At 33.7% G+C, this 72,089-nt stretch overlaps 3 protein-coding genes across 3 annotated transcripts; 2 read left to right on the top strand and 1 right to left on the bottom strand.

The window, feature by feature from the left end:
- Positions 1–12,332: 12,332 nt before the first annotated feature.
- Positions 12,333–13,535, top strand: LOC128219177 (uncharacterized). The gene has a single exon (XM_052926991.1). It carries the CDS (start codon positions 12,333–12,335, stop codon positions 13,533–13,535), a length of 1,203 nt encoding a protein of 400 aa, XP_052782951.1.
- Positions 13,536–26,882: 13,347 nt separating this feature from the next.
- On the top strand, positions 26,883–34,199 carry LOC128220410 (uncharacterized). The gene is made up of 10 exons (XM_052928789.1): positions 26,883–27,562; positions 28,150–28,242; positions 28,468–28,569; positions 28,884–28,991; positions 29,630–29,713; positions 30,233–30,326; positions 30,643–30,967; positions 31,278–31,800; positions 32,413–32,599; positions 33,002–34,199. Exons 1-10 carry the CDS (start codon positions 27,185–27,187, stop codon positions 33,721–33,723), a joined length of 2,616 nt encoding a protein of 871 aa, XP_052784749.1. The 5' UTR covers positions 26,883–27,184; the 3' UTR covers positions 33,724–34,199.
- A 975-nt stretch (positions 34,200–35,174) lies between these two features.
- On the bottom strand, positions 35,175–36,446 carry LOC128220412 (P2X purinoceptor 7-like). Its single transcript, XM_052928790.1, has 3 exons — positions 36,255–36,446; positions 35,655–35,885; positions 35,175–35,444 (listed from the first exon to the last, which is right to left on the bottom strand). The coding sequence occupies exons 2-3, from the start codon at positions 35,858–35,860 to the stop codon at positions 35,294–35,296; spliced, it is 357 nt and encodes a 118-aa protein (XP_052784750.1). The 5' UTR covers positions 35,861–35,885; positions 36,255–36,446; the 3' UTR covers positions 35,175–35,293.
- Between the last annotated feature and the right edge of the window lie 35,643 nt (positions 36,447–72,089).

The raw sequence follows: 72,089 nt of genomic DNA on the forward strand, positions 1-72,089 counted from the left end.
AGACGACAAACATATGAATGACTCTGTCATTTTGTCATTTATACTGAGTTATACTCATTTTGTCTTAAAAAGGAGAGGAGCATTAGCATTTGCTCCTAGGAGCTTTGTTGAATGTGTGTTACTCATATTATCAACACTGTTTGACCTGGGATTTGCTCAGAAATATTAGGCCTTGCTTTCTTAAATCAAACATATGATGTTGGGGCATTGTGTCTTGTGGACAATGTTATTGTAAGTGTATATTGTGTTCTATACTCACTATGATTAAGTTATTAGAACCTTAAATATCACTTTATAGTCCGCAGGCAACCTTTTTGTGCTTTAACCTGTCAGATTGAACACTTGTGGCAAAAACTAGTATAAATGATATGGTACAATCATTTTGCCTACTATCAAGATATTCTTTTTATTCATGGATCTCAGGATATCAAAACATGATTTGGCAACTGTTTGCTATTTTTGTGTATAAGCTTTTGTAGTAGTAAATCCATTCTAAATGTTAAGAGGGGAAGAAGAAGCACATGTCATAATTGACAACTGCCAACACTGCTTACCCTACTAAAAGTATATAATTGTAGTACTAAATAAATATGAAGGTATAGACATAAAACACAACTTTTTTTTACTTTTTTTCTAGAAGAATGACAAAAAGCCAGTTCTGTACCCAGAACCTAGTATGTTTAAATGTTGCAGTTGTTCTTGTTTTTGTTCTTGTTACAATATGTTTGTTTTACAGAAATTGAATTGATTTTTGCAGGCTGTTTTCACAATAACTATGCCTTTCAACTGAGTGTCAGTAGAAGATAATAATTGTTTGTTTCAATAAAATTAAAGCTTTATTTCATAAAGTGAGCACTTAAAAGTTATATGTTTACGAGCCATCAATGAAAATGTGAACTTTCAGTATTCACGAGATTATATAAAATTGATATCCCATTTAAACAACTTCTTAGTTACGCATTAAAAGCATTAAGCAATTTGGCAAAATAGGAATGCATACTCATTTTGATGAAATTTTGCATGTTTTTTTAAAACAAGATAATTCAATGGCATCAGTTGTAATGCAATTCCAATTCTTGATAAGAAGCACGCATCCACGTACAAGCAGTAGGTAAAAGCAAGAATTAAAAAATGGAAGCTGTGCTTTAGAGAGATACTAACTTACTGGTATTGCTATATGCGGTTGTCGATACATATTGATACACAAGACCGGCGTATCGATACAAGTTGGTCTAACATCTTGACGGAAAAGTTTTTACTGTTCCAGTATGTGGTGTAAGTTTGTACCATTCGTTTGTCAATTGTAAAACTCCGTCTTCTAATTTGATTCTTTATATATAAGTAACCAATAGCATGCATTGTTATTTCAGACGTTCAATACAATCATCAGCATTGCACGACGATATTTTGATATTTACTGTCACGATTACACACATTAATAAAGTAGTCTTAGCATGTTTATTAATGCAGTCAAGGTGGAACTATGCATCGTACTATTACTTTAATGTTAAATAGAACAACAGTATTAATGGGTGGGACATGCTGATTTCTGCCAACACAGAGTGTCCGACAAGCCCCTTTAAGCATTTTAGGCATAAGACTATGGGGGAAAACTTCTCTTAAATCATTAAATCAAGGATAGAATTTTCAATGGAAAATTTCAAGTCTTTAGTATCATTATTTTAATTATAATTATATAGTTCTCTACATATTTTGGAAAAAAAACTGGCTTTAAAAATTGTTCATTTCTGATCTTAATGGTGTTGTTTAGTAATTGAGTTTTAGTAGCTCTTTCATATCAGAAAATATCGTATAAGCATGTAGTTGTATCGATACGTATCGTATCGCACGATTACGTATTGTCTCATCCCTAGTCTACAAGACTATGTCATTTTTGTCGAGTCCGTTTGCGGTTAGCTCAACATAGCTGTCACAAGAGCACAACATGCCTTGAAGGTTCACTATGATGAGGCACAAAACCCAGTTCTGTACTTCAAAGTTAATGGACAACCATAGAAGTCAAAAGTTATGAGTACTGTTGATAGGAATGCACATTGTCCTGGCTGTATATGTACTATGCATTAAAGGATTTTCGTTAAACTTGCTATGAATGTTCACCATGATGAGGTGGCGTGTCGAGCACAAGACCCAGGTCCGTACCTATAAGGTCAAAGTCATGCTTAAGGGTCAAAAGTTGAAATAAGTACTGTTGGTAGGAATGTACCTTGTCCGGGCCGTATTTTGCCCATTCATTAAAGGACTTCCATGAAACATGCCATGAATGTTTACAATGATTAGGTGTTTGCCCCGAACAAGACCAAAGGTCTGTACGTCAAAGGTCAAGGCCACCTATAGAGGTCAAAAGTTGTAATTAGTACTGTTGGTAGGAATGTACATGTGTGTATCTTGTCCGGATTCGGTGATTTTTTTACCTCTGCATCCTGCGTCCTGGACGCACAAATATCAGCGTGGACGCAATGTTTCAATATATGTGCGTTTAGGGGACGCATCAAAATTGCCCTAAGACAGTCCAATCCATTTTGCTTTTTTTCAGATTTCTTAATTTGGAATTTATCATACGCACCTTGTGTTTAACTTTGTAACGTCGATTGGATAATGATGCTACGCTTAACTAAATAAAATAGTTTGATTGTGACAGTCGTTACGATATTAAGTAGTATGTAACCTAAAAGATAGTGAATTTTCGACAGGCACTGTGGTGATCAATGACTCAAATTCACCAAAACGTTTGTTCAGGATATTTGTACCTGTCCTAAGTTGTTTCCATTAAAATGACTTTAATTTATTCCATTACTTGTTCATTGTTCGGTATGTCATGGTACATAAATAAATTGTAAACATGGTTGAATCTTTTTACAGTTTCTTAATTTTACTGTCTTTGAATTTGGTGTTGTTTGTAATTGTTCATTTAGTTAAGATTTCCAGGGAATTTAAAATTCAACTGTATCTAAAAGCTCATGGTTGAATAAAGAATTTTTAATTTTTTTTGCCGCAAATTATCTAAAGATATATCTCAAAAATTGGGACCCACACTTTCAATTTTGGGACTCGCAAATTTGAGTCCAACGGGTCCTTGGAGTCATAAGTAAAATATTTTTAAAAAATCACTGCAGGCTGTATCTTGACTTCATTAAAAGATTTTCATGAACTTGCCATGAATGTTTACCTTGATGAGGTGGCCTGTCGCGCATAAGATCCCAGGTCTGTACCTCGTTGGTCAAGGTCTTGGTGAAAATGCATGGAAGAGCATTATGTCTGTGTCAAAGACTCTTTCGACTGGCTAGACATGTCACCTGTTAGCATCTAGTTATTTATTTCGATAATATATTAAGAATTATTACGACACATGAATTTGAATTTGTGTTCGGTCTTGAAAAATGTATTAAAGCTGAGCTATTCTAAGACAAACTAGTGAAAACAACACTGATTTCAGGACAATGTTATTCATTTGTTAATTTTTTGGCAAAAGTAAGCAAAATACCATTACTTCATTAAACTTGTATCCACTTTAGATTTGGCTGTAAGGACAAGATGAATGTTACAAATTAGAAAATTATCAAAATTTAATTTCAGTTAATTGTGTTTAAGAGTGTCTCTACCTGTAGTATATATTGTACCTGAACCATGTTGTTTACAGCGGTCTTTGCTAACCCAGATGTACATAAAGGTACCTGTATGGGAAGCAAATTGCCTGACTTGGAACCCGATTCAGTGCCAGAATCTATGGACTCAAGTGGTTAGTATTGTTTGAATGACTAAGTGATACAGATATTGCTATCATTTGACTGAAAATTACAGTCAGTTGGAGATATAATTTTGGTGTATAGTTTTGTACCAAAATGAATAAGTGTTTTATAGATATTAATAAAATGTTACCTCACATTGTATCTGATATATTTTAATGTGTGTTGTAAGAGTGTTTCATACCTCAGTATGTTTGTCTGCAGTATATATTGTACCTGAACCATGTTATGTTTACAGCGGTCTTAGCCAACCCAGATGTACATGAGGGTACCTGTATTGAAAGCAGAATGACTGACTTGGAACCCGATTCAGTGCCAAAATCTATAGACTCGAGTGGTTAGTATTTTTTGAATGACTTAGTGATACAGATATTGTAATCATTTGACCGAAAATTACGAATTGACTTAAGACAGTTTATTAGGGCCCCGCAAAAAAATTGCGAGTGCTCTATAGTAATCACCTTGTCCGTCTGTCTGTCTGTATGCCACTTTTTGCATGTTTTTTCTTTATGTTTTTTATTAATAACTTTACAATCATTAAAGATATCAACTTCAAACGTCATACACTTACTCATAGTAACGATTTGGCAGAAAATGACGTTTTTGCAGTACTTAAAGGCCAAAAATGAATGTTTGCAATATTTTATTCATCATTAATTATACATATTATGTTTCTACTCATGAAACTTTTTCTAATGATAACATATCACATAGGGTCAGCAGGCATAAAAAATCACTTCATTATGGGTCGGATACCTTAATTACTAAAGTTTTCATAAAAAATCACATATTTATTTAAAACTCCTAAACAGATAATAGGCCAATACAAAATAAAATGTTCAGTGTTTTCTAGACAAAGGATTTAACTTTATTCTTGAAGTTTTAAAAATCGCTCAATGATTCATTACTCCTGTAATATGTTACATAAAGTCCCAGGTTGGACTGATGAAGGGATATGGTAGTATTTTATGTTCAAACAGGAATTAAGCTAACATTTAATGCCCAGTTTTAATTTTGCTTCATCTTGTTCATTTACATGCATCATTATCTATATTTCTATAGATGAGCTGAGTGATGACGAAGGTGACCAAAGTGAAGATGAAGCCGATGTCTATGATTTTGCAGAACCAAATGATGACGACTCTATCTAGCCATCGACTTCAAGCAAAGTAAATCATGCTTAAGCAAGTACTAACACGGGTATATGGAACAGTTTACTGTACATGAAAGCCTTCCTATTACTAATTTATCAATAAACCCTCTGATCGGAGCTACATAACATAGGAGCTGTGTCTGTCACGGTGCGTCCGAAAGTATTTGATAGAATGTAGCTCATATTGCATTTACACACATGAAGCCTCATAGGTATGTTTGTCATCTCCCATATTTAGCTCACCTGAGCATGAAGTGCTCAAGGTGAGCTATTGTGATCGCCCTGTGTCCGTCGTAGTCGTCTGTCGTCCGTCGTCAACAATTTGACTGTTAACACTCTAGAGGTCACAATTTGGGCACAATCATAATAATCATCATAATAATGAAATTTGGTCAAAATGTTACCCTCAATAAAATCTTGAACGAATTCGATATTGGGTCGTCTGGGGTTAAAAACTAGATCACCAGGTCAAATTGAAGTAAAAGCTTGTTAAAACTCTAGAGGTCTCAATTATGACTGTATCTTCATGAATGTTGTTCAGAATGTTTATATTATTAATCCTTAAGTCAAGTTTAAATCTGGGTCATGTGCGGTCAAAAACTAGGTCACCAGGTCAGATCATAGGAAAAGCTTGTTAGCACTCTAGAGGTCACATTTATAACTGTATCTTCATGAAAGTAAGTCGGAATGTTTTTATTAATAATCTCTAAGTCAAGTTTGAATCCGGGTCATGTGTGCTTAAAAAACTAGGTCAAACGGTCAACTCATAGGAAAAGCTTGTTAGCACTCTAGAGGTAACATTTATGACTGTATGTTCATAAAAAGTAGTCAGAATGTTTATATTCATTAGCTTTAGGCCCAGTTCGAATCTGGGTCATTTGCGGTCAAAAACTAGGTCACCAGGTCAAATAATAGGAAAAGCATGTTAACACTCTAGAGGCCACATTTATGACCATATGTTCATGGAACTTGATCAGAATATTATTCTTGATGATCTTTATTGGATCAGGTGAACGACACAGGGCCTTCAATGCTCTCTTTTTTCTCTTATGTGTTTGCCCACTACTGCCAACACGTTGTCTACATAATTTACATCGTAATTATCTGCCAATGTACTGCTTTTAATGACTAAATAGTAAATCAATGCTCTAGCTCATTGAGTAATTGCCTAATTTCTATATTCTATATAGTATGATTCAGGAACATAAATTTCATTGCTGCCTCCACTATAAACATGGGCATTCAGGGAGCTTACATCACTCCCAGTGATTTTGTCTATTTGAAAATGCGGTGCTGTGGTGTTATTTATCACATCCAGTGATAACTCAAATTGCTGATCTTTAGTGTTGCAAATAGGTTATTGGTTACTCTGGATCCAGTATTTTTATCGTCTAAATGAGACAAAAGTATTTAGGGTTATATTTGAAAGAAAAGAAAAATCAATACCTACAGACTCTCAAAATTTTGTTCAGGAAACGCCAACAATCTACAAATGTATAATTGCTCATGTTCACTTTTCACAATTTCCATTTTTTAACTTAAAAGTATCAATTTGTTCATATTTGTTAAATAATTATAATTTTCTCATTAACTTATTTATTATTCTTTATCAGGCAACGGAAAGAGACAATTGGTGTGTCCTACAAAGATCCAGCGACTTTCAGCAGAGAAAAGTGAGCTTCTTAGGGGTCGGTTTAAGATGAACGTTCACTTACAGTGAGAACTAAAAAGGGAAGAATGTGAGAAAATGAAAAAGAAATATCAAATTTTAGATACTTTGCCGTGGAAAAAGATCAAAATTACAGTCCATAACTGGATTACAATGGAGAAAAGAAAAATGAAGCATTAGTTTTGGAATAAGTCTATAAATAGCAACTGCAGGAAAACACAAGTTTAAAGCATGAAGATTGTAAGTCCTTTGTAAATTCTACTAATACTAATGGATTTAAAATGATTTCGTGTATGTTAAAGTTTAATATTCACTTGGCAGCATTTGTGTACAAGACAAATGTGGGAGCCACCCAGTTTCGCCCCATTTATTTTACTCATAGTTTTATAATTGATGACAAATGGTTGAATTGAAATAGATATTTAGTTACTTTCCATGTTTGGACATGTTATTTCCCCCAAAGGAAGAGCATACAGTTGCCGCTTTGTCCTTCCGTCAATCCATCCCACTTTTGTCTGGAGCATAACTCGAAAACTCTAAGCTATTCACTTCCAACTTATACGTATTTCGATTATGAAAGATGCAATGCATAAGAACCATAACTTGTTGCAGTATTTTTGGAGTTATTTGTTAATTTTCGTACCTTAAATTTTTGTCCGCAGCATAACTTGTAAAGTCTTTGAGGTACTCATGTCAAACTTGATATACAGATATATCTCATTGAGGAGAAGTGCAGTGCACAGAAACGATAACTCTGCCATCAGTATATTTGTCCCGTTCATTGAAGTCTCTTGTTAACCTTTCATTGCACATAGCTTTCCATATTAAGTGAAGGGCAATCAGACTGAGTAAAATTCAAACTATACGTCTTAAAAACTGAAAGATATTTTTTATGTCTGGCAAGAAGTCAGAAATCTTGATCTCCATCGGTTCACTACTGACAGTTCTGGTGGCTGTAGTTAAAAAACTAATTTTATTTAAAGTGAGAAGATACCCCAGTCGGGCCGCATTTAGATTTGCTAATAGTTACATTATTGATAACAAATAGTGAGTTTAGAGTGACTTTGCATAAAGTGTTTCCTAGTTTCTATATAAAAAGTTGCTGAATATTAAGCTTGATATTGTTTAGACAAGGGTATGATAGTAGGCTTGGAGATTCTGAATTTTCAATTATATGTTTATATATTGCAATCACTCAATATCAGGCTTTGATTTACTACTTTGTGAGTAAAACACATTAGTATATTTTTTCCGAATTTTTGCTTCTGAAGCTTTATTTAACACTTTGTTTTAGATGTGTATGCACCAGAGCCTGAATAAAGAGAATAACTTATTTTCAGCTCACCTAGACACAAAGACATAATTCTCTTGTTGTTGTTGTAAGTCAACAATTTGTTCATTAATACTTCAGAGACACATTTTTTCACCCAATATATATAGGTCTTAAACAGACCGTTCTTCTCCTTGATATAAAGGTCAAGTTCTAGAAAATATCACAGAAAAACTTAACACAACATTTTTAGCTCGACTATTCGAAGTATAAGGAGTGCTATAGTACTCACCCTGGCGTTTGCGTCACACTTTTGTTTAGGTTTTGTCACACTTTTGTTTAGGTTTTGCGTGCAAGTACCAATTACATTTCACCTCTGACAGTAACTGCTTAATGGATTGCATTGAAACTTTATACAGGCTTCCAAACCATCATACCAACTGAAACAAGCAAGTAAGCATTTAATGAAAATTATGGCCCTTTTTTCATAGAAAATCTGATTAAAGTTTTGTTTGCAACTATATTAAAGTCCATAACTCAATAACCACTTGATTTATGACATTGAAACATCATACAAGGCTTTTTTACCATAACACCAACTGAACTAATCAGGTAAAATAATTATATTGCATTGTATGCAAATTATGGCCCTTTATTTTTCTGGGTAAAGTTGTATCCTGACTTTTGGCGGGCACATATTACATCAGTAATGCATTCATTTCTAAGACAAATCGGTGTATAGTGAAGTGTGCTGTCCTTAGACAGATGTTGTTTATCTGATCATCATACAACTTGGTTAGTATGTTTGTCACTATGAAATCTAGCTATTTTTAAACTTAAATCACCCGAGATAAAAAACTTGGTGAAAGATAAATTCTTTAATTATATAGGACATAATTCAAATCAACACTGAGAACAGCTGTGAACCACTTAATTGTTTTTTACTTATCTACTAGATATATTTAGTACTATATGTGGATTTTTTAGCTTGACAGTATTTCTCATATTATTTCTGGATGAGATTTAAACTTTTTGGGATTTTATTGTGTAAATAGTGTCAAAACTTTGGTGTACAATATAAACATATTTGAATATGGTTGTTTTCTTGTTACTGTCTCACTTGTATTTCTCATTGTATTAATAACTGAAAGTGTAGAAAATGAAAATTTCAAAAAAAAATTGAAACAATGTGTATTTGTCTTAATTGTGTATTTGTCTTAATTGTGTATTTGTCTTAATCGATTGATAAAAAATAATGTTACTAACTGGAGCATATTGCCTTTAACGGCAATGGTTTCCCATTCCATGCGCAAACAAATTAGGGTTGGTAGGTTCGTTAAACTTCATATATATATATTTTGCTTAAGTATTTTTGTTGGTAAACACCCCCCCCCCCCCCTGAGGGAACCAAGAGTACCCGAAGGAAACCCACCGTTCCTGATAATTAACCACCAACCAAACTCACAGGCTGGGATCAAACCTTTGTCAACTTGGTGAGAAGTGAGTGTGCTTAGGACTATGAAAACTAGACAAGATGAATATTTTAAAACTACTTATGAATCTGACAATCTCATATCGCTAGTTTCAAGACATTTACGCAAAAATTGGCTTATTCCAAGACAAAAAATAAAGGTGTCAAAACGGTCAATCTGTGACTGCAGCTTTAACCGCATGTATTGATATTGAAGTGTTACACCAGTAGGCTATCGTATTACTTGTTGTGTGTATACCTCGGTAGGCTATCGTATTACTTGTGTGTATACCTCGGTAGGCTATCGTATTATTACATGTGAGTGTACCTCAGTAGGCTATAGTATCACTTCATGTGTGTGTACCTCGTTAGGCTACTGTATTACTGCATGTGTGTGTACCTCGGTAGGCTATCATAATACTTTATGTGTGTGTACCTCGTTAGGCTATCGTATTACTTCATGTGAGTGTACCTCGGTAGTCTATGTATTACTGTATGTGTGTGTACCTCGGAAGGCTGTCGTATTACTTCATGTGTGCGTACCTCGGTAGGCTATCGTATTTCTTCATGTGTGTGTACCTCAGTTAGCTATTGTATCACGTAATGTGTGTGTACCTCGTTAGGCTATCGTATTACTCCATGTGTGTGTAACTCGGTAGGCTATGTATTACTTTATGTGTGTGTACCTCGGTAGGCTATCGTATTACTTCATGTGTGTGTACCTCGTTTGGCTATCGTATTACTTTATGTGTGTGTACCTCGGTAGGCTATCATATTACTTCATGTGTGTACCTCATTAGGCATTTGTATTACTTCAAGTGTGTGTACCTCGTAAGGCTATCGTATTACTCCATGTGTGTGTACCTCGGTAGGCATTTGTATTACTTCACATGTGTGTACCTCGTTAGGCTATTGTATTACTTCATGTGTGTGTACCTCGTTAGGCTATTGTATTACTTCATATGTGTGTACCTCGGTAGGCTATGTATTACTTTATGTGTGTGTACCTCGGTAGGCTGTCGTATTACTTCATGTGTGCGTACCTCGGTAGGCTATCGTATTTCTTCATGTGTGTGTACCTCAGTTAGCTATAGTATCACGTCATGTGTGTGTACCTCGTTAGGCTATCGTATTACTCCATGTGTGTGTAACTCGGTAGGCTATGTATTACTTTATTTGTGTGTACCCCGGTAGGCTATCGTATTACTTCATGTGTGTGTACCCCGTTAGGCTATCGTAATACTTTATGTGTGGACCTCATTAGGCATTTGTATTACTTCAAGTGTGTGTACTTCGTTAGGCTATCGTATAACTCCATGTGTGTGTACCTCGGTAGGCATTTGTATTACTTCATATGTGTGTATATCTCGTTAGGCTATTGTATTACTTTATGTGTGTGTACCTCGGTAGGCTATCGTATTACTTCATGTGTGTGTACCTCGTTAGGCTATTGTATTACTTCATGTGTGTGTACCTCGTTAGGCTATTGTATTACTTTATGTGTGTACCTCATTAGGCATTTGTATTACTTCAAGTGTGTGTACCTCGTTAGGCTATCGTATTACTCCATGTGTGTGTACCTCGGTAGGCTATCATATTACTTCATTTGTGTACCTCATTAGGCATTTGTATTACTTCAAGTGTGTGTACCTCGGTAGGCTATCGTATTACTTCATGTGTGTGTACCTCGTTAGGCTATTGTATTACTTCATGTGTGTGTACCTCGTTAGGCTATTGTATTACTTCATATGTGTGTACCTCGGTAGGCTATGTATTACTTTATGTGTGTGTACCTCGGTAGGCTGTCGTATTACTTCATGTGTGTGTACCTCGTTAGGCTATCATATAACTTCATGTGTGTGTACCTCAGTTAGCTATAGTATCACTTCATGTGTGTGTACCTCGTTAGGCTATCGTATTACTCCATGTGTGTGTACCTCGTTAGGCTATCATATAACTTCATGTGTGTGTACCTCAGTTAGCTATAGTATCACTTCATGTGTGTGTACCTCGTTAGGCTATCGTATTACTCCATGTATGTGTACCTCGGTAGGCTATGTATTACTTTATGTGTGTGTACCTCGTTAGGCTATCATATTACTTCATGTGTGTACCTCATTAGGCATTTGTATTACTTCATGTGTGTACCTCATTAGGCTATTATCTTACTTAATGTGTGTGTACTTCGTTAGGCAGTCGAATTAAGGTTTGGGACCGTATTCAAGTATAATTATTTATAAGTTATCAAAGTTGTTAAAAGTAGACTTCCTGTAAAGGTGTTTTTAAGAGGGTGACAGTAGACTTACAGTTAAGGTTATCTAAGAAGAAGGTGGCCGTAGACTTATGGTTAAGGTTATATAAGTAGTAATTGACCGTTGACTTACGGTTAAGGTTATCTAAGAAGTTGTCAGTAGACTTGCAGTTAAGGTTATCTAAGGAGAAGGTAACCGTAGACTTTGGGTTACGTTTATTTAAGATAGTGGTCGTTGACTAACGGTAAAGGTCATTAAAGAGGGTTACAGAAGACTTACTGTTAAGATAATCTAAGAGGGTGAAGGTAGACTTACGGTTAAGGTCATCTAAGAGGGTGACTAGACTTGCGGTTAAGGTCATCTAAGAGGGTGACTAGACTTGTGGTTAACAATCTTGTCTATCCAAAGAAGACGAATACACTTAATAAATACAATGAAAAAATATCATGTATAACTTTAAATTGCCATTCCGCAGTGCATAAAGATGTCATTATAGGCCAATATTTAAGAGAGGAAAGAATTGACTTCGCAATTTTAACCGAAACCTGGTTTTCAGATGAAAAACACAATCAAGTTGACACCTCTGACTTAAATCAAAACGGCTACAAACTTAATACAGTAAATCGCCAGAACAGAATCGGTGGTGGTGTAGCTCTAGTCCATAGGAACGGGGTTACTGTTAGCAGAGTACCGACCATACCTAGAAAAACTTTCGAGCATGGCCTTTGGAAAATAATATTCAAAAACATTTCAATGACAATCCTGGGATTGTATAGACCACCATCTTTGGGCACTGAATTACAGTTTGTCTCAGAATTCCTCCAATTCTTGGAAGAAATACTGCCCTCATATTCGAACCTGATGATTCTTGGAGATTTTAATCTACACCTGGATGACGGTACCAGTGCATCTACAGACTTCAATAACTCTTTGTATTCACTTGGGCTAGAACAACATGTCACATTCCCTACCCAAATTGAAGGAAATGTACTTGATCTTGTCATATCTGAGGTTACGAATGGCATCAATGTACTGTCATGTGAACAGGGCCCTTATATTTCTGATCACTGTGTCATCAAAGTCATTACTTATGTGAAAAGGGAAAACATTAAAAGTGAATCGGTATCATTCCGAAATTTTAAAGCAATTGACAAATCAAAGTTTGCGAATGATCTGAACGAAATATCTCTCACGGAAAACAATGTAGATGGCATAGTTGAAGAGTTCGAAGATCAAGTTCAGAAAAATTTAGATACACATGCACCTGTGAAAGAGATAACTCGTGTACGTCGTGCTCCAAAGCCTTGGTTTAACGAGGATATCCTGCAATTCAAACGAAAATCTCGTAAATGTGAACGATTATGGATGAAGTATAAGACCCCTGAGCACTATCAGTTGTTTAAACAAGCAAGAAACAAGTATCATTTCGAACTGAAAGAGGAGAAAAGAAGGACACTTAGTCAGACAGTACTTGATCTCAAAGGAAACTCAAAGTTATATAAATTTGTTGCTGACATCACTGGAACAAGTGCTGATAACCCAATGCCGAATGGAGAAAACGACAACACCACAGCTGAGAAATTCGCCGATTTTTTCATGGACAAAATAAGCAAAATCCGAGAGTCACTACAAACATTTGATCAGTTTGAACCCCAAGTGAAGGATATACCATCTTTTGACAATTTTGATGAACTGACAGAGAATAAAGTTAAACAAATCATAGGAAACATGCAATCTAAATCATGTGAACTAGATATTCTACCAACTAAGCTTCTGAAACAGTTTTTAGGTGAACTTTTGCCATTCATTACCAAATTGGTCAATGTATCCCTTATGCAAGGTGTCTTCCCTAGTAAATGGAAAAAAGCCATTGTTCGACCTTTGATTAAAAAGATTGGCCTTGAACTTACATTCTCAAATTACCGACAGGTCAGCAATCTTTCATTCCTTTCTTAAGTGATTGAAAAGGCAGTGCTTCTGAAATTAAATAAACATGTAGATGAAAATAATCTACTCCCCAAAAACCAAAGTGCCTATAGACGTTATCACTCATGTGAGTCTGCTCTCTTGCGTCTAGTTGATGACATTCTGGGTGGGTTGGAGCTACAAGAGGTAACAGCATTAATAGCCATAGATCTAAGCGCAGCTTTCGACACAGTCGACCATAGTATTCTCGTAGATGTGTTGAACAAGCAATATGGCCTCTCCTCTACGGCTATTGCATGGGTTGACTCGTACTTACACCCTCGTAATTGTAGTGTTAATGTCAATTCGACGTATTCAACACATCGATAACTAAAATGTAGTGTGCCCCAAGGAAGCTGTCTTGGCCCATGGTTGTATCTCACTTATGCAGGTACCCTGTTTGATGTGATACCCCCGACCATCACAGTGTACGGTTTCGCCGACGACCATACTGCCAATAAACGTTTTCGGCCAAACATACCTTCTGCAGAACAAAGTGCTATTCAAGACATTGAACAGTGTGCTGTAATAATCAATGATTGGATGAATGAAAATAAACTAAAAATGAATACAGCAAAAACTGAGTTCATCATGTTCGGGAGTAGGCAGCAACTTGCAAAATGTCAAACAAAAAACATCAATATTGTTGGTGACAGTATCGAAGCTGTACACTGTATACGTTACTTAGGTGCCTTTCTCGATGAAACTTTAAACTTTAAGGAGCATGTAAAACGAAAATGCCGAACAGCCATGCTAAACTACATGAGAATTAAAAACATTCGAAATTATTTGACCAAAGAGGCAACGGAGATTCTTGTTCTTTCACTGGTAATGTCACACATTGACTACTGTAATTCCATCTTGTATGGCATTGCTGCCTGTGATATTCAGAAAATGCAAAGAATTCAAAACATGTGTGCAAAACTTGTGCTTTCTCGAGGCAAAAATGAAAGCTCCAAACAATCTTTGTTTGAATTACACTGGTTACCAGTGAAAGCTAGGATAAACTTTAAAATTTAACCATCATGTACAATTGCTCGGTCGGAAAGGCACCGGCATACCTAGTAGATCTGTTGACAGTAAAGCAACCACCACGCAATCTTCGTTCTTCGCTATCCAGTGTGGGGTGTTACGTCGTACCAACAAACAAACATAAAACATTCTCTGATCGCAGTTTTAGTACCATTGGCCCAGCCCTGTGGAACGATTTGCCATCTGATATACGAACATCGAAATCGTTAGAAGTGTTTAAGAAGAACTTGAAGACACATTACTTTCGAAAATTTGACATGTTGTTTTAAAAACAGTGACTGAACAATGAACAGTGGAAAACTAACTGTGATAAATTAGCATGCGATGATTGTTTATTTTATGTTTTATATTCATTTTATTTTTAGATATTTTAATTTATCTTACTTCATGTCATGTGTTTTATTTGCTTTAACGATGTATTTAGCTTAATTATTTTTGTTTTTGTTTATTTCAAATTAAGTATGTTTGATGTCTAGATAGTATTATATCTTTAAATTATTTAAAATATTTTATCATTGTATTGTACAACGCTATTGAGTATTTTATGTAAAAATAGGCGTTTAATCAAATAAACAAGTTTCAAGTTTCAAGTTTCAAGTTTAAGGTCATCTAAGAGGGCGAACGTGGATTTGCGGTTAAGGTGGTCTAAGCGGGTGACTAGACTTGCGCTTAATGTCATCTAAGAGGGTGACTAGACTTGCGCTTAAGGTCATCTAAGAGGGTGACTAGACTTGCGCTCAAGGTCATCTAAGAGGGTGACTAGACTTGCGCTTAAGATCATCTAAGAGGGTGAACGTAGATTTGCGGTTAAAGTCGTCATCTTAGAGGGTGACCATAGACTTAACTAGTAGGGATCAATTGCCCAAATGAAAGTACTCTGTACATACCGTTTTTGTCTACCCCATATAAGTTTCTGTTATTTGATATAAATATGTTTAAAAAAATTGAACGGGTATATTCAGAATTATCTTTCTACACATGCATACGAGTTTGGTTGTCTGTCTATTGGATATGCCTTTCTGACAAAAGTCCATTATACCACCCCGTTATCTTATTGATGAATTTTTACCCTTATAGTCGTATGCATACCAATGCAATCTCAGAAAGCAAATGAACTACATGTTTAATTACGTTTAACATTATTTTTCTTGATTTGTTGTACAAAAAATCAATTAAAAAATGATTTATGTAGTAGGTTTACATTTAAAGGTTGAAAACTGACACTTAGTTCGTATACATTGTCAGTAATCACAGGCAGACAGACGTCTTCTTTTGGGTTGCTTTGTCCTTTGATTCTGGCTCAACAGCCTAAAGAAAATCGCGAACGCATTACCCTCTTAATGTATGTGTCTAGCTGATCGGGTGTGACTATACCTCGCGGATATAATACAAAGTCAGGTGTGTAAGTACCTCACCTGACATTGCTCGTACCTTATATATTTGTACGAGGTGTGATATCGACTGGGGTATGCACCTCAGTATGTATACACAATACGTATTTCTTAAATAACAAGATACAGTTGAAATAAAATTATTATATTATTAAGGTCATGACCCTTGTCAGTTGTATGTAATTGAAAATCCAAAAATCTCTTCAAATAACCATAGACCTCGGTGTGTAGGTATGGAAAAAGGTACCTCGCCATGTTGGTTAGACCAGTATGCGTGTGCGTGTGTGTGTGTGTGTGTGTGTGTGTGCGTGCGTGCGTGCTTGCGTGGGTGCGTGCGTGCGTGCGTGTGCGTGCGTGTGTGTGTTGCATCCTCCACAAAAAAACACACACACTTGAATGGACGAAGCCATTGCATTTTAATAAAAGTGATACTTTTTTAGCAAATACAACTTATTGGCAGCTGGTATTCACTAAAAACTTGTTACGGTATATTGAAGAAGATTAAATGAATAATGTTTGCATGCGCATGCATTTTTAGTTGCTGCATTTTTAATCAACCTTATTGTGCAAAGTAAAAGTTCAACACTCCTGTTTCTGGAATGAGCTCATCGCTTGAGATGTAGCATGTGTAATATTTATCAAACGATTTTTGACAGAAGGAGCGTATACATTGTTGACAGTTTTTTCAGGTATTTGGTTGACTATTTACCATTTAAATATGCTGGGCAGATTTAATGAAGTTTGTCATTAAATCTGCCGATGCACAGAATTCTATAAAGAGGAAATATGCACTTGAAACAGGTAAGTGTGACTTTATTAAATTGGTACTACTGTATCATGATATATTAGATTTTCATTTGTCATTTTCATTTTCAAAGGTACACCATAAGTCCTACCAGGTATATATTGGTGTATATTAAAATAATAGGTACATGTTTACGCTACTGTGGTGTTAAACGCGGTAATGGATTTGATCGGTATTTTTTCATTAAAATTCAACGACCTTTTCGTTATGTCGCGGTAAACACGCACCGACCGGAACCATGTTTATCAGCGCATTGTGGTTATTTTTCTGACGTTTTGGTTAGGTTAAAGTTGTCCAAGGTTGGTTTACTTTGTCGCCGCATTTTCTGCCTTTATACAAACGGATAAACGGTTTGGATAAAATGGCCAACTTGGTTAAAGTTAACCTCTGGACAACTTTAACCAGCGGTTAAATCTAGCCAGGGTTTAAACAAATGGCTGCTGATGTTTTTTTTATTCCATGTGTGATATGTTGTCCAATGCTTTGGCGATAAAATTGCGCACAAAACATGCACAATTCAAACAGTCATAAGATTTAGTCACTAGGCTCTAAAACGCAATGGACACTAGCGAAGGGGCAATAACCTTATTCAAAGACAGCATGACCTCAAGTAAGCCTGTCAATCTTCTTACGCTTTAAGGAAGTAATTGGAAATCTGTTTACTTAATCTTTTCCGAAACCCACAATTATCTCTTGTATTTAATTGGAATTTATAGTGAAAACTATATTTGGACAAGTGTGATGCTGTTTAGGGGAAATAAGCCGCTCTAATGCCGTTTTCAGAGATTTTGTTAATGGAATTACAGTGAATATTTTCACCGGAAATGTATTTCAAATATTTGAAAACAACTTATATAAGTATTCCTTGTGAATATACATATATTAAAAGCCCCAAAAAAGAGAATCATTGATGTTTCTTTTACCCTTTCAGTCGAAAATGTCAATGTCAAAAGATAACATCGAGCTGCTAAATATTTTCCAGAGTTATTTAAAGTTTATCTGAGGGTAGGTGTCAGTTTGACTTTGAATGTTTAAATTAACTAAACTCAGCTCAGTGTATTGCATAAAACATATTATCATGCTAGCAGAAAATACAATGAGAGCTAAGTCATGAATTGAAGTAGTTGCACACATTGTTTTACAGACGAACAAAACAATAATATAATGAATAAAAGGACAATTGACTACTATTTTCTGAAAATGTTGGCATACTTGAAAACATTTGAAAGCTTACTAAGGGGTGTTTAAGTTAAAAAATATTTAAGTTTCCTGTCTCTTTTTTTCTCGTTTGAATTATTATATGAGATTATGTTTCGCATAAAGATACTTGTTGTTTTCTACACTACAATTTAAAGTGACACTCTTATTCAAAATCAATACACACACATGTATAACAAACATAACTTTTGAGTGCTAAACCTTAAAATACTTACTAAATAATGCATTAATGGAAAGTATCAACTTTCGTCTCATATGGTAGAAATATCGGATTTTCTGCACCTTCCTTTCAAATTATACTCGGTATCCATCATAAAAAAAAACATTGTTTTCGACATTTTTTCATTCGTTTTGGTATATTCAAACAGTTGTGTAATTGTGGTAAATCTTTCTCGGAGTAAGTGTGCTTTTCAATTCCTAATACACTATTTTTTACGTTTAATTTCGAATAAATCAAAGAGCCTTAAAATAATGCCCTGGTGGAAAAGGAGACAACTCTTTTGATTTTCATTCACATTAAACAAGTGATCCTATGCAGACGAGTGCTATATTTCATATTATACAAACTAAATGTGTAGTACTTTCTTTCAATTGGGAAAGGGGCTAACAATTATAATGGATTCCTGATATATAATGCAGACATTAACTGTCGGTAAATGATCTCTGGCTAAATAACAGTTTAAACTTTGGACCAATGAATAACAGACGATTGTCCTAAAAAGTGTAAGAAATAAACGTAGACATTAACAACATTTCTTGACCTTTATCTCTACATAATTGTCGATGAACGTAGTTCTCAGATAAATTTCACAACGTTCATTTGTTGCTCAATGCCGTCTCTCGCCATACCTTGTCTAGTCTACCTAGATTTATTTGGTAAGCTAACTAACGATAAAATAGTTATTATATTTGTGTAAGAACTTTGTATCTGCTGTCTGTTCGTTTTAGTTAAAACAACGATGCGGTTTCCCAGATGGCGTTTGCCCAGTGCCACTAAACCGGGTTTATGTTTACACTTTTTGCTACTGAGCTTGTTTTTGTAGCTTTTTGCATAAATATTCATCTGGATTTGGGATGGTTCATTTTTTAAAACTGAATGTATTGACTGCATCGTAGGTGTAATATTTTTACCAGTTGCAATAACATGTAACAAACTGTTTGCCTGCATAATTATTTCATCTTCAGATTTCATGTAAATTATGTATTTGCAGTGAAGCTTAAATCATAAAGCATAAGCCGGAAAAATAGTCTTATTCTCAATCTTGGAAACGTTTTACCGTAAATGCCGTATTTCAAATAGAATAAGAGCCTTTGTTAAACTCCATAGCAAATGTCAGGTCGTTTAGCGTTAATTATATTTTGATGTTGGTTGTATTGCGTTTGGCCTCTTATTTTTAGTATATTCCCCTATCTCCTCTTTTCTTTAAGCATGATCGTTGTTGCATTTTCGGCTATGAGCCATTGATTTAATCGTTAGAACAATCACGTCACGAACCTCAAACAAACAATCTTACATGCCAATCCCATGATCATCAATTTCCGACCGCGATGATCTGAGAAAATCCAGTTGAGAACTATTTAATTAAGACTGAAGTCAATCAAATGTTGTGAAGTCTCCTAAATAATAATTAACGTATCTTTGGAATGCTTATAAAACACTCGAGGATGAGTAAAGTTTATATTTTCCGGAAAAAGAACACTAATAATGTCAGATAAATAGTTTATATCTACTGATGAAGGCTTTACACCGAAACGTTTAAGATAATAAACTTTACGTGTTTGTGTGGTTTATTTTATTCAGATAAATCGTTTAAAATTGCATTGAGACCTTCCCAATTAGTTTAAATTATATCGAAATGATGTTTAACAGATTTCCTTCTGAAAACGAGTTAGTACAAGCACAATTTAATATCTGGTTGTTTAAGCAGCGGATGTCCGTAGTATCTGTTATAACCATATAACAAACACAAGTTTATATATTTCACACATGTTTGTAGTTATATTTCTTAATTACCTTTTCTTGGTTTTTCTTTTGCGTTTTTTTTCTTTATTTAGGGTTGTTGGAATAAGAGTGAGGTTGTGCACTTAAACTGGTTTAAACCCCCAGTAAATTTACATTTTACTGACCGTTCCAAGGCGGACCTAACAATCTTTGATAAACATACCAAGTTTTTTTATATATAGTATGAATGCACTGGCTGTTTGTGGAAATTTGTGCTGTTCTTCCATGTTTCTTATTTGTGAGTTTTTGTATTTATGTTCTATGTCTTTGGCGTTTACCCAGTGCCATTAAACCGAGTTTATGTTGAAACAATATGCTGCTGAGCTTGTTTCTGTAGCTATAGCTTTTCGCATAAATATTAAAGCAACTTCACTTATGTGCACCTGATTACTCTATTTTTTGTGTTCTCTGCAAACTGGTAATCGTTCACTTATATTCTAAAAACATGTTAACGCCTTCCTTTTTTAAGGAATGAATTGAGGGGTTGATGTCATTATCGGGGTATGAACGCAATTGGGCTGGTCTAAGTGTGTGGAGTCCGAAGGACTCCACGCGTACTTTGACCAGCCAAATGGCGTTCATTTCCCCGATAATGACATCAATGATGTCATTATCGGGGTATGAACGCAATTGGGCTGGTTTAAGTGTGTGGAGTCCGAAGGACTCCACGCGTACTTTGACCAGCCAAATTGCCTTCATTTCCCCGATAATGACATCAACCCCGCAATTCATTCCTTATATTTACACCAATAGGTCATTATTTTATTCAAGAAACGTTAAAAAATACTTCGTTTCATTTCTATTACCTTTCACTAATCCTTTCTTACCCATTCTGTAAATAGGACGACCCGACTGTTACCGGAAACATTTGTTTTCAAATGACGTCACAATAACGCTGGAAAAGATCAACCACTTGAAATCACTTTCAAAGTCCTTGTCACTTTATGGAGAGCTAGGCAGATGTTTATTAAATATTTAGCGACTTTTCTTATGATCAAGTACTCTCTTAAGATTTACAACTAGATACGAGATAATGTTTTTCTTAGACAATTATCGATCAACACCACAGGGGAATAAATGATAACCCTAAACATTGACATGGTCATCTGGAATAAACACAATTATTCAATCAGCGAGATTTTGACGTGCGGCTATTTCAAGAACTTACTCCTAGGATTGCATAATGAAACTATTCCACCAATCAATTGCTTATAGCATTTTTTCAAATGTTCTTTTTATTCAAAGTTTGTCATTTGATAAACACTTTATTGATTATCAGGAGTATCAGCAATTCTCATATTTACGCCATTCATGACTTAATAAACTGAAATAGGTATTGCTTTTGGAATCCAATTATTCCGGACTAATACAGACATTGCCTTGAAGTTGGCTTGCTATTAATAAGGATTAACGTTTTCCATACTTTAACAAACCAAGAGAAGCGGATACCGTCGTCACCACCAAAATATTATCCAAATTGGGAAGATTATGCATCTTGATTGTGTGAAGATGTATTGTGTTGACTTTGAAAACCGATACTCGGCTCTAATAATATACCATATTTATTCGTCCCAGGAGTCTCATCGATATACAATATTTGAAATACTCCAACAATAAATTAGGGATGTCAACTTTCTGAAAAATATTAACCAACAATTACCATCAATGCAGTTAAATTACAGAGTAAACTATTCCAAAAATAGTGTGGAGACCTTTGATCAGTTTAAGTCATTTTTACCTATATCTCGTTTCTATATATGGAATCGACTTTGATTCAAACCAGATCCTAGCTGATATTAAGCAAAACATAGGATCATGTAAGGCGTCTTTAGTTTATTTACTTCAGATCTACTGTGGTCGTGATGTCCCTACCAAGTCATAGCTATTATCCCCGAATGGCTGAGGACAAGGAATTCACACCGTCACGTAAGCATTCGACCGGCCTCTCGGTACACCTTATGTGTTACGACAACGTTTACCTTCATGTTTCCGAACAACACAAGAAAAGGAACGCATTGGTGACATTCTGCTATACAATTATCATGTATATCCTTTGGAGAAGTGGGCGAAATGTCTTTGACCTTAGGTCCAGCAAGCCTTTTGTGCAAAGACCATGATGAAAAGTGGCTCTACCTAACATCCATGCCATTATATCCCTTCTCCGTGGTATTTTCAATGCACTTTCATTTCGCAATTGTGTTCTGTTTTAGGATAAGAGTAGAGTAATTGCACATGATGCTCAATCTATAAAATTTTAACATGATACTTTCTTTCCTGAGTTCTAATTATTTCTAATATCTGCTAAATCTGATAAATATATATCTGCTCAAACCAGCTTAATTTTTCAGAGGCATGGAACGATAATCAATAGGACATGCGTGTGATGCAAAATGTTAATGGGACGATAATGGTACTGTAATGAGATTTTTGTAGTCTTACCGTGAAGACTTTTCATCATTAAGATTTTGGCAAAGAACGTATTGCATGTACATAGAATGAGCATTGCAACCTTGGTGTATTATTCAATACTACCAAGGATACCTAGCACCGATTCAAGTTGTATTGGTTTAAACATATTAATTTCATGAAAATATACAGGTGACAACAGATGTTACATTCTAAATATTAATTTCTTTTTTCTTTCTTTTTAGAATTGCCAGTTCATGACAACCCGTTTATTTTTTTTATAACAAAAAAACATTACATACGATATATATATATAGAAGTTGAACGATATCATTTAACAAATGAGGTAAGTAGTGAACATTCTGAAAATGCCTTAACATTTTATTAACATTTTATTGTAATTTTATTAACCAATGCGTTCAAAAATTTTTAGAAATGCTTTTATTGTTCAAGTGAGTTTGAAGAATTTTCAAACCATTATATAAATGGTACATAATATTAATCGGTTTGGATCTCCTCTCACAAATAAAGTAGGTCTTTAAGATGCAATAGGCAATCATACTTAAAACAATGTTTATAATATTATACTCTTTTTGGTCAATTTTGTAACCTATTACTATATATCTTTAATTCTTAATTTCTTCCTGTATTCCGCATCTTTTAAAAATCTTATGTATAGCATTCCAGAAAGTTGTCAAAAATGGACATTTAATAAAGAAGTGTTCGTAGTCTTCTACTTCATTACAATAAATACATAAAGGGCAATCCTTCAACTTCCATGTAAATAAATTTAAATTCGTTGGTACAAGATTATGCAATAACTTTATTTTAAATTGTTTGACTTTATTATCCACAATGGACATATGAACAATATCGTACCAAGAGTTTCAGCAAATATGCTCTTGTAACCGTCGATCCCAATAACCGTGAATGTAAGGCTTTTCATAAAATTGCTTTATGTAGATTTGATATATTTGCTTATTCGTCATATCTTTAAAAGTTTTTTTATTTTTATACTTATTAGTAATTTTGGATTGACGTTTGCTTTTGTAGATATATCCGATATAAGAGTTTCTTTCCAACTGTTAGGAATTGCTTGTTTTAAAATATTTACTTCTGCAATCCAATTGTGTTTATTATTGAGCTTAGTAAGAATACAATTAGCGTCTAAGTTGCCCGAATTCGATATAATATCGTTTATGCAAAGTATGTTGGAATCAATCCAGTTCTTAAAAAGAATACTTTTTTTTTTTTTATGAGTTTATTACCCCATATTATTTCTTTTCTAATACTGAAGTAACTTTTGGGTCTTTTCGTTTGATTAAATGGAAGTTGTTTAAACTGAATCCATATTATTAACAAATGCTTATAGAACAAAGTGATTTTGTTTGTTTTAATAGGTATAGAATTAATGGAGTCTAAATTTATATGAAATATAAGAAAATTCTTTCCAAATTGGTCTAATATTACTGATGGTATAATTTTCCAATTTGCATCAACTGTATTAGTCAGATTAATCATCCATTTTAATGTCATTGTTTTAGAATAATATTCAAAATCTGGCATCTCTAAACCACCTTCAAGTCTGTTCCCAAAAACTGTTTTACGCTTGATTTTATCTTTGTTTTTCACTCAAAAGAAATTCAAAAACCATGGAGTTTATAGTCTTTATAATTAAATCAGGCGTTACTATATTTTGAGCATGATATACAAGTTTTGGAAAAAGTAAAGATTTTATAACAGTTATTTTGCAAAAGACAGTAAGATTTCGTTTACTCCAATTATTTATCAATTGTTTACATTTATCTATTTTTTTCATTCCTGCTTAAATTTATACATTCATGTTTATCATATCCAAAATATACTCCAAGTGATTTAACGTAAACTTTATGTTATTCATAATAAAATTCTAAATATTTAAGAAATTAATCTGAAGCTAAAAGTTTATAAAGATCATCTTTTTCAGTAGAAAGCAGTTGAATATTCTAAATTAAATGTGGTTGCCTTTAAGGATCAGTGCATTTATAATACGTCATACATGTATATATGGCAATTGAACTTAATAAGTGTTTGATATTTTTATGGAAGAACATATATGAAGATCCCTGAAGTTTATAATATCTATATTTATCATTGAGTGAAAGCAAAACAATATGTTTGTGTCTTTCAGTAAACAGATGAATTTTGAATCACAGATAAATCAGCAAATAAAATTGAACTCAGCGAAACCTTTTAGTAGAAGCAATATAAGGGTATACGGAAGAAAATATTTTAGAATTAGTACAATCTGAAAAAAACGCACATTACCATTGAAGAGTGATAATTGTTCCATGAACCAGCGAGTGTATTGTTGTTAGCGTAAGTGTTCGACTGATGTTAAAAAGAGGACAAGTGAACATAAAGTGACGAACAGACTCAACCTCCACACAGAGACGTACTTGCGAGGGATGGATGTTTTTGCGAAATAGATCGTAATTTAATGAACTTCAGCCAAGTCTTAACCTTGTATGAAAAAAATGTAAGTGCCTATGGCGAGTATTAAAATAGATCGACAATTAAGGAGTATTGCTAAGTAATCTTTTAAATTGTTGTACCGAATTGGAAGATTGTAATGCATGGGCCAGTGAGGTCCATGCCCGGATGGAGCAAGGAATAAGAGAATGTAAAAGTGGAATATCTGTGAATTGTATCTAGAATCTTGTTAACGGAAAGGAATCAGTTTCGAGGGTATGTCGGACTTATATTGGTTTTAAGTTTTAAACAAAACAAAAAAAAGCTTGTGGTTTGATCGTCTTTCAGAGATGCACTGCCAATAAAGGTCACTTTTTTAAAGTTTTTCTATTGAGACTAATTTCGTTGCACCGGTGACGATTCTTGCTGTTTCGTGTTGTTTCTTGTCGAAATCCAGTTTTACGATTGCTGCGCAGTTTTGAAATATAACATGGTCTAAATCCAGACTGGAAGTCAGTAAGAATTGTTGTTAAGAATATGGTTGTAAATATGTTTATAGACATCTCCCTCAAATACTTTGCTTAGAGAATGTAGAAGTGAAATAGGAAGATAGTTGCCTACTAAATTAGATTCTCCTTTCTAGTGGATTAGTCAAACATTGGCAAATTTTCAAGATTCTGGAAAGTAGAAGTTGAAAGTGAATAGTTAAAAAGATCACAAAGTGGGTGTGCCAGCACGACAGATTCTATTATTTATCGTATCTGGTCCGACAGCCTTTTCAAGCGGAAGAGAACGCAGTAGAGGTTCGATGTCGGAGTGGTTAAGAGAGAATGGATGAAATGTTGTATGTTGGTGGATCTGGTTCGGTATTGGGTTCCTCAATAAGAGTTTGGTTTGTGAAAAATGTGTCAAGTGCATTAGCCGTTTCTTCATTGTTACGTATGATTTTAGATTTAATTAGTAGAGGGGAAATTGAACGTAGGCCGGAACTTGGAGACATGAATTGTTTGACAGTAGACCACCAATCTTTGGATTATTTTGTTTTTCTCGAGAAGTGACTTAGAGATAGTATCAATGTAGATACCATGTCAATTATAGACGATGAGCTTACTGTAAAATGAGTCGGCTCATCAATACATTGAGTGAGACCATACTTTTACACAATTTCAAAATTTTGGGATAAACAGTTGGGGAGAGGCATTTAGGTTAAAGTCTCCAAGAAGTACGACGTTTGATAAACCAGTATTAAGAGCCATGTCGATTCATTCTTCATTGCGCAGATCTTGGGGAGCAGCTGTGTTTAGAGGTCGATAAAATAGGCCAATCAACATTTTGAGGTTGCGTTATAGGGCTAGTTCTATCAAAATACATTCGATACCTGGAGATCTTGCCTTCTCTTATAGTTAGATTGTCTTAGCCGAATAGGTCATTGTAATAATACTATATGTTGTCCCCACAATAAGTGGATTGAAAGAAAGTCTGAAATTGTGCTTATCTATTTTCGAGCCATCAATATTGATTACACAAAAACATCAAGTTTCGTTCAAAGATATTTTAATAAAATTTAATGATACTGATACGTTCAACACCAGTAGTTAATTATTATATTATGTTCAATTCAGAAGCTCAAAAGGGCTTAAAGTCGACACTGTTATATTTATTCATATAAAATATGTATTATTCAACTTCTATGTAAAACACTAGAAAGCGACACATCTGCACTGAACATCTGATCTGAATGACAGAGCTGAAATTATTGACTTAATCCAATGTCACTTCCTGTGGTGATAAGACCTTTTGAGAATAAATCTGAGCATGTTTAACAGGGATTGTTATTGTTTTTCTTTGTTGATGTTCTCTTTTAATTTCCCACATGGGTAGGCGATTTGCTAAGAGATTCGCTCTTTTCCATATTATCAAATAATCTTGATTATCTTAAAACTAACATAGCGCCAAACGGAAATTAAGTTCTACAGTCGGGCACATCTAATAATATTAATTGTTGACAACAATATTTGCCATTTTGATAAAAATCTTAAAGGTACTATGCAGTGACTATGTCAACACCGTTGATTTGGCTTAAGATATGTCTATTTATAACGTCTGAACTGAAAATTCCGAACTTTTGCGAATATTTACGATGTAGTAGCCGACTAATCATATTCGCATATTGTACTTTTCCGATATTGTCCATCATCGGGAAAGTCCGGTTTCTCATTCGTAAATTTTCGTCGTGACGTCAGAGTCGTTACTCGTCTCCGCCATATTGTTTATTTACATTGAAAAGAACGACACGGATGTTAGTTTAAGTGTGGAATATTAATTAGTGTAAACAATGGGACGGTCTCGGTGTTGTGTTGGGGGATGTAGCAATGTGCCAGGAAATGGAATTAGTCTGCACACATTTCCCAAAGAAGAGAAACTCCGGAAACAATGGATTCGTTCAATTCAGATGACTGGGTCTGAGTGTTCAAGGGCCGGATGGCAAGGTCCCTCGAAAAACGGTTCCGCAAATGCACAGCTTGTGTGTTCTGAGCATTTTGAGTTGACAATGTTCACGATGACTACCAGAACTAAATGGAGTCTCGGTCTAGCCTATAGAACTGCTTTAATAGACGAAGCTATCCCCACATTATTTGGCGACAAAGTTAGGAAAAGCAACCTTGACCAAGTCCAAGCAAGACCGGTAGTGCGCAAACGAGAAGTGAGGAGGGTATGTTGCACATTTTAATATGTTAACAGGTTTATTTGACTTAATCAGTCAACATTTCAATTTAGCCCTTCAACTTGGATGGTTAGTATTTGTAAATAGACCTGAGCAGAACACTCTTTTTAAAATGTATACAGATTAGTGCATACTGAATGTATGTGCAAAACATGTATGTCAGGACTTATTTGTAATAAATTTTTTTATATAAATGAATCATGAATAGACATACATTCATGAAAAAGCAAGATCTGACTGTACGATATGAAAACGGGTTATACTGCTACCGTTTGATTTAATCTGTATCTTCCAGAGGCTCTGTAAATAAAGGATGATGAACGCATTGTGTTTATTTTGCTCATGTCTTTTAGGCATATTATAAGATTAAAATAGTTGTAAAGTTGCAAGTATGGTTCATAATTTGTCTTTCATTTACTGGATTATATTGCGGATATATAAAAAAAACTTATGGTATAGAAGTATTAGTGAAAGAACCTTGAAGATGCTTTATAAATGTTTTGACTTTTAACATCTCAAGTTTGAGTAAAGGGTTATTGTATATATATACCTATAAAAAATCGCTTCCCCTTCAGATACTGAGTGACTACAACCAGAAAGGCCAAGTTGATAAATCAACTGCTGTAACGTATACAGATGCTGTTCCAGATTTATCTCCTGTTAATCTAGTATGTATTTATATTAGTATTCATTTGTAGGATGTTTAAAATTTCAATGGATTTTCTAGAGTTGTTTGGGATTTTTCCCTCTTAAATCATATACACCCACCATGAAATCAAATTGCAGTTTCATTTATGGAAATGAAGTGTACATGTGTGTAATTGTTTCCTTAAAAACTATTTGTATTGAGTATATATTATCAATACTAATGGGCACTTTGTTCCTTTCATTAGGGTGACATGACCGCCAACCCTCCATCCACTGAGTTTCCAGTTGACGCAGTTGAATTAGACATGGACATGGAGTTGGACAACAGTAAAAGAACTGTCATGCAGGTAATATTTATTCAAACACTTATGTGATGATCATTTAAAGGCACTTGTCTTTAAAAAGGAAGGATTATAGGGTCAATTACTGATATTTACAGTGGTCGAAATTAGCACAAGCCAGCAAGGCCTGCACTGTTAAAATGCTTTCTGGGCTTGCTCAAAGTCTGAGTTTTATACAGCAGAGCTTGTTCAAAGATGTAATGCCAAGCAGTGATATGTGAATTCGGGCTTGTGCATCCAAAAGCCTTATTTCGATGACTGTATTTAGTGTGCAATAAATATTTTGATATCATTTTCAACTATCAATGTTTTTTATGTAGAGCGCTGAAATACCACCTCCCGTTGACCAGTCTTCAACAGTAGCCTCAGCCCTTAACCTTCAACAAGACCTAGAAACTCACAGTACTGATGCTAAGATCCAGTCAAAGGTACATATAGAAAATCGTTGATTTGAAACAAAGACACCAATAAAAACAAACCTAATTATTATCAATTCGAGATGCTGATTGTAAAGGGACTATACACCAGATTGGTAAAGAATCTTAGCACAAAGTCAATAATTTGGTACAATGTTTTACCCTTAGATAACACAACTGTAAAAAAAAATGGACCATAATGCAAATAAAAAATCGAGGTAGAGACTGGTTTCGGACTGGTGTGGCCAAAATTGCAGTCCAGTGTCATATCCACTGTGCTACCAAGGCTTACCATGAACAATTGAATATCTGAGCTATATACTGAATTTGGTAATATCACGTGATAACATTGGCTAATCAATCATGCATAAGAATGAACTATGTGATGCATTGTACACATTGATACCATGTCTAAGTCAGTGTTCAACAAGTTTTCTTCTTTTTTTGCTATTTCATCATACTGTGTATATCTCCATTAAAGAGAATGTCCTCATTGTTATGTTATGTTCCAGTGTATAGTAAAGCAGCTTTGGCAATTACTTTTTAAAGAAGTAAACACCTTTATTTGTAAGTTGTACATATTAAAGGTATTCATATATGTTCATGTGAACATTTATTGTGACTGTTGGCATTACTATGTATTATTTCAGAAATCTTGTGATGATTCCCTGAAAAGGAACATGGGTAAACTCAAACATACAGAGATGAGATCAATGAATACCAGCAATAAGAAGGTAATGAATAATTTGATTATTGTTATCATTTTCTTTCGGTTTTAGCTTATGAGTTTATATGGAGGGTGTTACACAATATATATGTTTTAGTAGCACCCCTACACTTTCATGAAGACCAGCTTGTGAACTACGATGTCTTTTTGTAATTGTTGAAAGCTAACAGATAATAAAATATTTCCTATACATATGTTTCGCTTGCATTTAAAACTTGTTATATGATTTCAAATACAAACAAATGTCTTGATCTTGTATTTTAAGCAATTTAGCCATATTTCTAAAAAAATATAATTAAGGTTTTCATAGTAGTTAGAAGGTGCCATTCTAACCAAGATTTTAGTGCCATGTGCCTTTTCCGCAGCACCCTGCCCTTTTAAAACTTGAAATTACCACAAGCACAGCTGACATGAAGCCATGCTATGTTACAATTATAGAAGATAAAGTCCAAATAATGCATATTATTCCAGATAAGCTACAAAAACTATCTGACTAAGACAGTCTACAATTTTTAACATTTTTCAGGCCTCATGTGCATGTCCAAAGTGTTGTGTAACATCTGCTGTCCGGGGTACCCAAGTGAATCGCAGGCCACCGCCAATTAAGCGAAAAACTAAAGGTAATTCTACTTGTGTAATAAAATCCATATTATGCAGCTGTCAAATTGCTGGAGGTTGAAAATCTGACTGCTTAAAAGTTTCATTTCAAAGTGCAGAAAGGTTTGTTACATTGATCAAGCTTTTATTTCTAATTTGGGATCAAAAGCTGGTTGTGTTCCACAAGTATAATTTCTTCTTACCTGACATTATTTTGTAAGAATTTGTTAGGTTTTCCAGATCAAATTTCACTTTAGTGATGGCATATTATGCAATTATGAATAAAGCAATTGGACTCAACATATATATATTTACACATTTATCTATTCTTCAATTCAGGGACAGAGACTGTGATGGAACACCACATCACATACTCCACCTCAAGTACCCAGTACTGTGACAGTGACATTGCTGATGAAAAGAGCCTGACACCTGCCTGTTCTGAGGTCCCTCCTGCTCCACACCTTCTGGCTTTTCCATTACCAGCCCCAGTCCTCGCCTCAACTCCTGCACGGAAGAAGGGCAGGGTTGTTGTTGAATCAACACTCAACAAATCCTTCATGTCCACATCATCCTGGGGATATACTGATGATGAAGCCATAGATCCGGACTATGAAACAGAAGCCTCAGTGTACAGTGACTCAGAAGATGATAACCCAAGGCAGTAAGTTATGCCTTCATAAATAAACCTGTTAAGTCTTTGTCATATATAACTTCAGTATTAAAGCGCATCTTTATCATTATGCTATATCATTCCCACCAAAATATTAAGCCAATGTGAGTAGTCAAATATGTTGTAAATTATCCACATAGTGCTACTTGAATTGATTCAAATTACTTCCTTAATCACTGGTGCATTCAATTTTTTAGCATTTCTTGATTCCTCATTTGTCTGCAATTGACAATTTATAAAAGCATAATGTATGCTGTCAGAACTGAAGATTAATTGACATAAGAACATTCATCTTTTTCAGGGCAGATGTACATAAGCAGAGGAAGTTTCTTGTTTTTGAAGACAATCTTTTAGAACTGTTCAACAGATGTGAAATGTGCCATCTCCCTACCAAAGGCAAAGTCTGCAATGTCCAGGGATCAGCTATGGCCATCAAACAAGTTTGTGAATGTGGACACACCAGGCGATGGGAGTCACAGCCCAAAGTTAGAGGTGTTCCTGCTGGGAACATTCTTCTTAGTGCTGGCATTTTGTTCTCAGGATGTTCACCTTCGAAAGTGCTGCGAATTTTTGAGTTTATTAATGTATTAAGTATTAGTCTTTCAACTTTCTTTAGTCATCAAAGAACTGTATTGTGGCCAGCAATTGAGAGAGTGTGGACAAAGTGTAATGACCAACTGATAAGTGTCCTTCTAGACCGCGAAGAAGAGCTTGTGGTTGCTGGAGATGGACGTTCTGACAGCCCGGGACACTCTGCAAAGTTTGGTGTATACTCCATGATTGATATGCACACCGGGAGAGTAGTAGCCATTGAACTTGTGCAGGTTTGTTAATATTAATAAACTTTTCAAGATATTCAGCCATTTTAAGTCAAGCAACATTGGCTGTCAAATGAGTGGTTATTATTGCATCATGTGTCTCTCCAAATGTTTGAAGTTATCTGCTTGGGGACATTGCCATGTATTTTGGGTCTGAAGCAAGATATAACATGACATAATAGTTGATCATACGATGCCTTCTGTTGTGTGTAAGACCAATGCATGAATGCCAAAGGTTGATGTCAAACAGAATTGGGGATATTTTAGAATAACTAGTAATTTTGTTGACTTTTCAAGAGATGTATTCATTATTCTTGAGTAAGATTGACAAAATATTGCATATGATTTGGCAAGAACAAAAACATTCTGTAACTTGATAACATAATAGTGAAGGCTGGTGCACTAGTCCTAGTTTCTCAAATAAGATGATGGTAAATAAACATACAACTGCCTTTGATTATTACCTTTTTGCCTAGTTTACATGAGAATATATTGAATTAAAGTCCAGGGTGTTTATGTAAAAAATGTCTTCACTGGTTTAACAGTTACATTGTATGAATATTGATACCACGGTGATTTAGCAACATGATAATTATTTATTTCTGCTATCTTTTTCAGTCCAATGAAGTGAAGTCAAGCTACCATATGGAGTTGGAGGGCCTTAAGAGAGCAACTGACAGTTTACGCAGATGTGGCCTGTCCCTTGCAGAAATCATTACAGACAGGCATCTGCAAATACAAAAGTGGATTAGAGAGAATTTACCTGGGACTGTCCATTCCTTTGATGTGTGGCATATTGGAAAAGGTAACACATATTTTGTTCAGCTGTGGAAACATACATGTATTACCGTATCTAGGGTTAAATCATAATGATTGACCTAGATTGTCAGTCTATAAGTCTCATGAATGCTATAATAGCATGTTGGAAAGCCCACCTACTTCTGACAAGTGCTAAAGATGAGCAATTGTTATTGTTCATTATCAGACAAAGTGTGGTTAATTTCAACCAAATTTTGCTTAAACAGTCACAATGGGGAACCAAAGGATCTCATTTCAAAACATTGTTCATTTCATAAAGAAGACTTTATTCTTTAGTGATCATTTCAAAACCAACATGTGATAAAAAACTTAAACCCAACATTTGGCTTATGATACTTTCCAAAAGTTTCATTTAGTACATATTTCACATACTCTTACTATGTTTCAGCTGTGAAAAAGAAGCTCCTTGCACTGTCCAAGGAAAAAGACTGCAACATAGTCTGCAAGTGGATGAAGAGTATCACCAATCACCTTTATTGGTCAGCCGCATCATCCCAGGGAGAGGAGGGCTCCATGATTGCAGCAAAGTGGACATCAGTGGTCAACCATGTTCAAGACATTCACACTGGACATGGTGACCTCTACCAGCAGTGCACCCATGGTCCCCTTGAACCCCGAGAATGGTTAAAAAAGGGCTCAAAGGCAGCTGCCAAAATGGAAGACATTCTGCTAAACAAGAGACTGTGCAAGGACATCAAAAAGCTGTCCACAGGATTTCAAACGTCAACACTGGAATCATTTCACAGTGTAATCAATCACTTTGCACCAAAAATGACAGCATATTCCTTCCACGGACAAATGTGTCGCCAATACTTGGCGGCCCTACATTTCAATGAAAATGTGCAAAGAGGTAAAAAAATATCAAAAAATGGAAAGTTCAACCTGAAGATAGTATTTCCAAAATATAAGGATGACTTTTCAGTCAAGTTTGTGAATGATGAAATGACCTTTGGTTATGTAATGGAACTTCTTGACATGTGTATAGAAATATGTGGTGAAAAAAACAAACTGTCAACCCCAGCCCCACCTCCCCTCACATCAGGGAAAAGAAAGCCAACCAAGGTTGAGGTAACAAGGTGTTTAGGAAAAAACAAAAGGTTGAAATATTAGTGTAGGGGAAATAAGAAAAAACATAGATTGTGACTGTTTGAATATATCCCAAGATTTGTCAACAATTTGGCATTTTCCTTTTTTAACACTACATGTATAACCTGTATCTTAATTGAATATTATTTCCTGTAATGGTGGTTGTTTCTGTATATATGCATGTATAATCTAATGAATCTTTGTGACAGTGGAATGGTTTTTTTTGTATTATACTTTCACTAAAGTTTTGAATATTGTTACTTAAAAATAACTTTATAGTATCTGTGTAATATTAGCAATACCTTTTTTTTCTTATCCAGCCTCTTGATCAGGTTTCAAAAGTTTAGATTGATTGTTTTCCTTTGTTAAGTGCATGTTTGCCATTCTAGTCCTTGTTTTCTGTTAATTCAATGCCAGAGAATTGTTGTACATATCATTTGGTGCTTTTATTGTTTGAAATAACAATCATCCTTAATATAAATTACAAACCTAAACCCATACCACATCTTATTTTTCTTTTAGTCCCCTACCGGTTTCATCGGACGGGGCTCAAGGTTTACCCTCAGTCCGCCCACAAAAATCTCAGTCAGGCAATAACTCAAAAAGTATTAAAGGTCAATGATCTTAGTAAGTGGAGAGGCAATATGCATGTTAGTTTAATTTTTTTGTCAGACAAAGTTATGGCCCTTGATTTTAAAACTATAGCCAATTTGAACCTGTGATAGGGAAAAAAAGAATCAAAGCCAAGTTAAATGAAACATATGTGGAAAGAGGGCAGTGTGTAGATAATACACATTTGTTTATTTTTTTCTTCAGGTAAATGTATGCCGAGTTATGGCCCTTGACTTGAAATATAAAAATATAGCTGTTGATGGAAAAATTATCGGTCCTTGGAATACTAAAAGAGTTCTCTAGCTAAGTTGATGAAACTTGGTATGTGGATAGATAGTAATATGAAGATTATGCACGTTAGTTTATTTTTTCATCAGAGCGAGTTATTGCCCTTGACATTAAAGATATAGCCAATATGTTCCTGTGATAATTCAAGAAGTATCAAAGCTAGTTCATGAAACTCAGTTTATGGATAGTGGGCAATATGTCAAATTAGACAAAGTGATCAGTCGATTTTACAGCTAAAACTGTTGCATTGCGATGGATAAAGTTTAATGTAGTTGCCATTATGTCCCTATCACATGGGCTGGGGCGACTCAAACAACTTTGAATTATTTGAAGGATATATGTTAAAGTGCTCTTCTTCAAATTACTTCCACTAGTAAATAATTTGTCAGACAGACCCTTTAATTGTTGTCATTACAAGCTTTACTCATTTAACTAAGGAGTGACCAAAACATGACAACATGGAACAAATGCTTCATGCATATATGATGGATATTGAATATTGGCATGGCCTTGCACTAAGGAATCATTTTCGTAGTTCAAACAAATGCAAAAGTAATCCAACCTGTCAAACATTTGATTTCAATTGATTCATCACAAAAAACACAAAACACTTGTGGTAAAATATTGGAATAGTAAAATTGAAATCTGACACATAAGTAGCAAACAATATGTCGCAAACATCTGTCATGACTGCCTATAAGTCCTGAAATCCCTCATACTGCTGTGATGGAAACTGCGCCCTAATCCTTTGAACTGCACATGATGGAAGTACAACACGCACCTCTCTTCCCAAATATCCCCAACACCATCTGACAAACTGGCGATATGCCACATATCTCTGTTGCCTGCAAAATAAGATGTCAAACCAATGTGAAATTATACAAGTAACTCCCAATTATAGGGGGTTAATTTTTATATGCGGTTATAATATTGATGATATTAAAACAAAATGAAGTTCTAAGAATATCATGTGATAGCATTCTAGTGACTGACAGAATGTAAATAAACTTTGAACCACATGCATTGATTATTTCTTTTATACAACTAAGACTTACTCATTATCTTCCTGTTGCGGCACTCCATACTGCTGTCTGTACTGGTAGTATGCAGTCTCTAGCACATAGCGGTCCAGGCAAACAGTGCCAAACCCGGGGTGGTCTGTTATACATTCAATGTCATGGCCTTCTTCATTGAACACATCCAGTTTGAAGTTTGTTTGTTCAACATCACGGCAGCATACCGATTCCCGCTCTGTATGCATAGCAATACAGCTATTGCATCTGCACCTAAAACAATTAAATCATCAAATAAACTACAAAATTACTATAATCAAGTTCTTTTGCTGGATATGGGATTATAAATGATAATCTAGATTAGAAATTTGATGTACAAAATAATTTATAAACCAAGCAATAGTTATGAAAATATTATAGTACAGATAGTCACGTTCATGTATTTTCAGACATTTCAGTTTTGACAAATGTTGAATTACACGACATTCTTAATTGTCACATGAATTACAAAATATAAAAACAGTGACACTGAATGACTTAAAACCAAACTTGTATTCAAATTGAATTTGCATTTTAACATTTTTGGGTATCGATTCCGCATAGATAAAGAAGTTCAAATTAAGTTTAGTAACTTTAGGTTACCAGTTCGTGTTGCCAATTCGATTTCCATCATCTCCGTCGTGAAGATCTAGACGATTAATGTCGTCTTCAATTAAATCATCCCTATTTAATGGTTCAAACTGATATGGAACAATGTTATTTTCAGCGTCATACGAGCTAGTATCCGAAAAATCAATCGATTCATCTCCGTCAGTTGTGTAATTCTCGCTGTCAGACATTTTGGATTCACGACTGTGACGTTACAGTCTGATCATCGACTTCGCACTTTTCCGGAAATATTTCCGTCATTTTCCGTACAGGTATGAAATGTAGCGTAATATACCGTTCGGAAACAGGTAAAATGATCGTAAATTTTCGTAAGAAAATTACCAATCAAAATATGATGCCGAATAGAACCTATACCGAAAAGTTTAAAATAAGGCTGCATAGTACCTTTAAGGAGTTAAATGTTCAAATGAAAACAACAACATTATAATGACTTATTAACTGTTAATTTCACTGAATATTAAGGACATCACAGACTAAATGGAGTTAGTTTGAGCTAAACGTTTGTATTATGCGAATATGTTTGGCTGTTTTGTTCATAATTCTAACCCTTGAAAACCATTGTTATCAGGTATCAAATTGGACTGGTGCAATATTTGTAAGGCTGTTTGACAAGCATGTACTACCAAAGCACTAAAATATAATGGTTAGGATATTTATGAAACATAGAGTAAAAATAACTGAGGTCTTTGGCCTAAACGTGACCCTCAGCAAACTATATAAAATGGTGCATTCTTTGGTTTCGTTAAGTATGGCCGAAATGTTCATTGTTTATTGATTGGTTAAAAAATATCTAATGACCTATGCTGACCAAATATCAAATTGATTGCTGATGCAAAGCACTCAAAATATAACCTTAGGATAACTTTCAAATCTAGTGCACACAATAAGGTGCATATATTTACTTTATAATTTTAGTTAAATCTTTTCCAACCATTTTTGAACTTAAAATGCAAAACTGTTGATGTCTCGATAAATGCAAAGTTTATTAAACGAAAATAATTATCATTGCACTCAAACTCTTGCATTCTTTTACAAAATAAATAAATGTGTACTTTGCATTGTTACAGAAATGCAGGTAAAGTAAATATAATACTCCAAAGCAACAAAATTATCAGTTCAGAAGACAATTTATTGTTTTGATCATATTAGAGTAAGAATTTATATGGATTGTAAAAGGTTAAGAAGTAATATGAAACGAAATAATCTATTTGTATGTAGCTCCTCTGTTTTTTATTTCTGATTCAAACCAGTACATTATTTTAAAGTCTGAGATTCTAACGTTGATAAATTGCCTGAAACAAAATTAGTCGTACACGAAGACAGTGGCGCCACTGAATTCAGTCATTGAACCATTATTATAATATCTGATAAACATTAAGATATTGAATATACATGTTGAACATGCCTTAAAAAGTCGTTCAATGCCCCGTAGTTTCATATTAATGGGATAATAGAATGCTAATTAGTTTCGTTATGAGTTCCATTACAAACCAATGTGGAATTAGTAAATATCATAATATGTGATTGTGAAATTATTCGTACGTATGCTATGATTTCTGTTGTAAGCGATTTATTTTCAAGCATGCTATATATCTGATTTATTTAAATATCTGATTTGCTTTTCAGCATTGAGTCTCCATTATTTCGCATAAACAACTTTTCTATGTTTCTAAACATAACTTAATTAGAGTTTACTGCCCTTTTTATTATAAATAAACCAGCACCACTGTAAATGCACACATGTTCTTTTATATGGATTAATTTCATTTAAATTTACAAAAGGTATGCTTTATATAGGTAGTTTAAAACAACCTGTGTATTAAATAATTCAGTTGGCACTTGGATGTGTTTGACATTCAACCTAGATGTTGTGAGTTCTAGCATCTCCTGGCACATTTGCTCTTTTATAATTGCATCCAACCCCTTAAGAAAAACAATAATAAAACAGTGGGCATAAACACTTGCTTGTATAAATATGGTTTAATATTTTTACCACATACAGTATGATTAAGCTGGAAAAACTAAGTATTGATAGGTCAATAACAGACAACTATAATGAACTAATCAAATAAGTTTGACTACTGAAAATACTTCTACAAAGATATGGTGCGGAGACGTCTGAATTGGTTATCATTTGAGTAAAGAACCGTTTATACTCAACAAACGGAATCGAGCTGGACTTAAACCAGTTAACAGTTGTCGCTGGAATAATAAGGATCAACTAAGGCATCTGTTTTCTACGTTCTTCAGCTAATTATGAACGCGATTCCCGTACAAAGTTGAAGACGGACACGGTGGGGAACACTAGAAAGCTTCTCGCCTTTACCTGGAATCTATCCTTATTCCTGTAAATTCCATCAAAGTGAGTTTGTTTTATTACGTTTACGGGAAAAATGCTGTTATATATAATTATGAGCTTACATTGTTCTGTGAAAACGCAAATTAACGATACTCAAAGTCAAATCCTGTCCTTCATCAAAGCTCTTTACCCACTGTTGTAGCAAAAAAATTACCGCGACCTTACTCCTGGTTTAAAATGAACAATGCACGCCAATAAAATTTATCTCTACGACAGGCTGAAAATCCGTAAATATTATCTTCTACATTACAAGTTAATGATGATATAAATGTAATCACCGATAATATACACACCCTGGTATTTAACCGAACATGAACACTAAAAAAATATATTTTGACCTAAGGAATGGTTGAATATCAAAATTGAATACCCATACAAATGGCCTACACTCATAAACACTGACTGAAAACCAAACATACACACACATAAACTTAAATCTCCGACCTAACAACCTGTTGTAGACCTAAAATACAAACTTAAAAAATCCCCGCCCTAACGACTGGCTGAAAACCTTATACACTCACACAAAATAATGTCCCTACCGTTGCATACCATATCAACATTACCTCCCCGACCATACCCTGAATGAAAACCAAACGCACATACACATTACATTCATGACCTTGCGACTTGCCGAAAAAAACACACACAAAAATACACACACATACGCTTTACCCCCACGACTATACGTCTAAATAAAAACCGAAGATACGTACCTAATACTTTGCCCTTCGATTATACGACTGGCTGAAAATAAAAACTCACTATGAACTATGTTGAATCGGTATTGTGCTGTTTGCTTTTGTAATATGAAGTTCACCAGTGTATACTTTGTCAAACTTCTGATTGAGGATACATTATAATTCAATATTCTTTAGACAGCGTACATGCCAACCCAGCACATCAAGATTGTCTTTGTTGTGTGCACATAATTCGAAGTTCTCCAAATCCATGTACAAGATAATAACCGATTGTGTGCGCCCTGATTAATGCGCCCCTTCCGAAACGAGGATTTGATTTTTTTGATTTGTTTTTATATATTTACTGACATTCCATTTTAAATTAAGATGAGATAATTGCACTGTTACTACGTTTGAGCAGTCATATCTTTTTAAAGCGTTCAGAAAAATAAACTTATTGGAAACACAACAGTCGTATGAGCAGAGCACCCTAGATTTCATTGAACTATATTAGCCTAATATATCATTTGAAATAACAGGAAAGTCATTACCTGTAAAAAGATATTTGTTCTCTTTTCAATGCCCGTAAAATGCCATACTGTCGATGATCAAATGTGTTATATCGCTAAATCAGAAGTGTTAATTGCAATTATGATTGTTTTATTCAGATAATGTTGAACTGTTATAATTTAATAATAACTCACTGGCGCTGAAAAGTGAACCAAAAGTTAGTCAAGCAAAATATAACAAAGGCCGTGAACGATTTATAAAGGCTTGTCTTAAAATGCACATTGGTTCATTAAATCATGGACGCAGTTTACTGTCTATCATGTCATGTTGTCTTGTATTTTTGTCCTTGAATATGATTGCAAGACTTGATGAAATACAACAGAACCTTGAATATAGGCAGCGCCAAAAGATTTTATATACGGAACCCTTTCAATGAATGGATAGTTGACAGCTGGTACTACGTTTTGTCTTATTTCAGGAGTTATGACTTTCGTCGACATCAGAGAAAGCAGATGGCATGTTGACTGTCAGAATAGGGAAATGTTCGTTATTTGTGTACATTGCTGCTTTAGTTAGCAATGTACTTACAATCCTTTAAATACGCACGAAAACAACGTTTCAAATGTTTCAAGTGAAATTTTGGATTTTTAAAAAAATAACAACAATGACCTTGAACATTTTTTGAAAATATCGTTGTAAAAAAAGTATCGATACATTCGGGCTCATGGAATTTGTCTTAATGTTTCTTGAGAATTTTCAATGGTATACATATTTTCTGCAAGTGTAAGTTTCAAAATTTAACCCAATGTGCACACTTTTGTTTCACAATATCAACCGACTGTAAGTGAAATAAAATAGAGAATCTGTTATAATATTTTCGCTTTTACGTCTGATGTATAAAAGGGTGAAAACAAATTCAACTTCTCTGCTTGTTTAATTTTAATTGATTTTTGTTCCAAATGGCATCGCAAAATTTCCTTTAATAAGTTTATTATCGCGTTTTAAATTGTTGGATATGGATCTCATGGGTAATTTTAGAACTGTTGCAAGTCGTTTAAAACATGTATCAACTGTGTAAATCAGAAACATTCACATTTAAAGTACAAGCTTTATGTCCGTGTAGGAATGTTTAAGAGGAATTAAAGAGTTCCAAATGGCGATGGAGTACCCTTAAAGGCTTATTTTACTGTTGTTTAATGTCAATTTGCAGACGAAGACAAGTTATTTCGCAATAAAATCCGTACGACTAATGAAAAGTCAGCAAGCCTATAATGCAATGCAGTTTGAAGCCATGGAATATGTAATCTAAGTGCAAACTGGAAAGTTACACTTTCATATGTGGCTTCATCACTTATGATATTGCTTTTTTATCACAAGGCGAATACATCCAAAAATAATGCATATACTATTCTTTTAGCAATCTTAATTATGCGTAGATTAATACACTTCATTTAGTAATACATTACACACCAAAACACTGCAATTAATTCATATTATTATTAATAATAATTTTACAAACTACTTTAACTCATGCACGGGCATTTATCCGAGGCTCGTCGCACGGCGAAGATGACCGATGTGTTCCGATTGTGCTCTACTTGAACGGGCTTCTCGACCTCCTCCCTCTTTTCCATTCACTTCTGGTCTTTTAGTATCACGGATACCGAATTAACACAAATGATGGATTATCCATTTGGCGATACATACCAATTTACATTAAAGCACTCGAGGCAAATTACTCAACATCTCAAAATAAATCTTGTATTCAATTACGTGTAGTTCAAATAGGTCACTGCTTTAATATGCACTCAATTTCTCAAGCCTGCTTCAAGCAAGAATTGTTTAAGTTAAAAAAATGTAATTCCCATATTATCATTTTTCTACGATATAAAAATGCTAATAACAGTGGTTCTGGTATTTCTTTTTGCGGCCAAATCCATTCACCGTGTTATGAAATAAAGAGTTCAAATGCACACGAAAAATCATTTTACGTAACGGGAAGGTTAAACTTGCATAGTTATATCCATTCTGATATCAATACCAATGCAAATCATTTTTTTTATCAATTTGTTTTTATTTTTTCCAACATTCCCCGTTCACACTTTCTTATTTCTTCAAAATTGCTTTGAGAATAATCGAATACGAATTGAGATTTGTTGGTATAGCTTGGTTACGCATTATACCAAACATGCAAATAGTAGCGAAACGGGGGGTTTTATGTAGTGTTTTAGGTTACAATAAAGAGACTAGACACCAGTTGATACATTTGCAAAAAAATGAACACTGTCAAAATTTTACAGTTAATTCATATCGTTGTGTACAACGGATTGAATTCTACTTACCAGTGTAAAACATTTTTGTGTGATACAGAATAAAAAAAAACAAAAAAACAATGTGTTATACGGATTTTGTTTCTGATTCCAATATTGTTTGTTAAAATAATGAATCATTTGGATCGAAATTTATCTGGTATAATATAAATGCATCATTTTAGATGAAAAATTAAAATTAAAAAAGTATTAAATAAATGTTCATATTGCAATCACGTATGGCGTTAGGAAACATTCTTTTTATTACCTCTACCCAATGATTCGCCCATCGCGACGTTGTTAGCCCGGAGATTTTAAACTATTCAATACTCGGCTCTATTCACAATTGCAGGCCTTTATAAAGTCTTATAACTTTAAGAAAAATGAAATTAAAGTAGAAAATGTCTACTTATGTTAACGTACTGTAGTAGTTTACTAGTTCATTTGTCATTTACAATAATGCTCTTTTTAAATTTGTTTATTAATAACATGTGCCGAGTTGATTGTTTACAATCGCCTTAGATAAGGATTCGGATTAGTTTCTGGCCCGTTGCTATTGTTTCCGTGATTAAGGCCTTCCGTGTATGCTGGTCATCATCTGATGCTGGCTTAATTAACCCTTCGTACGTGTCATTTCCAATTATGCCTCATGAGGCGAAAAACACCCTCTGCAGCCCGATGACCTGTCAAAGAAATTTAAAGGTTACTTTTTTATATAAGGAAATTAAAGAACTGCTTTTGTTGAAGAAGTTGAATTTGCAACAGCATTATGAACATACTTGCTGTATAGTTTTCTTGTTCGTTCCAAAAACAGCAAATTAAAGATTTAAGGCGTGACATTTTTTCTGTTATCTTTGTATGGATTTAAGGCATAGCATAAAGGGTGTATTCAAATGATGTATTACCGAATATATGAATGTGTTTATCCAAAATGAAGCAACTTGGAACCACAGAAACAAGCCAAGCAGCCGAATCCTTACTCTGAATAGTTTTATGTTTAATACTACTCGGACCAAAAGCCAACTAGGGAAACCAAAACTAAACAGGAGAGCGGTATCCACACAATTGCCATATATTGGCAAACGAGCCGTAAGTGTCGGTTTAAACATGAAAACGTGTTCAACTTTCAATGGTTATGTTGGCTTAGGAATGGATTAAGATACAAATCTATCCAAGTACTTAAACTTTGTATAGAAGTGCCGCTAAGAACATGCGCCGTTTTATTTTGTATGCCAATCAATCAATCATTGTCATACGGGACACAAGCACTAACTCTTCGTCGATTTAATCATATATTTAAACTGAAAGTCGGTCGATCAAGCTTAATTTTAATTTATATGCATTTCGTATGAAAATTGCTATTTACCAACCACCAGAGTCTGTTTACACCGTCGTTAAATAACCATTGTGCTAATAACTGTTCCTTTGTAAGAGTACGTGTCTAAACGTATATAATATTAACTGGCGTTGACGTACGTTGACGTCATACGTCGATTTCAAAAATTAAAAGTCCAGGGAAAATAAACAAATGGGGAAAATAATGCACAAATATTTTTTGTGGATTTTTGTTATATCAGGTACCACATTTCATATACTATGGGTATAGAACAATCATATGTTGAAAAATGTGATTTGGGGGTAAAAATGTTGTAAAAATTTCCAAACATTCTGCATTTAATAGATATTGTATAACTGTATAATGTACCTAAGGTAAAGAAACACTGTATTTGATCAAATATGATTTTTAAGGTAAAAGTTTTGAAAAAAATAAATGGAAATGAGAATTTCTGGAATTTGCCATTTACTTTGTCAAATTTAGCAATAGAATTACCAGAAATACTGTTTATAATAGGTACTTTATGACGGTGTTATAAACCTTAAGTATAGAAACTACATTATGTAGTGAAATGTGATTTTTGGGGTATAATGTTTGGGGAAAAAAATGAAAGTGAGAATTTCTGGAATTTGTCAATTATTTTAAACATACAAAGGTAAATTAAAGTACTTCTTTAAGTAAAAAAAAAAAGCAAAAAAAAAAAAAAAAAAAGAATTTGCTAATTTCTGGTACTTGCCTATTCTTCGATCAAAAACTGAACAATTATGGTCACAGAAATGGTAAAATATTATTTGAAAACATTGTGCTATCAGATCCAACAAAAATGCGGTTTTGAGGTAAAATGTTCGGGAAGCATAAACGAAAAAGCTGATTTCTGAAATTTAATCATAAAACATTAAATACAAGCCCCAAATATGTAACTTTTAATAGTTCATGTATTAAACTTAAAGTAAATTTGTATATTCTTTGTTTTCGAAAAAGAGACCTTAACATTTTATATTTTGTAACATATTCATAGGTTTTTACATACATGAAACTGTTTTAAGTTGATAAGAGTAGCAATGTCAATACCTAAATGTAGCAAAGTTTATGCACCAAATTTTAACGCTGATGCCATTCTCACAGCCGACTCCTTTGCATGGGGAGCAGGCCTTACACATTCAGCTGCATGCTTCTGTTTGGCAGCCAGTTTGACAAGTGCACTGTACAACTTTCATAAAATGAGCATGAAATTCTATATTGAAGTTTGTGACTCAATAGTTCCCAACCCCATTATAGCGGGCTCGGAATAGTCTGTCTTTTCCAGACCTAGATTTGTATAAATTCCAGCAAACTGCGGTACATAACACATAGTTATTCATCATCAATTTGGACTTCAGCATTACCATTCATAAGCACAACGGCGTCTTTCTTTCTAAGCGTAAATTATTCCATAGAGTTGCCAGTCACTCAACCTACAACATTTTTACCATTTCTATTTGCTTCATAAGTATTAATCTCATATGATGCAACATCACTGGTTATTCTCTACATGGCTGAGCCATTGTCAAATCTCCACCACTTTCAAACTCCACCATAGTATCTGCTCAATTACTTAGTCCTCATGATAAAATTTAAAAAAAAGCTTAACGGTCTAGATAATACATTTCTGCATTAAATGTATTAACAATTAAGTCACATATTCGTCACATGGTGCCTATTATTATGTTGTTGTTACATACTTTCAATAGGCTATTTGTCACTTGTGATTATGTTTTAATGTCAACATTTATGAATCTATATCATATTTCTGCTTATATTAACGTATTTGGTGTTGCTGCAAAACATTGTATGACGTTGTCGTCACTTCCTTTATATGATTACTTTTTTTCTACTGATGAAGGCGTTCGGATATACATTATTATAAATAAATAAAATAAAAATAAACTTGTTTATTTCTTTTTTATTTTGAATATTGGCAAATTCCAGAATTTTCAACTTCTGTTCATATTTTAACGTGTTTCCCTAAAAGTGAATGATCATAGTCAGCAATAATTTTTATAAAGTCATTTGATATTTATGTATTATATTATAAGATACAAATATTCTGATATGTCAATGCTAAATTTATTTATGACATTTGGCGAGTGAAAGAAATCTTCAATTTAATTTATAGTTACAATACTTTAGCCAAACAATCATCTATCTCTCTGTTTGACATCTAAGGTTTGATGTAGAGCAGTTAATATACTTATGTTAAAATATACAGTTCATTAGGTACTTTTTCAGCTTAAATTTGTCCAGTTATTGGCAAACTCCATTTTTGTTTTAACATTTTAACCGAAGAAACCCATTTCACGATAAATGATGTGTCTATATATGAGGTTTGTGATGGTGCTGTATACAATATATAAAGCAGAGTTATATTGTATTTTTATTTGTAAATATAATTTTGATATAGACAAATTCAAGAAATTCATACTTTTGTTTAGATGTTCCAACATTTTACCCCAAATTCATTTTTTTGCTGAGAACATACATGAGTATATAAACATAGAAGATAAGAATGCTTAAAATCAATACAATGTAATATTAAACAACCTTGATTCAATTTTTATAAAAAACGAGTGTTGATTCAAAACCTTCGTTGCATTATAAACGTAATTATAAATTTATGTTTGTTTTGTTATTTAATTGATGTGAGGCGTTTTCCATTTTTCATGTGATTTTTATTTGTTTTGATTCTCTGCTTATGTTTCCTGCAATTCAGGCTATTGTGTATGATTAGATAAAAGTTTAAACTTTTCAGCTCAATCACGAACGAAAGAAACAAGTCATCACAAGAAGATCAAATACAAACTTAGCCAAACACAAAAAAGAAACCGGGAAAATATTGTATACAATCAACTTTTTGTATTAATTCATTAAGTTGGTTTGGGGTTCAAATCCAAAAGCCAATTCAAAGACACAAATGCTGCACTAGTTGAACAAGTTTAAAGAAAAATACAAAGGGGAAAACAACGACAGAAAAGCATAATGAAACGATCCATTTATTGTTTAACAGAACCAAAACAAGTTTATTAAAAAGCGCCATCTATCAACCTTGTTCGCCGAATCCGAAACCGCAGCTGCACGCGCCGTCCACGCAGTTCCAGTTAAGGTCGCATTGGTTTCAAATGCAGTCGGATGGGAGGGAACACGTGGCCGAGGCTGAAATGACATCAACAGGATTAAGCAAGGATAACCATACCATGTTTGCATTCAAGTGATTTGTACTTATTTCCTCTTAAACAATACACGTTGGTCTATTTCATTGTTTATTATGTGTTCTTGATCATTTAAATTGTAAAACGTAAAACAAAGAAATATTTTTGTCTTTCTATTTGTCGCTTTCTGGCAGTAGTAGAACATCAAATAAGGTATATCTAGATAATTAATTTGCTATGCAAGTATGTGCGGAAAGGCCTCACTATGTGTGCACGTGCACTGGCGGTTGTGGAACTCGAGAATGTAGTCGTTCTCCGGGCAGGTCACGTGACCACAGTCTCCGGTGTCTCTGCACTCCTCTCCATATGTCAAAGCTGAAATTACACGTTTATGTTTCAGTAGTCTGATCATCACGACTCTGCTGAAATTGTTTTTGCTTGTTAGTTAAACAATTCCGTTAAGTATGGTCAAGTTGTGTCTCTACGTATCCTTATTATTTGTATGTTTATCATCTTTATTATTATTCAGTATTCAATCGTGCTTGCATATATACGAGAAGTATTTTGTATGTACTGTTTCTCAATTTGCTACTCCGTGGTATTACATAACAGGTTGAAATTGCTTACAGATGTATAAAGGTCGACTTATTGCCTTTACGTAAATACAAAATAATCATGTGCATTTGTATTATATTTAACACAGAATAAATGCAAGCATATATAGTAAGTGATCCTAATTTAAAAATGGCATTGAAAGATGTTGAGATGATTTTTTTTTTTACATTTGGTATATTAAGACACGTTTCAATCAAAGATAAATAACGATCAAAGGAATGCAAAATCTGTTTAAGGTATCCGACCCACAGAAGGGTAGACAATTATGCCTGATGGTCATATTTTTCTTAGATAATTTCACAGGGTTTTATTTAAAGAAAACTAAATACCATAATTATTCCTAAAATGCAATAACAAACTAAGTTTTGGTCTTAAAGGCCTAGTTTAAGCCTTCTATAAGTGACCCTCCCCCTAAATCCGTGAATGTTACACAACTTCCATGTTAAGCCATGAGAATATCTACTACACATGTGTCACCTCTTAATTGCCTTGAGCCAATAAACAAATACACAGGAAACTGACCCCGACAGTCCAATGAACAGAGGATACACAGCATGGATTAATCATGCCAAACATTCCTTAATCCAGGCCTTAGATCGCAAAACAGGTAAATTGTATTTATCAGTAATCGGCAATCAGACACCAACCCTATATGGGGTCAGCAGAAAATCAACAGTTTACATTAAGATGACAGAAGCAAAGTCATCAGTGTTGCTTATTCGTGTGTCGAATGTCTTATCACAGTCAAAACCGGTGCAATATCGATATTATCTCCTGTGCCAGATGTACTTGTTTAACGATAAGGATTCGATTCCCGCTAGCGGCAGTTTTTTACTGCAATTTATCGATATTGATAATGTTTACATATATACAAACAATCATTTACCTTTCAATTCATAACAAAACGTATATAGGGTCACCATGCGTCAATATATATATATTAAGATATAGATAGCAGCAAATTTCCTATTAATATGAACGATAAATAAAGCATATTAATACATATTATATTTTTAACACAACGTTTACAGGTAAGTATTGATTTATGACGATAAAATCAATAGAACAAAAAGGTTTACCAAGACAAGCAAACACAACAACGCAGCTCAGAGCAATCTACATGGTAATCCGTTGTATGGATCAGTGTACGGTGGGATCAGATCCCGGCTTTATATATTCGTGCCTAAATGTCTACGTTTGGCAAAGGCTGAGGTCAGTTGTGATATCTTGGACAAATATGGATATTGACCTGTCTGGTCGTGAATGGGGGACATCTGTAATAGTCTTAAATGGACCGTCCCAAATTAAGAAACAATTGCTCTCGTAGTGTGAAATTACGTGCAGAAATATACTCTAATCGATCTAAGTTAGAGATGACTTATTGAACAAATCCAGCTCAGAATGGCCTTTCAATTATTTTATTTGTTTCTTGAAGATGCGCTCTTACTCCCAAATAAGATTTACCACACTCAATTGTTTTAATATACGAAACGTATGGATAAATGTCGAAAACAATGGTTCTTATGAAGGATACCGAGTTGAATTGGAAGTAATAACAAATAAGTTTCGCAAGTCGCCATCGAATGCTATTAAATGTATGGCTATATAGATAGATATAACCAAATTTAATCAACGTCAACACTAGGCATATGACTTTGGTCAACTCGACCAATTTCCTGGAGGTCTAATACAATAGGACCAATATAAGTGAAACATATGTATATATTCAGAATATCTAGGATCTAATATTTGGGGTGACGCACTAGAGGGCAAATTTTGATTCTGAATATAAGCGGCCGTCCCAGCGAGCTCCGACAAATAGGATCCAAATGTGATTTTGGTTTATTTATGACAATTGTAGTTAAAAATATGCATCCTCGTATAATTTAAGCATTTTTGATATTACCATTTACAGGTGTACTCGTTCACTTTAAATACATCATAATAAATAGTAATCCTATTTAAAACTAAGGCTTCATGCCGCATAGCGACGTGAAATTAGGGATAAACTGCTTTTTTAGAAATCAAGAAAAGTTGAACCGCTTAATAGTATTTCTGTTACAGTTTCAAACTGTGAATACAGTGTCACGTTGCGTATTACAAAGGGGGATTTTACACTTGTGTAAAACAGGAACACAGCGACATGGAGATGTAAGTACTACCAATAATTGTGTTTGATCATGTAGACCGCATACAGAAAATTTAACTAAATCATTTTCTCCATATCAAGGCGTTTTTGCAACTGATGGGAATCATTTTGCTTTAAATTTCAATCAAACTGATAAATACACCATGAAGTCGATGTAGAGGTGAAACAATCAATCAAATGACATATGTAACATCCTTCCTATACATATGCATGATCAAGCATAATTTGGATAAAAGTGAAGTTTCTAAAACAACCCCTTGCGAGATTAGTCACCACAACATCGCGTCACTTATAATGTTACCTGCATGGTTTTAAGGAATAAAATTATTGCATTTCAAAATAAGTTGGAAGCGATTGCCAATTGTATCCTTTGGGCAAAGTAGGATTTGATAAACAGCCAGTCGTTTTTAGAGGCAAATAACGCACTAAGACTTATGTATCTTACAGTCTTGTTTTGATGATAACGACAACAATACAACTTGGCTTATATACTGGAAGCTGCTAGAAACAAGTTACGTCTTGCCTTAAATTAGAAAGGTGACATATTTAGTACTAAATTCATAAAAGGATTTAACACCTTGTCAAACTTACAAATTTGTTGTCACTGCATATTAAAGACAAATTCTTATTCAGAGTTGATAGAAACAATACAACCTGAGAAGTAACTTCAAAAATATGTTAGCTCTTAACGTGTTTGCTCAAGCATTTAAACGTAGTAGTACTACGATGAAGTCTTACAACAGTGAAAACGCTAATTCGTTGTTAACATAAAACGATCGCTATTATTCAACTGTTTCCTTTACGCCAAATATTGTACGAGCAAGCAAGGCAAACATTTCAATGCAAATGCGCCAGACATCTATCTTTAACAGGCATTTCAAGAGAAATGTGCCTGATTTATCTTGTCCAAGTGTTGTAAACCCAAAATAAGAATTGAAGAATGATGTCGTCGTATGGACAAATTATAATGTTATCCTTAGTTAAACATTGAAATGCAAATTTGGTGATAATTTAACGAATTAAATTTAAAATAAATGAGATAATTGGTAGAAAAATAAGTAAAATGTTAAAAATAAGTACAAACATATAATTAAGATTTCAGCTTTATTTCACTGAAAGGTATTTACTTTGTGATTGAAAAAAAAAACTGATAAAATTGTACCGACTTGTATTCTTTATTGCAATTGGAAGTATGAATATATAATTTAACGTTATTTGGCAGTATATCATTCTTATTTTAAATTATCGTCTGGTTAATGTTTTTATTGCCCAATGTTTCATTCATGCAAGCAATAAAGTATAAGTATATCATGTTATACAAAGCGTTATACCAAATCATATCAATTTGAACAAATTTATATTGAACTAACTTTATTGTAATAATTGTTAAAACACTAGGTTTTCATATGGTGCACGATATGTCGAATAGTTTAATATCAGCATTATTTATTTACTTGTACAGTCGTGTGATCTCATTACATTTACATAAAACGAAAATAAAATGCGCTTTTACAAAAGTTGATTGCATATATGTGTTCACGTTTATTTCGACTAAGTGCTTCATTAATTTGTAGCGGTTTATCATGTAAAAAGACATTTGTGTCTGACGGTTTTGTGTACACCATTGCTTTAGTAAATATGACATTAGATACCTAATCGTACCATGGTCTATAGAGTATGACAGACATACATACACACAACCAGACTGACAAACAGACAGATAGAAGTTTATATCATACAGTTGTACAATACATATATCAATCAGACAAAGTTAAACAATGCATATGTGAGTTTAATCAATCACTTATATGGTACTGTAATTAATAGGGTAATTTACGTAATTCATTCCATGCTTTATATTAAAGAGTTAAAAGATAACAACATCTTATCAAATGCAAAATATTGGCAAGGTAACATTTGTTTAAAGATTTCGATACATTGAGCAGTTATTATGAATAATTTATAGTTCGTTGAATAATATACCAATATAGGCGTTTAGAAAACTCTATACTTTCGGTGCATTTTGTCTACATGTTGTCTGCATTATAATTATAATATACTATATATTTTACATTAAAAGAAGCCAGTCAGTAATGCATTTCTCCTGTTTTCTAACTTTCCAGACAATTTTTGTCACTTAAGTGCACATTTAGATACCATATATTGACTGATAAAGAATATGCATGAAGGCTTCTTACTAATTAAATGTCGATTTTGGCGGTAAAGTAAAACATTTTACACATTATCGAGTTAGGTTCAACAAATACGATGTTTATCAACTGCGTAAAATAAGTTTTTAAATGGTTTGAAAACAAATGTGCATGAAAATCAGTCATTATAACTACAATTTGGGTTTAAGCAGTTCTTAAGAGATGAAAGATATATATACAGTTTCATCTTAGACAGAATTGAAATTGACAACGAAGTCAGATTCATTTGATCAAAAACAATGTTTAACGTCGTTTACTGAAAATAACAGGTTTAAATCTAATTAATCTTGCCAGTACGTAATGTCGCTTTCAGAGCAACGTTTTGTGCACCAAACAATTTTGAGATACTATTGAGATTATAACCGTTGACTTGTTCAAGTCGTTTACAAAAACAAAAAGTTAACTTTCTGTTGATTAACATCCTGTCTAAAAAGTATTTATCGCTGACTCAAAATCTGCACTGGGAATAAGCTGTTGCTTAAATCGGAAAAGAAGTTATTCCGTAAGTACGGCAGTTGACAAAGATCCCCTGGGTTTTCATGTTTTTCCGTTAACCATGTGAATGCGTAGGTTCAATCTAACGACTTGTTATCCGCTCTAATCTTGTTTGAATAACAATTCATGCAGTCTTTCTGATGTTCCTTCAGAAAGTATTGCGTTTCCCTGTGTCACCACCTAAAACACAAAGTTTTCGCGCTCCATTCAAGAAATAATGCTGCCTTCTCCTCAGAACTATTTTAAGAATGATTTGATTATTAACATAATCTGAATCACAGAGGGCATATCCATGACAAGCACTAATTATCACATATCTATACGCAAACTATTTTCAATACGCATAAAAGAGTTCCAGCGAAAAGATACATGTATCACCTTATTTTGTTTAACTGAGGTGGGAGAAAAATCATCTAACATAGCCGTTCGTGTAAGATAGGATTGATAAACCTCGTTCCCGCTAAACACCCTACGCTCGGGTTGGGATGAACCTATCTTACGCTCTCGACCATGGAAGATACTTATTATCTTGTCAGTACTTATAATAAGATATATTGTCATATAATCAAATCACGATACCATATCAATGTGTTAAAGACGATATCTCGGCGGTACGTGAAACGAAGTGCATGAAGGATCCTGTGTCTGAAAATGTGCCACAGCTTTTAATCCGGTTATCAACCCGCGAGATCTTGGACGAGAAAAATAGTGGCCATCAAGCTTATTAATAAAACGAATATGTTTCGTTTAAAACAGGAGTTGGCAAAACCTATTCAGTAAACGTTTAAAATGATTATCCTGAACATTTATATCTTTCTTCTTCCATCTAACTGAAGGTAAACTAAACAACCAATGAAGTTTTCATTTGATATTTAATGAGATTGGTGTGGTCTAGAGTACATTTCTATTTAAATATTGAAATCGACACAGCTTTATGTTTTATTCTTTCAATACATGCGTGACAACATGCTCTGAAAGAAACAAATTAACGCATGGAATGCAGACATGCAATAAATCAGTGTAACCTGACAAATTGAATTTCTGTCGCTCTTGTGTCAAGTATTAAATATTCTTTACGTTAGTATTGTTGTTCCTATCCTCATAGATTACTATGAATCTTTATTCACATTAAATTAACTTGACTGAAAATGTTTCCATTTAACAAAAATAACTGGAGAATAAAAAGTATTTCAGTTTATCTTTGCTTTAATTCGAGATTTAGCGACGGGTGGAATCACGACAATTTTCATCCGCTTGCTTCACAATTTAAGTCGGGTTGTTGAAACCACGCAAAAGGTCATATTCTGAATTTGGCCGTAATATATATATATGCTTATGGCTGCATCATATAATTTAATTGCAATTGTACATTTAAAAAGCCAGTCAACAATGCATTTTCATAGTAGTCGTGATGTAAAGACACAATTTCAACACTTAAGTCATACATATCATATATCATACATTCAATTTTCTTGTTTTAAATCAGATGTTTGCTTTCATGAAATTTATCACATATTGAAATTGCATCGTTTTGGGGGGAAATGAGGTTCGAATTTGAACACATTTATTCGCCATTTATGACACCATGTTTAAGAACAAATGTTGGTTTGTTTGAATCGATGCACTATTAATAATAGAAGATTAACTGTACTTTTATAGTCACAAGTAGGACTTTAAACAATCCTTAGAAAAACTTTTCTTGCTTTTCATCAAGAAGTTGTTTTGTTCGGTTTCTCTGACAACACAATACCACACTCTCTCTCGAGTAACATCTTGCCAACGAGATTGACTTAGCATAAGTCAATATAACTTTCTTCGCAGTCGTTGTAGAATCAATACAAAATTTTTTTTTATGAATTGATATGCGGCTCTGCTGTTACCTTATATCTCATTCGAAATAGAGATATATAATATATGTCGACAAATATTATCATTTGTGAGGAATTGCAACAGCAGTGCTTACGAATAATGGAACCATTTCTTCCGTGGAATGATTTCTGTCACGAAGATAACTATTCCATTTTCTTATGTATTTTTCCTGTCTTATTCACGGTTTTCCCCATTACTTAAATATTTCTTTTCACAGACTGGTTGAAGACCAATTATTCAATCCAAATTGCAGGTGAAATGCTGACGTACCGTAAAGGGATTGAACGTTAGGGATTTAAAACTTTTAGAAACATAATTAATCTTAATAAAATGTCTGATCGAACAAACTATTATTGAAAGAAAACTTTTAAGGCCATTAGCTGCAGTTTCTGTATAAATAATTTAAAATATAAATGTGTCTGATCAGTTTCGATATGATGTGTTGTAACAGGAAATTCATTTTATCAAAAGATCACATATTTATTTTGTACAAAATATATATCAAAAATATATTTAGCAATATAACCATTGTGCTTTCGGCCTACAGGTGGTATTTTTATCCACAATCACACACCAACCAACGAAGGTTTATTGAAAGATATAATCATCGTATGGTACTTTTAAATAAACATTGTAGCCCAAAGTTGATAATTTTTAAATATGTTGTTATATTTTGTATGTAACTTGAACATAAATTAGAACGAAGTTCTCTATTTTACCCACTTGTATCCCTATAACTTACAAATTAATAAGAAGTGTTCAAAAGGTATATTGCAACCCGTAATTCATTTCTTAATTCGTTGTTATAAACAATTACACATGCCATTTATAATATGTGCTCGCAGATCTTAAGAAATAAAGCTCGTTATTTTATACTGAATTTAGTTTGTTTGCAAATCCTATCGGCATGAATCCAGTGTCCAGTGCATTGGTAGTGATGGAGTTCCAACTCCGACGGGCGTACGACAAAAACGTTTAGCCGCTCAATCCATCATGTTTATGCCTTCAAACTAAAATGCTTAAAACGTGCTTAATTCACTTTTGACAAAACAATATGTGTATATTTGTCCTTATTGGCTGCATGTGTGTCATTAGAAACAAATAAGAAAACACACAGCAAGCGCAAGGAAATATCCTTTTAATTAAGAAATATTCATAAATCAAAACGTCCATGTTTTGACCGATATTTTTTCCTGGATTATATATAGCGTTTAAACTTGCGTTTTCGTAAACAAAATATCTATGATGTGTTAGGCAGATTCACATAAACAACTCATTTATCATTTTAGATTCAAACAAATATACAAAAAGGTTTCCAGTCAATTTATTTTTGACTTGATTAAGTACTCACAAAACATTATAATCAATTACAATTGCAGTAGAAAACAACAACATTTACTCCAATGGTGCCATACCTAAACAGGGATGCTTTCGACTGATTTTTGAAAACTATTAATTATATCAAGCTAAACAAGTTTGTTTTCATTTTTATAAATCCAAAAACGAGCGAAGAGGGACACATTTTCTTCCTTATAACTACATGTTTTAAAATGAAGTGGATACCAAAATCATTATAAGAAAGCTATGTACATCTTTTTTCATTTTCATTAATCCCAAAACGAGTAAAGGGAGACACATATTTTTTTCTTACTATAAAAATAAAGTGAAAACGAAAATCATTTTTTAATGTTTGACTACTAGGATTGTCTGAGTATTTTCAGTTTTAAGTTATAGTTTCACTTAGTCTGTCTGTTTTCGCTTCGTTCTTACAAGTTATTAATTTCTGAAAACATAAAAACAAATTGATTCCAAAATGCTTTTGGTATTGATATCAGGATGGAAATAATTATGAAGGTTTTACCAACCCGTTACGTGTTATTGTTATTTTTTTTATTTCAAAACACGGAATTATATTCGGCCGCAAGAGAAAATCCACCAGAACCGCTGTTATTAGCAAATTAATTTCCTAGAAAAAAGATAATAAGGGAATAACAAATCGTGTTATTATTGCTTTGCTTGGAGCATACTTGAGAAATTGAGTTCATATGAAAGCAGTGAACAAATGGAATTTAAAATTGATTTTGAGAACTTGGGTTATATCATTCTACGTTCGCCTTAGCCTATGTTTCATGAATGATTTAATGTAAAATGATATTTATCGCAAAATGGATAATCCATCATGTTTGTTAATATCGGTCTCCGTGATATTATAAGACTGAGTGACATATGAAGGAGGAGGATGAGCAGGAGGTGAAGCTCGATCCATCAGATCCATGAAGAAAGCAATCGAAACCGATCCATCATATTTGCCGTGTGTTTGAAAAAGTTGTTAAATTATTAGTAATAATAATATGGATAAATTGTAGTGTTTAAACTTATATTGTATTTCTTGGTTCGAATTGATTTCCGGTGAAGTGTTTAACTGCATTATTGTTAAGATTCCTTAGAGTGAAGTATTCACATGTATTCGTTTAATAGAAAGCAATATCTTGACCCTATCTTATCATTTTATCATTTTATTATTTCAAAGGACCCTACACGGACATAAAGCTTGTACTTTAGATGTGCATGTTTCCGATTTACACTGCTAATATTATACATAAATTATAATGTAGAAAAACAACACAAATTATTATAGTCTAAAAACGACTGGCAATGATTTTAAAATTACCCGTGGGCCTTTGCATATCAAACAAATTTAAATGCAAACATAAGCTTAAACAACAAATTATGAGACAGTTTTTTTTATCAAACCATACGTTCAAACACAATCAGAGAAGTTAAATGTGTTTTACCTTTTAATACATTAGGGATGAAAGTGATTATATACTATATACTTTTTTATTCAATTTCACTTTTTTCAGTTTCACCCCTTGTGGCATTAACACACTCAACTACTATTTTACTAGTCGAACGGTTATCAACAATATATATGTACCTAGATATGTTAGTAAAACGTTAAGAATTGTATGTAAACAATCATTTGGAATGGTCTCTTTGAAGATAAGCTTGGTCTTTGTACAGCTTTATCAAAAACTCGTTTGTCCCACGATTTTATTGTATGTTCGAACGTGTGTCGGTTTGGCTATCCACACAGACACGAACACACGCACGCACACACGCAAGCACACAAACACACGCACGCACACACGCACGCACACAAACACACGCACGCACACACGCACGCACACATACACACCCACGCGCGCGCTGAGATGTTGAGGGAAACTTAATCAACTGGTTGTCAGTTTTTCAAACCGAACAACTTAAGACATTGTTTGTTTGTTTTTTGATAATCAGAATATTGTATTGAATCATTTGAAACGCTGTGTTCGTGTGGATTAAACTGGCTGTATTTAAATGCAAAGCAGCAAGGTATGTCCATAAATCACGAACATTTCATTCAATTCTGACTTCTATCTATTATTTTACAATCAAAGATCTTACTCGTTCAGCAAAGTTCCTTCTGACAAGAACGGTTCTGTGGAAAAAAGTCAACTGGTCATCAATACTTTCTGATTTGGACGAAGGCAGTAACTCCTGAAATACGTCACTGAAAACGTTGTCACAGCTGTCAAAAATTTATAGTTTTAAAGAAGTCTGTATGTAAAATCCTTGGCTGCTGCCGATATTCAAGATTATGTTTCATTTCATCAAGGCTGGCAACCACTTTCAAGGGGCATATCACAAGTCAAGTGAGATGACAGACAGTAATCTGCCTCTAAAAATCGTTGAAGACTTTCACTGGTTATCTGTCGCTTCACTGATATTCCGTTAACTTTTGAGTGACAGTGATATATTATCTAATCATTACAGTTCAACATGATCAGAATTAGACAATGATTGAAATAAACACTTCTGACTTTGCGATGAAATACATTAAAGTTATTCGTAAAAGGTATGGCATTTTACCGAAATTTAAAGTAGAACAAATACATTTTGACAAGTAATGATTTTCCCGTTATTTCATGTGCCATATAAGCTAATATAGTACCTAAACCGATGCTTGTGCGCGTTATTGTTGCTACACTCTTTATCAATGATAATTGCAAAGAAATCGATGGTGTTACGCTTTTTTAATCATGTTTTGTTTCCGATATATATAAACATCCGATTTTTTTTAAATGATAAGTCAACAGAAATACGACTTCATAACAGATATACATTATTATTATATCGCCATGTGCCTACTTTGAAAGATGTTACTGTTTTTAAAACATACTAATATTGTGCTCTGTTAGTCTAGACAAAATGAGGGTGAATGTTCTGACGCTGTTGTTATACGCTGTGCTCTGTGTGCCAAGCAAATTATTAAAGATAAATCAAAGAAGAAATAAACTTTGATTTAATTTAAAACTAATGTTTAGATTAAGTTAGACAAAGCTAGAAAAGTGTGAATTTGCCTACTTCGTTTCAAATTGATAAGTCATCTAAAAGGCCTAGTTAAATCCTTTAATCCCTCCCCCCCTCTCCAAAATCTGTGTACAGTACACAACCTCTGTGTATTGATCTTAATCTACTTGCCTTGATCCCTCTTCTCCAATCTCAGATCTGAGTATCCTGCTGTGCAGTTTTGGAAGTTATATTATGGAAATGGACCCTTAATAGCCCTGAGCCAATAAACGAATACACAGGAAATTGGCTCCTACTGTAACAACAGTGCAAATAGCAGGAGATGCACAGCAGGGGATTATCATGCCAAACATTCCTTAAACTAGGTCTTTAACACAATTTTAAACTAATATCTTTGATCGTGAAACATTCGGTCGTACACTTGTTGATATAATGGTACCAATATTCGTATCTTATTTGTTTAATGCAACGTAAATATTAATGTAATATCTGATTTATAATTGTCATTATTTTTATTTTTCTTGATTTACAAAATGTAATTATTAACCTTTATCTATGGTTTTATATGACTGAACTTTTTATCGGATGATTTGCTTGTTTGCTAGTTCAGATGAAAGACATATAATATCATCTCTTTCTTGTGTATCTATGAACAATAGGGGTTCAAATTGCGTGCATGAGAACGTCGAATGTATCAAAAGTAAAATGAAAACCATGTATGCAAAGCTTCAAAGAAAGACGTTAAAAATCTTGAAACCCTCCATATATTTGATTATATATTTTAATAAAACAATGTTAAAGCATCAGAAATATGTACAATTGTCTGGAAAACAATGATATATGACTCCTTACAAAATATCAGTTCGCAGTTTTAATATTTCTGTTCTTCAATTTATGTTTTAAGGTTAAAAGCTGATATTTTCGGCATTTTTCCAGACAATTACGATACTTTCTATGTGAATTATCTTATATGACTGGTATAAGGCATTGATGCAAAAATCAGGTGATTTGGAGACTAAAAATAAAAACAAACGCCAATATTATCAATGGGTGAGAGTGCAGCTTCAAGCAAGAATTAAAAATTATGATTTTCTTTTGTAGTTAAATGTGTTTCTAATAACATTAACAGCTGAATTTCCAACTTTCGTATATCTACTTTCTAAAAGAGTCGCCTTTAAAAATTAGTCGATCAGCTGAAATCGCTTGTTGTGTTTTTTAAAAGTCATGTGGTACGGATAACATTGAAGTAAGCGTAGAGAACGTTTTAAATAATTAGAATCATTTGTAGTGGAAACTAACTCTCTTATTCACGAACTACTCTCAGTCCGTCTCCTGTTCTTGCTACAACAGTGTTTATAGCACCCTCGAAATAGATCTATAACATTACATGAGCTTAAATCTAGTAAACCTTTTAATGCGATTAGCAATTAAGAGTTAAGTTATCGGAGCATTTGATCGGATGACTTTTACCAAAAAAAATGAAAATATTTTTTAATAAATAATATAACTTATATTATGTGTCAGTAAGCAAAAAAAGCATGAACAACATTTGAATATTAATAACCTATTGTGTGCGATTAAAAAATATATTCTTAAGGCCACAACAAATTGATCATTTGTTCTACGGATTTTGCCCAAAACAAGTAGGAGCGAGCGAGCGAAAAAAAATTAAAATACTTTTTTTTTAAATTTAAGGCAATTCAGAGGCGAGCGCAAGGCGAAAAATAAAAAAAATAAAAAAAAGTTTATTTCTTACTAAATTTATCATGCAATATGTCAAGAAATGCTTTTTAATTGCAAACAAAGGTTCTTAGTTTAAATATAAATGAAAAGGTTTTGATTGTATCACATGAAAATCTGTCTCAATATATAACAAATGGCAATAAGATCCAGTGCTTTACTATTACTTAAGACACTGCCGATTAAATTGTGGGACAACACAATTAAGCAGTATTAAACAAATCTGCAAATGAGGCACCAGTCATTATATTAGAGCAGGTGGTGGAATAAAGATGTTTACCTTTCAAGACCTCGCCTTTACCACGAACCAATGGTTTATAGGTCCGTGCCTTGAAAAAAAAAATCATGACACCCTCCATAGCTTCAATGCCCGTAAGAAACAGGCCACTTTAATAACAGGCCACTTTACTACAAATCGATCAAAGAAAACAAGTGGATAAGAACAAAGAATTGAGAAAATTAAAACAGTCATTTTACTTATAAAAGGTTTTATTTTCTGATTTTACTGATGTTATTTTTATACGGTACATGTATGTGTAATGCACTAGTCAATTGTAACCACGACCCCCAAGGTCCGGGGAATAGCGGGGACTTTGACTTTCGGTCCAGCCAACCCCGGGTAAAACCAACGGCACTGCGGGGCCACATGGAAGGTGAAAACACGGCCCATTTCACCGGCTATCTCCGGTATACCCCCGGTCCTGGGGGGGGGGGGGGGCATGGTTACAATTGAATGGTGCATACATACATACTGTTTCTGAAACATTTACAAGTCCTTCTATTTATATCAATTACGAGTATAAAACTGAGAAATGCATTTTAGAATTTAAAAAATAACTCACGAAAACATGTTCAATTGTTGTAAGTCGAGTGTCCGTGTATTTTAATATAAGTTTTGCACTCAAAATCTGATTTAGATATTATTTAACACTAAATTTTGAGTACAAAACAATGAATTACTTAAAACACACATACATAATTATTGCCTTCGACGCTGTGAAACTGTTGTTGTTTACTGAAGACTATAATCCATTGACTATGACACTGATTTTTAATTAAAAATGTGTATTTTACATTAACGAAAACTGAAAGTATCCTGCAAATTAATACCGGAAATAGATAACAACGGTGCGTCCTGCAAAATATTCCCGACAAAAAAGACTGTCAACAAATATCGGCTGTTTTGTGGTTACCCGGACCTGATTTTGTCCTGACACGAGGAAAGTTTGCTCGCGGAGAATGTTAAGCATGGAAATACCTTCAAAAAAAGGCGAAGTCGACTTTGCAGGTTCAAATTTTAAGTAAAAAAACTTCAGAAAATAGAGGAAATTCAGAAGTAAAAAATAAATAATATGCGCGGCAAAATAAGAAGTGCGGGCGCAAAAAAAAAATAATAATTTTTTTTTCGTTTTTCGAATTCTAGGTGCGGCAAATCCGACGAACAAATGATCAATTTGTTGTGGCCTAAACGAATAAATGTGTTTTCCTAAGTAAGCTATAAAACGTGTCACAGTCTTCGTTAAATCGACAAAACGTCCGCTTCGGTGCGGATTGTCATATTCTAAAATAGCTAGTTATTAAATATTTTGGTATTGCAATCTCTCAAAAATTAAGAAAACAACATCACTGTTGATTGGATTCCTCTGTTTTAGAAACAAACACAACTCTCGCTCAGTGAGTAAAACCGATTTAAACGTATAAACTCGATTTTTTTGGACAAGTTTATTCAGTAAAACAAATTATTTGATTGCATCTTGATAATCATCTGTTAATTACTGACCTTTAAATATCTCATTTGGTCATCTTAAACATACTTTATATGGTATGAATATGAAACAAGATTTATAACAGTAAGAGATAAAGCCATTTTGGGAGGGAGGCAATTATAGAAGAGACAATGTACTAGGAGAAGCTCAACTTCTAGGCGAACTCGCCCCAATGGAATCTGAACGATTAAATACAAGGGTTGTTTTAAATGACTATACCTATATAAAACATACCAATCGTAAATCTAAATGAAATAAATTTATATGAAAGAAAGTTGTGTTCGTTCAAAATACTGCAGTATACTCTTTTTAAGTAATGTTTAGAAATATATAAACATTGTTTATCCGAGATGATACAGCCGTAATGCTGGAAAGCAAATTAGTAATTTCTTAGCTCATAAAAAAGGTAAACTTCAAATATTTCCATACTAGTAGTTGTAGCATAATGTAGCATGCTAGACCGTAAATTGCTAAGAACCGTTATCTTAGCATTCAAACAAATAAATTCCCAATCACATTATTTTATCATGTTTTCATCTTTTTCGCCATGGGATTGTTAACGCTAAAATCGAGTCAGAAATTATTAACGGATGTCAACGAACTCATGTCGAACCTAATTAACATTCGATTCTTCTATTAATATGATACCAAGGGACTTTGAGGACTTCATACGGGATGTTCAACATGTGAGATCAATATTCTAATGCTATCAGATATCGTAATAATGATTCTAGGAATGAATTCAGTGGCGCCACTATCTTCGTGTACGGCTATCCATTTTTACGAAATTTAACTTAATTAGATTCACTGTCTTGATAAAAGTATTTTGATTTTCTTGCTTGATTCGTTTCATTTATTATTTTAACAAAATACAATCCACGTAACGTCTAGCGTCCTCATTTTATACAAGCAATAAATTGTCATATTAATTCATAATTTGGTTGCTTTGTTAAGTAATACATATACCTACATTTTATAAACATTGGACAGTACACGTTAGTAAATTCTTAAAGGTATGCATTGTTTTAAAATCAAGGGTATGTTTACTTTCGATTTTATCGTGAGATCAATAAATTTAGATCAATTAAAAACTTGCAGAATAGGAGATAGGCAGCCAATTGTATAAACCTGGATAAGTAATCCTTTTTTATGTATCTTTTGAGTAGTGTATACACAAGAATAAATTTGATTTTTTCGTCAAAAGTCGTTATTGAATAAACATTGGCCAAATAATACACATTTCGGTTTAATTTAACCAAAGAGAAAATAACTAATTTTAGGCTGCAGGCCATGGGCCTACAGATTGTTGTACCGCAAATGAAAACTATGTATCGTTAGATTTTCTTTTTGACATCAATTGTTAAAAGAATTAATGCACGATGGTAACAAAATTGGACGTATGGTGAAAAGCAGTTTAAAACAGTGCGAATTAAAATACCACCTCGCTTAACACTTTTACAAAACTTCAACGAAAGAGTGAATTTGCAAGCAAGCCGTAGGAACCGAGGATAATAGATATTTTTTTTATTTAAGGTCACTGTCTTACATTACGTTCAACAAAAATATTAAACGTCCTCAGCAAATATAGGGTTTCATTATACTCACTTTACACTAGCAATAAACTTGCGAGATTAAAGCACTGTTCATATAACCTAGTACATATAAGTAGATCAGTTTCTGTTAAGAAAGTAGCTTATTGCATTTAAAATATATCAATATACAATCCCTATTCTTAAGTAATAATAAGCACTTATCGGTTACAGTTTGGGGCCATTCACAATATATTTTGGATTCAATGAACAGAGTTGTAAAAAATGATTTTTACGCTTGTCGCTACTATGCCTTGAAACGCTCTCAGCGCTTTCATTACGTAATTAGCGGAGAGTCTCCCTTGGTCTACTTTTTGTGCAGTTGTGCCGATCTTGTTCCTATTATTTCATTTAATTTCTAGTATCTTAATTAAAAGTACATTCTTTGTACATTATTCTTTGTCAAAATTACCCTAAAGAGAAAAGGAAATTATTCTTAAAAACCCATTACGCGTTTGTATTGTAAAGATAGTTTAAAAAATGTTCGTAACACTTTTCAATCAATTGATATACGTTCCAATTACCTTCTGAACTTAAAGCGTTGAGATTGATAACGGAAGCGATTGAGCTGTGAATCCAGAAACCCCAAGAAGGTTCTCGTCCCTGGACTCTTGCCAAGATACATCCTGAAAACAAGAACAAATATTGTTCAATCAGATCATGCACGGATATGTAGATGATATACCACAATTGGAACACATCGGCCATTATCCAACAGATATGACCTCGGAAATAAAACGGGTCTTTAGACAAAGTTCATCACTGCGGCGCCATCAGGTAGAGGATAGACCCAAAGGGTGTGAGCATTTCAATGAATCCATAAATCCCGCAGAAGAATATGATTTATATAACTCAACAAGTAACCATCAAGGAAATCGAAATAGAAGCGGATATGAAAAAGTATATTTCAAAATTAAATGCTATCCAGTTAGATAAGATTATTTACCTGGAAAAAGTGAAAAAAGGATTTTTGTTGAATTGAGAAACGCTTCTCAGCGTCAATGAAATATCGTATTTATTCGTCCTTGGTGTCATATTGATACATTTGAAGTACCTTAAATATAAGTAAAGAAATTAAGAAATTGCAATAAACTTGTTTGAATAAGCATACAGTAAATATAGATATTGGTATCTAACATGTCATTTTTATCTAAAGACATCGTGAACACGCTTAATTGACAAACATGTGATGATATATTCAATTTAATACAACAATAAAATACCACGCCATTAAAAATTAATTTCAAGATGTGTAATATAATTTACCTATATAATAAGCCTTCGTTAGTGCATCACTTGAGTACAATTTGTAATAAAATTTTAAAATATAACCGGAGTAAATGTTTTTTATTAGAATAACTTTGCCTTTCGTTTGAGCCATTGTGTCGATCAATACCCAATATAATTGTATTCAATTTCTGAAAGTTTTAAACCTTAATCATGGCGTATCATTCCATGATGTTATGAAAAAATGACAGCTGTGATGACTTAAGTAGGTTTGTGGTTTTGAAGCATGTGAATGAAAGCCATTCTTTTTTCGCATCTTGTGATTTGAATAAAATGTATATAGATATATCATTAACAATTCAATTTAATATTGGACATATACAGCCGCAACGGGAACAGAAACATGAACTTTACAATCCTTCATTAGTTCGTGTTAAAAAGATAAATACTTATTAAGGATGTTTAAATCTATTAAATCCTCACCATAATTTCTTAAGCAGTGCATTCAGAAGAGCGTCGCAGGTTTTTTTTTTTAAATTGAGATAATAACCAATAATCAATTAAATAAGATGACATGCTTGTCAAATATTCTTATAAGCTTTGGACCAGCCCAGATTGATGAATGATAACAATGGTTTTCGAGGGTGAGATATAATGAGCAAAAAAGCCAATTTTTCCGCATATAACGAACATATTAGCACATACTAACTTGTACATTTAGTCTACAATTTCCATAATCTTCATTTGAATTAACAGTCAATTGGCCCTCAAAAGGACTATAACTCCAAACATATATGTGTCAAAATGGTGTGATACTGTTAATATTTATATATGTGAACTTACTTCATTTTCGTGAGCTATGTTAGTTTTTAAATAATCAATATTATTTGATAGTTTAGACAAGGGCAAATCTCTTGTCTAGCACTTACCAATGTGGGAAATTAAATAAAACAATGACAATCCCTGTTTTACATGCTCAGATATTTTCTCAAAAGGTCATATCACCTCACGAAGGGACATAAGATCATGTCAATAACATAAGGTTTGTCATGTTTAAAATCGAAATAATCCTGTAGTTCAACAGTCGTTTAAGACATTGAAGTTAACCATAAATTATATAGATAAATGTAGCATTGACGATTATAAGAGCTTCCAATTTCGCAATGGAACATACTTATTTACAGGATGTATGCAATTTTATTTACTTCTTAAGGTGAAACTAATTATTCATTACTTGTGATAAACGTCCTATTGTTTTAATATGTATACAATTGTATTGTACCTACTATAATCATATACGAAAAGAACAATATATCTGAATTGAATGGTTTTAAAAACCAAAACAATCAAAACATAAAAGGAGCACAAATGCAAGCTTATACTATATACAAAGCACAGGGGTTATTAACAACTTTGAAACCAATACCCGAAGGAAAATTACGCGAATTCAATACAACTTAAATCGATGAAAGGTATCATTGGTGGGGTTGAAAAATTCCAAAGTGAATAGTCTACAAAATAAGACCACAGAAACGTCGTTACATTACGACTATCTTCACATTGGCATATTTTGGTGCACGCACGCTCTGTTAATTATCTTTACATCCCTCTGAAGAATCCTGCATGTTCGATTACAGATTTACGTTATCACGTTGGGCAGCTGCTAGCAACGAATATGCATCACGAGAGAAAGTATCATGTTTAAGAGTATATCGATGAGGCATCATGTGCAATTACACTACTCTTATCCTAAAAAAGACAGCATTGTGAAATAAAGCTGCGATAAATATATCACGGAGAGTAGACATAATAACATGATTATTAGGAAGAGCCACTATTCATAATGATCGTTTGCATAAAAAGCTTGCTTGACGTAAGGTCAAAGACATGTCGTCCTCTTCTCCGACGGAAATATATAATATTGTATAGGTGAAGTTCTTCAAGGCGTTAATGTTGTTGTGAAATGTTCTGAATGAGGAAGGTTACTGTTGTTACGTTATTTGTACAAAGAACTTGTTGAACGTTAGGTCAAAGACATTTCGCCCACTTCTCCGACGGAAATATATAAAATTGTATAGCTGAAGGTCTTCAAGGCGTTTAAGTTGTTGTGAGGTGTTCTGAATAATGAATGTTTCAGTTGTTACGTTATATATACTTACGGGATGGTGGATGCTAGGCCAAAGACATTTTGCCCGTTTCCCCAAAGGGCATGTTTAATATTTTTCAAGTTTAATGACCATAGGTCTAGGCATTGTTGATTAATCACTCGGACAAGCTTAAAATCCTTTTATCATTTAAGGTCAATGTGACCTTGACCTTTGACCCGATGAATTCTAAATCAATAGGGACCATCTACTGATCTGGCCCTATCTTCATGTCAAGTTTAATGACAATACGTCAAGGAATTGTCGAGTAATCACTCGGACAAACTTTGGTCTACCGACATACCGACCGACCGACCTACCGACCGACCGACCGACCGACCGACATGTGCAAAGCAATATACCCCTCTTCTTCGAAGGGGTGCATAACTACATACTACAAAGACCGAACGATGCAGGTTTTCTTCTCCATGACGGCAGCAGAGTGCTACCAGAAAAGGGAAAAGTGAAGCACCCACTTTATAACTCTTTAGCTTTAACCTTGTTTCACATACATCACTCGTAAAAAAACGGTAAGCAATGGGCGTAAGTATAGGGAAGGTTTTATGTAAATACCCATCAAATAACCACTATCACGCAACATTTCCATTTCATGAGCTGGTATTTAGGCTGTAGGCCACATGCCTACATACTTTTGTACCGCAGATAGAAATTATGTATCGTTAGATCTACTTTTAGACATGAAATGTTAAAAACATTCATGCGCAGCAGGTATAAAATGGGACGAATGGTGTTATGCGGTTCGAAATAGTGCCCTTTAAAAGACAGCTATAGTTAAATACTTTCCAAATATTGCAACATAAATGTGAATTTGGAAGCAAGCCGACGAATCTCAAAAAGTATAGGTAAAGAACATACAGGAATAGATAACTATTCGCGGAAAATGATGGAACTGTGTTTAAATTTCCCTTATACAAATTGTCAAAACATACTCAGCCAATATCGGGTTATATTTTATTTACTTAACTCTAGCAATAAACTTGATATAAGAAAGCAATATTCATGTAACATCCTTTTTTTCACTTTTTTACACAGAGTACAAAACAATACATATACATTAGGACAATTAAGGCATAATTACAATACTAGGTTTTATATCTGTATCTTTATACACGCTCATTAATGTCATAAAGAAGTCTTAGTTCATCGAATTCGTAGCAAGAATTGATTCTTTAATCGTAAATGTGTTCAAATATCTTTTTAATTTTCTAATACCATACATATGATGCGATCATGTTGCTTAAGATATATGTTATCCCATACACTTTTGCTTATAGTGACATTAGTATCTCCATCGTGATAAAAATGATCCATGACATAAATACGTTGTCTAAAAAGTTATTTTCAAAAGAAATTTGTTTAATATCGTGATTGTATAAATTGTATTCAAAGATCAGATCGTTTCCATATTTTTTAACAAATATTTTGAGCATAATATATTTTCCAATCCCCATTATTATATGAGTTTTGATATAGTTGTATCCATGGGTTTTAATAGAGCTAATGAGTTAGATAGTTCTATATCTGTTAGTTTTAGACGTGCATATTCATAGTTTTAACATTTTAAATTAGTTCATCTGAACCGGTTTATTGTCTCATGAAGCCTAAAAAAACTGTTATTTTAATGTCGTGTATGAATCGTTTTCTTGGGTAAGAAAGTTCTGCAAGACGGTATATAAGTTTCGGAAGTGCTAAGGTTTCAACGACCATACCTTATCCCATAATTGTGAAATTTCTATGCTGCCACTGTTTTAAGACGATTCTTATTACCATACTTTTGGTTTCTATGTCCTTTTACATATCTGATTGTCCGCTATTTGCAAAAGTCACGTATACCGTAGTTGCGCTATCCGAAACCCATATAAATCTCAAAGTATTACAGAAGTGTTTTGTTTTTTTTTATTCTCAATGATCCCACTCTACGTATTTTAGATTTGTCAATAATGAGGTTTAGGCCCGAACACTCAGCGAACGTTTCTCGTTTCTTTATAATAATTTCTACTATCATTGTTAGAGAAAATCGAATCGTCTGCATGATTTTCTTTTATAGTTTTAACATTAATTTGAACTTCTTTAATTTGAGGATTGTTTGCAATTGAGTTAGACAGACAGCAATGTCGCAGACGATGGGCAACCATGTGGGAAATAAATTCTTCTATTTTCTTAAATTTCTCTATATTTATATCTATAAAATTTCTAGATGAATTGCATATATAAACATATTTATATATATCGAAATACGAACAAATACTATACACAATCTTTTGAATACAATTTGCTTATTGATAAGTTATTACTTGAGAAAGTGTTGTTGTTTTTTTGAGCAATAATTTTTATGAATACCAAATAGAGAAGTATATCAACCCGTGGTGTTATCCAGAAAAGTAGCACATTGATTGAGATTGAGAAATAAATGAAGCATTTGTTTTCATGTGGTTTTGGAGCCTACCTTTTTCTCAATTCTTGACTTGTACAAAATGTTGGTATATATTTTCGAGGCACCTCAAGGAGTTTGGTGGCGTGTTGACGTAGAATACCTCAGCGGAGACAGGAATCTCAACTAGATTAAGAGATAGAACTCTGTTCAATGCCGTATTTCACTTTTTTCTCTATGTTGTGGTTAACGGCTGCTCTTAGCTGGATAGATAGCATTGTTAGTGTGTCTATTATGTGTTCTCCCTTCTAAACCAATGCCAAAAATGCAGATAATTTAATCTAGAGGAGGAATCCCTTCAAATCAAATGAGATAATTTCTTCAAGTTTAATACAAATTGCTACTGACCTTTATGAATTCAGTTCTGAACGAAAACAAAACAACTAACAGCTGCTTTCAATAAACGGTAGCTTTGTTGCATCTAATGCTTGGATGTTGATGGGATATGACATCTTGACATCTTAGCTGAAATTGAAATGTTCTTAGAAAAGATTACGTCTGTAGATCTCAAGCAGGCTTACAAATATTCCTGTCAATCCAAGTCTCACATGCGACGTTGCAATATAATCACAGTATTAAAATGGGACACATAAGACAGATAACAAGGGTTCTCTTTTCAACAACGATGTTTATGTCAAAATAATGAATGGATCAACATATTAAGGAATTATTACTCATGATCAAAACTTCAATTGAATTTATTGACGATAATCAACTTTAGGAAACGACTTTCGGTAAAGCCACCTCCCCAAACTATCCAGCAGTAACGAAAACAAACACACATATCAATCTGCTAAATAAACCTGTGTGTATCTCCTCTGTCATAATAAGTATGAAACTATTACAACCAGAATGAGTTTCTTCTCTTTCAACTTCATCTTTATCAAAATATCGACAAAAGTCTTAAGCTTACATTGCCAAAGTAGTTATTTGATACATTTTAAACAAAAATGATGAATATTGGGCGTAAAAACTTGAATATTGTTAATTTACTTTTTTATATCTTACTGAACTATATTCGTGTTTAGCATAACATTTCAAACATGCTTTACGACAGTACACAGTTGCAACGCCGAAACGCCGAAAACAGTTTTAAAACAAAAGTAAAAATTACCAAGACCACGAAACAACTACTTGTGCTGTCAATGAATAGTAGACATTATATTTATGTCGGGCTAGCTCTAATCATCGTAATCACTTGACTGTTAACATGTCTCAAAAACGTGTTACAAACATATTTTTGTGAATTACACTTTTCCCGTCACAACGACAAACATTCTGCGAACATTTTAGAGCTTTATCCCACTTAAAAATCTGATATGTTTATCTTTTTATTAAGTGTATGTGTATATAAATATATCAAAATGAAAGAAAGATGAAAGAAAAATGAAAGTACGAAATTCCGTTTTTTGCCTCTCTTGTAAAGTCGGAAAAAGTCAGTTACAGTTCTTGTTGTGCAGTTTACGACATGAAAGTAGAAGGCGTCTACATGTTTTCAGAATACAACTGATTGTGGAACAGAAAATGAAATTACCAGGGCGCATGATTGCAGTTGCGTTCAACAAGGAAAGGAAATTAAATAAACTTATGAATGTTATATAGTAACAGCACATATTACATTTGGCTTGTATTAACTCATTGTCACAAGGAATTGGGAAAACCTAACTAATATTTGAGACTAATTATCCTCGAGTCTCTTTTTGCAAACTTTTCGGAGAGACATTACTATTCAGAGGCTTGTGCAACATTTGATTGACAAAAGCCTTTATCGAAGTAATTTTCAAATGAATTTTCTCAGATAAGAATGGTCAGAATATGTCGATCATGACATTGGCATATAATATGGTTTGTTTCAGGTTGGCTACGAAAATGTTCTTACAATAACACAATGAAGCTACATGAGCAATCCGAAAATGTCACAACGATCTTGTTTAACGCAAAGTATTGAGGGGAAATAAACAAGAAACAAGAGGTCAACCGTTACAAGACAACTACCATCAATCAACTATCAACGCTTAGCGCCCTGAGATACGCTATGCAGTCAACATCGGATCTTATTCTTTTACATATGGCATTTTCGGGATAACGTTTCCAATGTGGAGCATGTGTCTAATATTTTCCGGCTAATGCTTTATGCTATAATCACTACAAATTCATATATGTCTTAGATAGTTTAGTATTTGTTCAGTGAATGAAAACAGCTAACGCTGACATGAATCACACACGAATCAGTTTCCTCGAATAACCAGTACATGTGTCATTTCCAATAGTCATCTGAACACCAATATGGTATCCATGTCTTTATTATACGCGAATTATTAGTGTCATACCTATAATGGCGTTATTTAAAAAAAAATGGACTGGTCGAAAAGTTAAACCTGCGATGCAGTCATTCTGTTTGAAAACGTGAACTATCCCACATTCATCTGGAACCGCGTCGTATTGTAATACAGTCGAACATATCGCAGGTCCAGAGCGATACTACGAAGATAATTTTCTTTAAAGATTATTAATAAATTACATCTATCGTAATGTCCGTTTGAAAAGCGGTACAAATGAAACATTCTGACTGAATGATATATATTATGTACTACGAAACATGACAAAGAACAACAAGTGCACGCTGTGAAATTGAAACGTTCATCGACTTTTATGTCCTTGTTTAGTTCATGAAATGTCAGTTATGGAGTAGGGATGAACACATCAAATGACACATGTCTTGAGTGCCATTTCGTTGTATCCAAACACGTGAAATGAGTTTCAGTGAAAGTTTTCACAATAAATGTGTTTTCATTTACCACGTCATTGTAAACGACATCA

The sequence above is a fragment of the Mya arenaria genome, chromosome 15 (genome assembly GCF_026914265.1).
Source record: "Mya arenaria isolate MELC-2E11 chromosome 15, ASM2691426v1".
Classification (NCBI taxonomy): Eukaryota; Metazoa; Mollusca; class Bivalvia; order Myida; family Myidae; genus Mya; species Mya arenaria.

What these genes read in the sequence shown, in the direction of transcription:
- LOC128220412 (XM_052928790.1), bottom strand. Translation starts at nt 35,860, where the DNA reads ATGCATACAGAGCGGGAATCGGTATGCTGCCGTGATGTTGAACAAACA. An exon ending in CCGCAACAGGAAGATAATGA is followed by an intron (nt 35,445 to 35,654) that starts GTAAGTCTTAGT and finishes CTTATTTTGCAG; the next exon opens with GCAACAGAGATATGTGGCAT.
- LOC128220410 (XM_052928789.1), top strand. Translation starts at nt 27,185, where the DNA reads ATGGGACGGTCTCGGTGTTGTGTTGGGGGATGTAGCAATGTGCCAGGA. An exon ending in ATTTATCTCCTGTTAATCTA is followed by an intron (nt 28,243 to 28,467) that starts GTATGTATTTAT and finishes TCCTTTCATTAG; the next exon opens with GGTGACATGACCGCCAACCC. An exon ending in TGTGTGGCATATTGGAAAAG is followed by an intron (nt 32,600 to 33,001) that starts GTAACACATATT and finishes ACTATGTTTCAG; the next exon opens with CTGTGAAAAAGAAGCTCCTT.
- LOC128219177 (XM_052926991.1), top strand. Translation starts at nt 12,333, where the DNA reads ATGACAATCCTGGGATTGTATAGACCACCATCTTTGGGCACTGAATTA.